We start from the raw sequence: 72,089 nt of genomic DNA, 5'->3' as shown, positions 1-72,089 counted from the left end.
GTCTCGTTCAACAAACGTCCCAAACTATGCGTGACTGTAAAGCACTAAAAAAAAATATATTACTTTCATCTCGCTTCATACGCTTCTCTAATCTCACTAACTTTCACTGCATTCGAAATCACTAATCGAATCTTTTTCCTTATTTCTATAATATTCAAACACAAATCGTTTTCAGAATGTAATTTTCACCCTGCAGCGGAGCGCTGATATGAAACCTCCTGGCAAATTAAAACTGTGTGCCAGACCGAGATCCGAATTCGGGACCTTCGCCTATGGCGGGCAAGTGCTCTGCTATTAGAGCTTTCCAAGCACGACTCAGGACCTCTCTTCACAGCTTTAATTCTGCCAGTACCTAGCCTTCTAGCTTCCAAACGTCACAGAAGCTCAGCAGACCTTGCAGTACTAACACTCCTGGAAGAAATGATACTGCGGAGACATGGCTTAGCCACAGCATGGGTGACGTTTGCAGAATGAAATTTTCACTCCGCAGCGGAGTGTCCGCTGATATGAAGCTCCCTGGCAGATTAAAACTGTATGCCACACTCGAACTCGGGACAAATCGTTTTACTTAAACGCAAATAACTTAACGTCTACTTGCCATGGGTCCTCTGCTCGGCGTCCGTCTCACAACTCCCTAACGACATAACTCCCGCGCTCCTTGCTGCCATGAGGGATGACAAAACAACCAAATCTTCCAGGTAGTTTCCTTTAAAAATTTATTTTCGTTTTGATTTCGAACTTGTACTAGCCTGATTGGTTGGTTGTAACTTTGATGTTGTTTAGCTTTACGTGCCTTTGTGTAATTTCCAGCTGCGACAGAAAACATATATATCTGCCTGCGATAATAGAACATGAATTTGGCCGTGTTTATAATCCTTCTAAAAATGTACAAACTGATTAAATCCTTAACTGTACTATTACTTACTTACTTTACGCTATCAAGCCCACTGCACCTCCTGCTGCTTTGAGAGATTGACTTCACTTGAGCCTGTCTTCAGTTCCTTTTTGCCACCCTTCCAGCAGTCCCACTCTCTGAAGGTCTTCGGATACGCAGATTTTCAGAGTCAGTACTAGCTTGTTTAACGTGGAAGTTCAGTTTTTCTTCTAGTTCTTTCTTTTTCTGACCGTTTTGTCGGACGAAATTTGCGTCTTAAGGTGATAACAGACTTGACAGCTGCCACTAAGAGTTTCTGCAAAGCCGATTGCGAAAAACTGATAAAATATTTTACAATACATGCCTATGCTAAGAGATACCACGTTGCTCTCTTTAGTCTTATCTTGGTAAAGACTGTACATGTTGCTAATGTTTCGATCTGAATACAGATGCGTCATGTTGGCATTCTTTTTTCCTGGACTAGTGACTTGACTGCGGGGAGAATTATTTACTCGTACACGAGTCCATGCAAATTCTTGGTTCTCCTCGCTGCATTTATTTGGGCGATTGTTACGTCTCCTCCGCATATCTGCCTTAAATAAAATATTTAGCTTTTAATGTCATGTTAGACATAAATGTATCATTGTGAATTTACGTCTGGTGGTTTGTTGCCTAATGAAACACAGAAACTAATTTCAGGAGTTTCTGATGTTTTCTTTCGTTCGATCACTTGGGATAAAATGGTTCAAATGGCTCTGAGCACTATGGGACTCAACTTCTGAGGTCATCAGTCCTCTAGAACTTAGAACTACTTAAACCTAACTAACCTAAGGACATCACACACATCCATGCCCGAGGCAGGATTCGAACCTGCGACCGTAGCGGTCTCGGGGTTCCAGACTATAGCCCCTAGAACCGCACGGCCACTCCGGCCGGCGACTTGGGATAGGCATCCATTGCTTATACCGAAGATTACTAGACAAGCTTTCACACAAATCTGAACATCTACTTTACCTACAGTAACCTTGCGGACGTTGGTTGTTAGCTGCTTATTCCTCTCTGGATCATCAGTATACCTCCTCTTGACAAGATTCATATCCTCACATCCAGATATATGATAATCTTGAAGATCATAGTTATTTAGATTTAGGAAATTATGAAACAACTTCTCCCGTGTACAATGTCGAAGCATTTTCTCGCTAGGTCCAATCTGAATCATGTTATTTTGCCTTTTTTACTTCACCCATATTATTACTGTACTCTTTACCACTTTTCGGTTCTTCTTCTCAACCTCTGTGCGCCAATTCTGTGGATTACGCTTCCTCTTTCGATAATTTACATTGATTTTTCACACTTGGTTCAACGTTTCCCATTTCTATGTCCGCCACGTCCTTTACCAGTATTTGCCAACTGAACACTTCAAACACTCTAAACTAGGTTCATAAAGTGAATAATATTTCATATTACACAAGGATTACATTTCAAGTTTAAATTTTTATTAATTCCAATAAAATCTGCCTCAACCAAAAACCTTTTGAAATTACATTAAATTTCATTTACTGTTGTCTCTTTATCATATGGCTCAGTACTGGCTATCCTGCCACTAAGCTATTCAGCTTCCTTCCGCTGGAGGTAAGCTGGAGTGTAGCGGAATGTTGGCCCGTTTTGATAGTACTGAAATCATATATAGCGAAAAGTAAGAAATTCTCTGCGTTGTATTGCACTGCCGGCCGAAGTGGCCGAGCGGTTAAAGGCGCTACAGTATGGAACCGCACGACCGCGACGGTCGCAGGTTCGAATCCTGCCTCGGGTATGGATGTGTGTGATGTCGTTAGGTTAGTTAGGTTTACGTAGTTCTAAGTTCTAGAGGACTTATGACCACAGCAGTTGAGTCCCATAGTGCTCAGAGCCATTTGTATTGCACTGTAATATTATATTTAGGAGTGAGACCAATGTCAGTTTCGATAGCTTCTATATGCGGCAACACATGGCAGCACAAATCTCTAAGTTTTTACTTTTGACGGATAGTCCGTTTTTCCACGCATGTCTTTAATTCAAAATCGTCGCTTAGCGTTTGAGACATCCAAAGTATGTACAAATTCCAGAAAAGCAGTAACAAACTCCCAATATACCTGTTTAACTACAAACACATTTCGCTTGCAGAATATTGCTAATCATATGGTGACTGGTGTGAGCAACTGGAAATTAAGAGGGATGAGTGTGTTGTGTTCCAAAATTTACAGTTTTTTGTATGATGTTAAGAAGTGGTTTTCCTGTGTTCATGTCGATTCGTCTTCTGTCTGTATGTTGTTCATTTTTGGAACCTACAACCAGCTCAGAGACAGAAGCGGTGACACTTTCTGCAGGACCTGACCATCATTTTGCACGACAACGCTTAAGCACGTACAGTGCAAGCTCATACTGATTTGTTTGACTGATGGGGCTGCTAAGTGCTATACCACCTACTGCACTTCCCTGACTTAAACCCTCGTAAGTTCAACTCGATTTCTAAACTGATGGAAACACTTCACGGCATTCGCTTCAGAACTGCTACAAATTCGTCGGGCAATAGACCGCGCGTCTCGAACTGTCAACACTACTGGCACTGCTAAGAGTATCCTAAGACTTCCACATCGCTGGCAACGGGTTATACACAATGCTGGTGACTACTCTGGACGTTAGGAAAACGTTGAAACACGTGTCTATTTCGTACGAGATTTAAATTAATAGTTGGCACTATTAAATAGTTGCCACTATTAAAGTTCCAACCACCGTATTTTATGTTCCGTACGCTCGTGAGTGTTGTTGAGAAATAGCACGTGTTTTGCCCCACTGTTCTCCTTTTGCAACATCTGATACAGCAGTTCTACAGGATAATCCATGTATTTGTCTCATGGGTACTTAGTAGCTCCGGAAATCAAATTATTTTCAGTACCAGTCTGAGCAGTTTTCTGTTTCGCGGGACTTCGAGTATTCCTGAGAAACTGCACTTATCAGCTGCACTGTTCTCCTTTGGTAACATGTGAAACATTAGTTTATTAAGTTAATTCATTCCCTTCAGATTACATATGTTTGTGCCATGTGTCTTGTGTATGTTGTATGTATTAGATCTACTCGAAAGGACAAAGGAACCAGTAGCAGGTGAAAGCAGTAGTGCTTCCCGACATTACAAAGTAGAGCAGATAATGACAGAGTTGGCAGAAGCGTTGAAAAGCGGAAAACAGCGATTCATTTTGTAGTTGTCCGCATTTAGCTGCTCCCTCCACAGGCGTACATGAATGCTCGTACCCTCCAGGCCAAACTACCTTTTTCTTTTCTTTGTTTTTTTTTTTGGGGGGGGGGGGGGGGAGCGTCAACAGTCTACTGACTGGTTTGATGCGACACCATACGAATTCCTCTCCTGTGCCAACCTCTTGATTTCAAAGTAGCACTTGCGACCCAGCTCCAAAATTATTTGCTGGATATATTCCAATCTCTGTCTTCCTGTACAATTTTTGCCCTCTACAGCTGCATCTAGCACCATGGAAGTCATTTCCTAATTTAACAGATGTCCTGTCTTTCTGCCGCTTCTCTTTATCACTGTTTTCGACATATTCCTTCTCTCTCCAATTCTGCGCAAAACCTCCTCATTCTTTACCTTATCAGTCAACCACAGTCTATGGCACAACATCTCAAATGCTTCGACCCTTGTCCGTTCCGGTTTTCCCACAGTCCATGTTTCACTACCACACAATGCTGTGCTCCAGACGCATATTCTCAGAAAATTTCTTCCTCAAATTAAGGCCTATGGTAGACTTCTCTTGGCTCTTTGCCATTGATAGTCTGCTTTTGATTTCCTCCGTGCTCTGTCCGTTACTGGTTATTTTACTGCCTAAGTAGCAGAATTCCTTAACTTGATCCGCTTCGTGACCACTAATCCCGATGTTAAGTTTCTCGCTGTTTTCATTTCGGTTACTCCTCATAACTTTCTTCTTTCTTCGATTTACTCTTAGTCCATATTCTCTATTGATTAGATTGTTCATTTAATTCAACAGATCATGTACTTCTTCTTCACCTCGACTCACGATAGCAATTTCCTCAGCGAATTATATCATAGACATCCTTTCACCTTGAATTTTAAATCCACTCTGGAATCTTGTTCTTTTTTTTTTTGTTTTTTTTTTTTATTATTTCCATCATTGCTTCTTCGATTTGGGGTGAAATTCTACATCTCTATCTTGCACCCTTTTTAATCCGAGCACTTCCTTCTTTGTCGTCCACTCCTATTATTCTCTACTGGCTCCTCTACATATTGTTCATTACGCGTCTCTCCCTATAGCTTACCCCTAGTTTTCTGGTCGGTCGAAGTGGCCGTGCGGTTAAAGGCGCTGCAGTCTGGAACCGCAAGACCGCTACGGTCGCAGGTTCGAATCCTGCCTCGGGCATGGATGTTTGTGATGTCCTTAGGTTGGTTAGCTTTAACTAGTTCTAAGTTCTAGGGGACTAATGACCTCAGCAGTTGAGTACCATAGTGCTCAGAGCCATTTGAACCAACCTAGTTTTCTCGTTATTTAGAACATCTCGCACCAATTTACATTGTCGAACGCTATTACCAGGACGACAAATACTATGAGTGTGTCTTCAGTTTTCTTTAGTCTTGCTTCCATTATCAACCAAAACTTCAGATTTGCTTCTCTCGTGCCTTTATCTTTTCTAAAGCCATACTGATCGTCATCTAACACATCCTCAGTTTCCTTTTCGATTCTCCTTGTGAACAACTTGGATGCATGAGCTGTTAAGCTGATTGTGCGATAAGTCTCACACATGTCACACATACAGTATTCTCAATTAAATGGATAGTATTTTTCCGAAAGTATGATGGCATGTCGCCATTCATTCTAGACACCAACTTGAATAGTCGTTTTGTTGCCACCTCCCCCAATGATTTTAGAAATTCTGATTAAAGTTATCTATCCCCTCTGCCTTCTTTGATATTAAGTCTTCCAAAGCTCTTTTAAATTCTGATTCGAACACTCAGTTTTCTATCTCTTCTAAATCGACTGCTGTTTCTTCTTCTATCACACCAGACTAATCTTCCCCCTCATAGAGTGTGCATTCTTTCACCTATCCGCTCTCTCCTCTACATTTAACAGTGGAATTCCCGTTGCACTCTTAATGTTACCAACCTTGTTTTTAATGTCACCGAAGGTTGTTTCGACTTTCCTACATCCTGAGTCATTGCTTCCAACAATCTTTTCTTTTTCGATTTCTTCACATTTTTCCTGCAACCATTCCGTCTTAGCTTCTCTGCGCTTGCTATTTGTTTCACTCCCCAGCGACTTGTATTTCTGTATTCCTGAGTTTCCCGGAACATTTTTGCACTTCCCCCTTTCATCGATCAACTGAAGTACTTCCCCTGTTACCATGATATATTCCAAGCTACCTTCTTTGTACCTATGTTTTTATTTCTAGCTTCTGTGATGGCCCTTTTTAAAAATTTCCATTCCACTTCAACCGTGATACCTATTGAGATATTGCTTATTGCTCTATTTATAGCCTTGGAGAACTTGAAAGATATCTCGTTATTCCTTTGTTCTCACATATCCCAGTTCTTTGCGTATCATTTTTTGCTGACAAATGTCTTAAACTTCAGCCCACTCTTCATTACTACTACATTGTGATCCTGGGTACATCGTACAATCCAGTATCTGATTTTGGAATCTCTATCTGACCGTGATGTAATCTAACTAATATCTTCGTGTATCACCCGGCCTTTTCCAAGCATACCTCCGCCTCTTGTGATTCTTGAATACAGTATTTGCTATTACTAGCTTCAATTTATTACAGAACTCAAATAGTCTTTCTCTTCTCTCGTTCCTTGCCCCAATCCTATATTTTCCTTTAACCTTTCCTTCTACTCCTTCCCCTACAACTGTATTCCAGTCCCCCATGAATATTAGATGTACTGTATTACCTTTTATCTATTTCTTGATCTACAGTTTGCGACGTCGGCATGTACACCTGAACTATCGTTGTCGGTGTCTGTGTGCTGTCGATTCTGGTAAGAACAACCCTAACACTGAACTGTTCATTTTAACACACTCTCCGTCCCGTCTTCCTACTCATTACGAATCCTGCTCCCTTTATGCCATTTTCAGCTGCTGTTGGTATTACCCTATGCTCATCTGACCAGAAGTACGTCACAGACCCCTACTATATCTAGATAGAACCTTTGCATTACCCTTTTCACATTTTCTCGTTTCCCTGCTGTGGGGCGGCGGGTTAATAATAATAAATAATTTACCATAAGCAATACGAAAGTATTAGAATATTGTTCACGTGTCTTTCAAGAGAGCCTGGAAATTATTTTTGTGGTCAGCCAGAAAGCGATGGAAAACACATTGACTATAGTTTCCAGTCCACACGTCCACATTCTTGTGCAGTCGACTGAAAATAATGTGTTTGTTCTCTGTTTACTTAGCGTGCTCACGAACTATGATCATAAATGAAGATTTTGAGTTCTAATTAACAGATGTATTTGATAAATTTTCACACACATACAACATCTTTAGCCGTCAATGGTGATCATTAATCAAAATTTAAGCGATGGCGGGATTCGAACCAGAGACTGAGGACGTTTCGATTACTAATCAAAGATACTTCTCGCTTTATTTCCTTTTTGTTTTTGTTATCAGAGTGACTTGGTACTATCATGAAACTTCAGTAGACCATATTCACATCAACATTTAACATAAGCTGCAAATGAGATAAAAAATTAATTATAATATCATAGATACAGATAGCCGTACCGTAGGTGCAACCACAACGGATGGGTATCTGTTGCGAGGCCAGACAAAGATGTGGTTCCTGAAGAAGGGCAGCAGCATTTTCAGTAGTCGCAGGGGCACCAATCTGGATGATTGACTGATCTGGCCTTGTAACAGTAACCAAAACGGCCTTGCTGTGCTGATACTGCGAAAGGCTGAAAGCAAGGGGAAACTACAGCCGTAATTCTTCCTGAGGGCCTGCAGCTTTACTGTATGATGATGGCGTCCTCTTGGTTAAAATATTCCGGAGGTAAATTAGTCTTCCATTCGGATCTCCGGGCGGGGACTACTCAAGAGGACGTCGTTATCAGGAGAAAGAAAACTGGCGTCCTACGGGTCGGAGCGTGGAATGTTAGACTCCATAATCGGGCAGGTAGGTTAGAAAATTTCAAAAGGGAAATGGATAGGTTAAAGTTAGATATAGTGGGACTTAGTGAAGTTCGGTGGCAGGAGGAAAGAGACTTCTGGTCAGGTGAATACAGGGTTATAAATACAAAAACAAATAGGGGAAAGGCAGGGGTAGGTTTAATAATGAATAGGAAAATAGGAATGCGGGTAAGCTACTACAAACAGCATAGTGAACACATTACTGAGGCCAAGATAGACACGAAGCCCATGCCTACCACAGTAGTACAAGTTTGTATGTCAACTAGCTTCGCAGATGAAGAGATTGATGAAATGTGTGATGAGATAAAATAAATTATTCAGATAGTGACGGGAGCCGAAAATGTGATAGTCATGGGTGATAGGAATTCGATAGTAGATAAAGGGAGAGAAGGAAAAGTAGTAGTAGGTGAATATGGATTTGGAGGAAGGAATGAAAGAGGTAGGCACTTGGTAGAATTTTGCACACAGCATAACTTAATCATAGCTAACACTTGGTTCAAGAATCATAAAAGAGACCGACAGGAAGTACAAAATGGCTAAGCAGAGATGGCTAGAGGACAAATTTAAGGATGTAGAGGCTTATCTCACTAAGGGTAAGACAGATACTGCCTACAGGAAAATTAAAGAGACCTTTGGAGAAAAGAGAACCACTTGCATGGATATTAAGAGCTCAGATGGAAACCCAGCTCTAAGCAAAGAAGGGAAAGCACAAAGGTGGAAGGAGTATGTAGAGGGTCTATACAAGGGTGATGTTGTTAAGGACAATATTACAGAAATGGAAGAGAATGTAGATGAAGTTGAGATATGATACTGCGTGAAGAGTTTGACAGAGCACTGGAATACCTAAGCCGAAGCAGGGCCCCGGGGGTAGACAACATTCCATTAGAACTACTGACAGCCTTGGGAGAGCCAGTCCTGACAAAACTCTACCATCTGGTGAGCAAGATGTATGAGACAGGCGAAATACCCTCAGACTTCAAGAAGAATATAATAATTCCAATCCCACAGAAAGCAGGTGTTGACAAATGTGAAAGTTACCGAGCTATCACTTTAATAAGCCACTGCTGCAAAATACTAACACGAATTCTTTACAGACGAATGGAAAAACTGGTAGAAGCCGACCTCGGGGAAGGTCAGTTTGGATTCCGCAAAAATGTTGGAACACGTGAAGCTTACGACTTATCTTAGAAAATAAATTAAGGAAAGGCAAATCTACGTTTCTAGCATTTGTACACTTACAGAAAACTTCTGACAATTTTCACTGGAATACTCTCTTTCAAATTCTGAAGGTGGCAGGGGTAAAATACAGGGAGTAAAAGGCTGTTTACGATTTATACAGAAACCAGATGGCAGTTATATGAGTCGAGGGACATGAAAGGGAAGCAGTGGTTGGGAAGGGAGTGAGACAGTGTTGTAGCCTACACCCCATGTTATTCAATCTGTATATTGAGCAAGCAGTAAAGGAAACAAAAGAAAAATTTGGAGTAGGAATTAAAATCCATAGAGAAGAAATAAAAACTTTGAGGTTTGCCGATGACATTGTAATTCTGTCAGAGACAGTAAAAGACCAGGTAGAGCAGCTGAATGGAATGGACATGGTCTTGAAATTAGGATATAAGATGAACATCAACAAAAGCAAAACGAGGATAATGAAACGTAGTCGATTTAACTCGGGTGATGCTGAGGGAATTAGATTAGGAAATGAGACACTTAAAGTATGGTCGATAAATAGTTTGGATCAGAAGAGAGTAGAAGCTTTCGAAATGTGGTGCTACAAAAGAAAGCTGAAGATTGGGTGGGTAGATCACATAACTAATGAGGAGGTATTGAATATAATTGGGGAGAAGAGGAGCTTGTGGCACAACTTGACTAGAAGAAGGAATCGGTTGGTAGAACATGTTCTGAGACATCGAGGGATCACCAATTTAGTTTTGGAGGGCAGCGTGGAGGGTCAAAATCGCAGAGGGAGACCAAGAGATGAATACACTAAACAGATTCAGAAGGATGTAGGTTGCAGTAGGTACTGGGAGATGAAGAACCTTGCACAGGATAGAGTAGCATGGAGGGCTGCGTCAAACTAGTCTCTGGACTGAAGTCCACAACAACAACAAGATTGATAACATAACGGGAAGAAAAGAAGAAAGGAAAAAAATACCATGAACATCACCAAAAAACCTACAGCAAGCCCTCATGCTAAGTATAAAATTTTTTTATACAGTTTGTTGTATTTATTTAGTTTTTTTCATTTTTAGTTGTTTATATATATCACTAATATTATCACCCCCTCAAAGCATATATGTATGTTTGTGTGTGTTAGGAGGATATATATATATATATATATATATATATATATATATATATATATAAGGGTGAGCAGGAGAAAAGGTATATGCTTTGAGGCCCGTGATAGTATTACTGATTCCGAACAAAAAAACTTGATATGGACGTATACCCTGTTCCGAATGGTTTATGGTTCCTGATATACAACACATTTAGTATTACTTTTGTACGTTGTCCTTGAATAACTCCAAATCCGCACCCTCCAGCGAAAACGTGGCGCAGTACAAAATTAAACTATATTGAATTTCTCCAAAAAAGATCCTATTAATTTTGTCTCTACAAGCAATGGTTTGGGCAAAGAGAGCAGGAGAATGTTGAAAAACTCTCTCGACGCACATGCGCTGAAACTTTCGTAGTTTTTGTAGGCCAATTTGAGGTAGTTTCCCAACTTGATAGATCGTAAGTATCCGGTATGAAAGTGTTCGTCTCAACTTGCTAGATGGGGAGACACAAAAATAGAACCACCAATGTAAAATCTCTGGCCATTGCCGATGATATTTCCATCATAACAAACAACAGAAACGAAATCAAAGAAGCACTAGAGGCACTGCATGAAATCACAGCCAGAACAGGACCACAAATTTCATATGAAAAAACCTGCTACATGGACGCAAAATCCACAGACAGAAACCCATTGGTAAAAAAGTATGGAAAGGTAGAACAAGTAAAACGTTTCAAATACGTGGGAGAGATCATGCAGAAAACAGGACTTAATTCGACAGCCAATATAGAAAGAGTTGCAAAGCTACAATTACCTTACAGACGTACATGGAATCACAACAACAAAAGAAGTTTTCAAGTTAATGTCAAATTAAGACATTACAAAACATTAGTCTTACCAGAAGCTTTGTATGCCTCAGAAACGACAGTAATCCGGGAAAGAATGAAAATCAAGGAAATGGAAAAGCAAAAGAGGAAAATTCTGAGTAAGATCTATGGGCAAGTTCAGAGACAGGGGTCTGGATAAAAAGACCGACAAAAGCACTGTACAAACAGACAGAGACAATTACAGGCAACGTCAGAGAAAGAAGGGCTAAATTCTATGTGTACATTTATAGGACGAACGGAAATAGGCTGATCAACAGGATTTTTAACATAGTGCTGAGCATTATGTTGAAAACTTACTGGGCAAAGTGAATCATAGAAGATCTCAAGAAGCTAAGTACTAAATATCTCCACAGAAGACATAACAAACAGAGCAAAATCAGTTAACAGGAATTCAAAGAAACACCAAAAGACAAGAAACTAGGAAAGAAGTGGACAGAGGAGAGGAAGGAGAAACACACTGAATATATGAGGAGTTTTTGGGAAGAGAAAAGAAAGAGAAAAAATGTGCCATGTAAATTGATTGTGCTTTAACGGCCTCCTCAATAGGGAATTAAGGATATATATATATAATGAGATCAAATTGTATTCGAAATAGGAAACTAAGAAAAATTCAAAGCTGATTTGAAGATTTGTATACGCTCATATGTATACATACTTCATCTATATATATTGTACAATAGAACTGGAGGGGTACTGAGTCAAAACACGAAACAAAACCAGCAGGTGAACTAGGAGAGGTCAAGTTGAAGCAAATCAGATGGGAAACATACATAACAAAGAAAACACCTATCATTAGAAAAAAGAAACTAACCATCACCTTGCTGACAGAAAACAGAACTCAACATGTTGGCATAGAGGTCTCAATATCAAGGCATTTGCAACCATTTCTCCAATAGGCCGTGATTATCGACTGCATGAAAGAAGGAAGAACCTGGGTGCAATATGATGTCTGTAGTGTATAAAGTCTCAGAAGATCGAGTGAGAGGGGACAATTGCGTCCAGATCCTAGATCAATTTGCCATATGACGTCGACAAGTAAAGTGTTGTCGTATCGTACCTATAGACGTAGAACGACTACATAAATACGTGTCACTAAGACGAATATGTAAAAGTCGCTCGTTCATTGGAATCAAGTTATGTACTATCTTATACCAAGATGACGCTACGCGCATCGGCTAGATCGGATGACTGATATTGCACCAAACTGTCGTCCAGTTTGTTTGCAGCAATCCTCTTTCAACGAGGTTCGGGCAAGGGACTGCTTGTCAACTAGTCTGTATGAATTTCATGGTGAGGACGGGTCTCCACAAAATGTCAGACCCTAAATAGCTCACCGCAAACTGGAAGTCACAAATGTGTTTTTACTTATAATTTATGTGACCAACATCAGTAGAGGATTCAAGACTAGCAGGAGGGACACAGAGAGATAAATGAGATGTGAATTTTGAGTGTCTTGAGTTATCATCAAAACAGTACATCGCACATATAACATCTGCCATGCCCAACCCCAAAGGATCGAGACTTTATGACCACCTCATACTGTAAGCAAGAGATATGTCTTCTTCATAAGAAATGACAAGACAATTGCCGCAGTTTCTCCGTCATCAAGTTTGCAGAATAAATGGTCAGATTCGCACCTTACATGAGACCTTTATAAATTGCAATGAGCAGGTGAAGATCACACCTAATGTAAATCGGTAATTATGAGAACATTGACCTATCAATATGTAATGCGAAAGGGATGACAGTCAATCGATGGTAATTAACACACCATTCCTATAGAATGCATGTCTTTGAGCAGAAGGTAGAACAGGGAACGTGATTCGAGTCACTTTTAGGGTTAAAAAGCCAGCTCCACAACGGCATAGCGAAGCCGTGCTGTGGGAGTTACGCCAGAAACCACTTAGGGGTGGCAGGAAGGAGGACAACGACCCCGGGCCAGGTGATTCAAGCTGGAGGGCCGCTTGTAGTGGGGGTATCTGCTCAAGGGCAGAGAAGAAGCTTTAGAAAACTGCGTTTCGGAATTCTAATGAGATACTAACAAAAGCAAGTGACGCATTTTCGTCCAGCAAGTGTGACACATGGAAAAGTCAATGTACTTTAGGCACCTAGAACGGGCACAAAAAGTCCAATTGGGGGAAACACCCTAGGAAGGAGAGAAATACTGAAGTTTCGACGTAGATTGATAGAAGGGATGTTGAGAATGGTAGAGGGTGTTTCTACAAGATAAGAGGAACGCTCCTATTGGTCGAAAAAAGCCGTGACGTGAAAAAGGAACACAAGAGGAGGGAGGCAGGTCTGCCATGAGTAGGACAAGGGAGAAATTTTCTGGGACTCTTCTCTGAACTGGTGTGAAGTTCAGAATGGAGCGCTTAATGCTCTGTATGACGCAGAGAAGAAATTTGTGTGGACACTGTGTTCACAGTGGCTGCATTCCAGCTAAATTAGCTGTAGCAACGTTTAGCTCCGACTGTGGAGAAACGAACCAGCCAAATTAGTTAATTGTTCTTACGAGAACTGAGAGGACACTATAATATGCACAGTGCTCCAGCCATGCGCTTGTATATCGCTAAATAATAAGACGAGGGCTGAGAACATGTTTTCTCAAGTAACGAGAAACGTAGGGAAAATTTCTGCTGGGAAGTTCAGCAAAGGCCAGATTAGTTTTTTAGGTATTTCATTGGGAGAGATCGCCCTTTCTGACAGCAGCACGTCGCAACTTAAGGTAAATACCGTGTGCAGAGGCGTAAACGTTGTTGGTTCACCAGCTTGCGTCCACTGTAAACTCGAGCGGCCATGGGTGATCTTGCACTCACTTGCCTAACTATCCACCGTAGACTTGATTGTCATCCCTAACAATGCTGAACTTTGAACCGGAATCGGACAAGTTTCGTAGCATTGACCAACATCATAACATATGTGTAGGAGCAATTTTGTAAAGAAACGTCCAATTAAACTTTCATATTATTGTGCTTAGGATTAATGTAAAGAAACTTCCAGTTAAACTTTCATAATATTGTGTTTAGGATTAATGTACTTTCAGAGAGTTAATATTTAACATTGGTATGTATCAACTTATTTCTCCTTTTGATGTTGGCAAGATGCGTTATGCTTTGCGATGTTTTTATTTTGGCGAGTTGCAACTGTGTGAAAAGCTGGAATTTGGTGAGAAATATTGCGACATTAAACTTGTCATTTCACCTTACACAGATGTTCTCAATTCTAGAATAAGCAAAACAAAATCAACCACACCCTTACAATCGAGGGAAGCAGATAAAGTTGGGCCACGTAATAAGCGTTGTGTAAGACACATGTATCCAGTATTCGGACTTTCTGAAGCAGAGTAAGAGAACGTCTTTCATGTTCTAGTATCGCTCCCTGTTTTTTCCGTAACAGAGTTTCAGTTGAGTGTCGCCATTTTGAGTGGACAACGATCAATGATGATAAGGAGAGACGTATGCTGATCCACTACAGTAGCCCATGGAACATCGGCGTCATGAAAAGCTAGCAAAATAAGAAACCTGAACTTACCTTCATTAAGTACTGCACCTGAACTGCGACAATAATCATTGTTTACAGGCTTCAGTGGAGGTATCTCCTCATAATTGCGGTGTAGAACCATCACATCATCCTCATATACATGACCATCTACAGACCGTCCGGAAAGCATCCAGCCTTTCATCTGGAGTGCTAGCATCCGGAGTAGGGGCTCCAGAGACAACACAAACAAAATCATTGACAGCGGGCATCCTTGAGGCACTCCCCAATGGATATTTATCATGGGCATCAGTTGGCCATGAACAACCACCGAAGCTGAAATACCCATGAGCAGACTTCAGAGCGCCTGATGTAAATCAACAGTGAAATTCACTGTCTCCAGAAACAGAAGCAAGATGTCGTGATTAACACGATCACATGCCTTATCAAAGTCTAGGAAAGCAAGGTGTAAGGGATCCGTGATCCCACGAACGTAGATATTAGTATCCAACATTCAGGTCGATAGCAGACAGGAGTCGATTATCGAGCGCTGCAGGAGGCAGTGAGATTAGTGTCGGGTGAAACCAGTACTGGGACGACTCGCAAAGATAAAAAAAAAAAAAAAAAATGGTGGTCGAGCTGAGTACGGTGTCCATGGCAGATGTGCCGAGTGAGGAGTAAACGGTAAATTCACCGGCATGTGACAAATGATCGCGTCCCCTTATCGTCGTCGGCTTGACCTTCATCAATACAGATTATCGTGTGTATAAAACCAAAAGTGACAAGTGCCGAATTACGCGTTTTGCGTCAACCGCGTCGGCCAGCAACAACCATGGATTGCGATGAGGATTATTGTGAATGTTAACGATAACCATTGCGTGTGACAAGGTGCTTTAAATCAGCAACCAATAAAGGATATAACCCTAATTAAACGTGTAAGGCGAAGGTAGCAGCTGCCTCAGAATTTGTTTGTTAATAGAAAATACATATCAGTTTATATATCGGAACCTTTGTGGACTTTAATAATGGAAAAACTTTCAATCATCAAGTATTCCATCTCAGAACAGCCGCACTCTGACCGAATACCCCAGAAACCAGAGCAGAAAAATCGATGGCCTTTCATCCATTAAGCACTCTGTCAAATGATCATAATAATTAACTGTTTGGCGGCTTTGGTAAATCATACAAAACCCAATAAAGAACATAACAGGGGTGTTTCAAAGGGCTAAACGGGCACATCTTACAGCAGCAACTGAAACCACGTCACGACACTCGACTATAGGGGTAAGAATGGTGGGACCAGGTATGCTTTGATGTTTTACAACAATCACCTCCATCAGAGCCAACATCCTACTATTACCTGTCCTCAACACAGTCTTATAATCAAAGTTTAACAGAGTAATTGGGCGAAAGCTGTAAGGGGAAGCCGGTCCAGGGAGTTTCGGCATTAATACGATTTTTCCCGCATTGAACAAGGTCGGCACAACTCTACCCTGTAACACTCATTCAAAGGGACATCAGGGTAGCATCCAGAATCGGCCAAAATCGCACGTAAAATTCCTTCAGAAGTCCATCCAGACCTAGATACTTATGAGAAGGCAATCCCTCAACATGTTTGTAAATTTCCTCAGGCTGCAATGCAGCTAAGAGCGTTTCCTTACGTTCAGTTATAAGTGCCGTATCCAGGATGATCACTAGTGGGTCGCAAAAGGTTGCGTGAACTCATCGACATCGTAGCTGTCTACAAAGTATTGGTGTAAGACACGCACTATATCAGCTTGCTCCGAAACGATTGAATACAAGCACGTCGTCGACGAGTCTGATGCCGAAGAAAATGATATAAGGAAGTCAGTTCTTCCGTCACCAACGAACGTGGCTTGGATCGCATTTTCACCCCTTCCATTTCTATTATTTTCAAGGTCAACAATTTTGCCTCTACAAGCCTAACATCCGCAATTCTCAGAGGGGCGTGATCCAGAGCATCATAAAGTTCACACAGGATGGAATAGTAATATTCGTAAGTTCTCCGAGAGTCTCGCGCCTTAGCAGCACAGAAAAGTATCAAAGATGGCCTGAGCCTCGGTTTGGCCAGCTGTGTCCATCGAGAGAGGAGTCAGCTAGGTGAGCGACGTTTAACATCCAGAGTGTGCGACACAGATTGACTGGTTTCCGTTATAGGTTGAGGGTTGTAGTCACAGCGCAGTGATCCGTAAAGGAAACTGAGATTACTTCAACATTAAGATACAATCACGCAGGCAACCTGACAAGTAAAACATATCTGACCTGCTAGTAGAAGTCCCAGTGAAGAGGGTAAATTTAACAAACGTCTGGTATTTATACAACCAGGCGTCTTGCAATCATAAGGAGCGGACCAATTCATGTAGTTCGCGACAGAAATTAAAATTGGGAGATTGACCTGCAGGACGCAACACACAGTTAAAATCACCATCCGGTAGAATACCCGGAGGACTCTTAAGCAACAGATAAATAATATTCTCTCTATAAAAACGCGAACGATCCACTGCGTGAGCAGTGCCAGAATGAGCATATAAAAGAACAAAGGTAAGATTAAAAAGTTGACAAGCTATACCACAGCCAGAATCCAACATTTCCACCTTGACGATGGGAATGCCTTCGAGCAAAACTAAGGTGGACCCCGCAGCAAATTACGGTGCTGCATTAAAGATCACACGAAAACCAAGTAAGGAAAAAAGCCTAAATAACACATCCTGTAAGAAGACTACGTCCGCACAAGACTCATAAATGAAGTCACACAGAGAAGCCAATAGCAATTCTAATTCCACACGATTAAAATTTAAGGAAAGAAACGTGTGGCTTGGGTCATTGATCACAGCTATACAGGGATGTACAGGAAGTCTAAGCAGAATTAGGTACACAGCTGAGAGTGAAAGCCCATTGCGGAATCCTCAGAGGAAACGGGGGACAAAAACCGCCGTCATCGCAACCTTTTTTCTTAGATTTATTACGTGCCACCGCACGGTCAGGTTGTATACATTTTCTGTCGGCTGGGAGACATGATGGCCTCTGCAGACACAGGTGTGGGAGAGTCGTAGGCACAGCTTCCTGCCCCTCAGAACAAGGATCAGGTAATGCTGTTCCAGTCACTAGAGCGGTAGCATTCTCTGGAACGGCCAATGCAACAGGTCGTTAATTTTATTTCCTCGGGAGTTGCTGTAGGCAGAATATTCAGGAAACATTCGGCAGCTGAAGGCGAAGGAGCAGGAGGACATTGCATCGTCTCGGACTCTAACGGAGGACACAAAGACGAAGGGGGGGGGGGGGGGGGCACTGTTCCCTCTCTACAAACAGCAGCTCAGAAGGAGCTACTTCGCGAGCAGGAAGCAGGAGGGATGCTGGAGATAACTTCTTCGCCACTCACCATACTAAGGACGTTAGGTATCGCAGCATCGAGCGGTAATTCATTGACATGGTTATCAGAATCGACTTTCTGTTCATTATGACCCGAAGCAGAAGTAGATCCAACGGCGAGAGGGGAAGAATAAGATCAGCAACCGTCAATTTGTGACGCTGCACAAATGACGGCTTTAATATAAAAACCCTCCGATGATGATGATGATGATTATTAGTGTTTTAGGGTGCACAACAGCGAGGTTATCAGCGCCCGTTCCCAAAAGTTCAATTCAGAGCCGAATTGTGAGAGAATGGGTATTGTTCAAATTGCAAGATTGGACACAGCACGTCAAAACAGGGAGATAAAACTAAAAATAAAGTAGCAGTACTAACAGGTAAAAATAATGAACGGTGGCTGAGTGACCACTTACAAATAATGGGTGACCAAACCACTGGACAGCACATTAAGACTTCGATCCCAATATTTTGGGAAGAAGGCCAGACATCACACAAAAACGTATAACTCTATCGACACTCGCCTCATTATTAGTTAAAAGAGAGGGTAGGTCTGGTGGGAAACTGAAATCTTCCCTCAAACCCGCATATAAAACACACTCAGTTAAAATATGTCGTATCGACAGCTGTGTCCCACATGTCTGACATGTTGGTGGCTCCTCACGACGTAACAGAAAACCATGTGTCAAAGGACAATGTCCCATTCTAAGCCGTGTAAGGGCTACTTCCTCAGTGCGTCGTTGTCGGAAGGAGGTGAGCCACGGTCGGACAGAATCCTTCACCGCTCGCAACTTATTATCCCTCACGTCCAGCCACTGAGCCTCCCACCAACGCATGACCTTCCGAGTCACGAAAGACGTAATGGCCTGCAGGGGGACGGAACAGCGAGCAGGAGGTGGGATGGAGCAAGCCTCCTTGGCAGCCGCATCTGCAAGCTCATTTCCAGGAAACCCTATGTGCCCTGGAACCCAGCAGAAAATTACATCCTTACCCTGCTGTTGCAAGAGCAGGAGTGCGTCCTGCACCTCTTGCACCATCCGATCTGCTGGGTACATCTGTTCAAGAGCGTGTAGAGCACTTTGGGAATCGGAGTAGATGATGAATTTCGTGCCACGATGTCGGCGCATATGCTCTAATGCTTGCAGAATGGCAAACAGTTCTGCATAGTAAACTGAGAACTGCTCTGGGAGCCCTATCCGATGGACAGTATCGGGAAACACAGCAGAGCAGCCCATAAAATCCCCCTGTTTAGACCCATCCGTGTAAACAGTAATAAAATCGGAATGACGTTCTAAAATCTCAGGAAGTTTAATTTTAAAAAGGTGGTCTGGGGTACAATACTTCCTGTAAGCAGCCAGATCAAGAAGCAATCTTGGCCTTTGTAGTCGCCAGGGAGATCCCCTACTCCATCCCTGGTGGAGTACCTTAATGCCCTCCAGGTGTACTGACTCGAGACTCTCCTTTGCACGGATGCCAAACGGCTTTGTTGCCGCCGGACGTTGGCGCAAGAGACGTGCCAGTGCCGGCTGGGAAAAAGTGTTGGACGCCAATGAAAGAGGAGTGGACTTGGCCCTGTACGCGTGCCGTACCACGAGGAGGAGACGCCGAATGGACAGCGGAGGCTCTCCCGCCTCGACACACAGACTAGCAACTGGACTCGAGCGATAAGCCCCCGTTGAAAGCCTAATACCCTCATGGTGAATCACATCCAACATTTTGAGGTAGGAAGGTCTTGCAGAGCCATAAGCTTGACATCCGTATTCCAGTCGAGGTCGCACAAAGGCCTTATAAAGTTGGAGCAGACGTGCCCTGTCAGCGCCCCAGGATCTATGACTGACGCATTTAAGGACGTTTAAAGCCTTGAAACAGCGGACTTTTAGATCCTTTAAGTGTGGCAACCATGTGAGCTTCTCATCAAAAATAAGCCCGAGATATTTCACTTTTTCCATAAAGGGGAGAACAGTGTCTCCTAGTTTTAAAACAGGGAGATTAAAAAGAGAACGGGAACGGTTAAAATCTACACAAACGGTCTTCTCCAAAGAGAATTTAAAGCCCGTGGTCTTAGACCATTCCTCCAATCGCACGAGTGTCAGCTGTAATTGGCGTGTAGCAGCTGTGAGGAAGGAAGACGCACAGAAAATGGAGAAATCGTCCACAAACAAGGAGCACTGCACGGGCCGTCGTACTGTGGACGCAATACTATTGATGGCAATTGCGAAAGCTGTCACACTGAGGACACTTCCTTGAGGGACACCGTTCTCCCGCTTAAAACGGTCAGACAGGACATTCCCAACCTTATACTTAAAATACCTGTCCGACAGGAAGGATCTGATGAGTGTGGGTAAACGCCCACGGAAACCCCACTCATAAAGCTGCCGCAAAATGGTATGCTTCCAGGTAGTATCGTACGCCTTCTCCAGGTCGAAGAAAACCCCGATAAGGTGTTGCTTACGTAGGAAAGCATCTTGTATCGCTGTTTCGAGTAGGATCAGGTTATCGAGGGTGGAATGATACCTCCTGAACCCACACTGGCAGCGGGTAAGTAAGGATCTGGATTCGAGAACCCACACCAGGCACCTATTGACCATACGCTGAAATGTCTTTCCGACGCAGCTCGTGAGACTAATGCTACGGTAGCTACTGGGTTCGGTCCGATCCTTCCCTGGTTTTAAAAGGGGAATTAAAATCGATTCTTTCCACGAACTAGGAAAGTCGCCTGTCTTCCAAATTTCATTAAAAAGTTGAAGGAGGACTTCCTTTGACCGCAGATCTAACTGCTGCAGCATGCTATACGATATCAGGTCTGGACCAGGTGCGGTATCCCGAGATACGGACAGTGCAGAGTCCAACTCCCACAAAGAGAAAGGCTGGTTGTATTCCTCAGCGTTCTTTGAACGGAAATCAAAACCAGCCCTCTCCTGTGTACCCCGATAGCGCAGAAATTCTGGGTCCTGGCTAGAATTGGCCGTAATAGTTTGAAAATATTCTGCCAACGCCTGGGCGATGTCTCTTGCAGATGTTAGGAGATACCCCCGCTCACGTATAGCTGCTAGTGGCGGTCGAGAGTATCGCCTTGAGATCCTCCTAATGGCTTCCCATACTTTGCTTGAAGATGTGGACCTATTGATGGAGTTCAGGAACTCACGCCAAGACCTCCGTTTACTCTCCCTAACGATTTTTCTCGCCCGCGCCCGTGCTATTCGGAAAGTTGTCAGATGCGCAGCAGTGGGGCACCGACGGAATCTCCTCAAAGCCGCCCGCCTGTCTCTGATGGCGGTACGACAGTCGTCATTCCACCCAGGGACAGGCTGCCTCACAGGTGTTCCCTTTGACTTTGGTATGGATACATCAGCGGCATGGTGCATCACCGCCGTAATGTGATCCACCCAATCCTGGACGCCTTCACACCGTTCAAAAACAGCCAACTGCCGGTAGAGCGTCCAGTTTCCCTTCCGGAACAACCATATCGGCGGCTGTGCGACACGACCCATTTCAACTGGCAGATGGAGCCAGATAGGATAATGGTCGCTGCCATGAAGGTCGTCGTCTACGACCCACTGAGCAATGTCCGCAAGCACAGGCGAACAAATAGAGAGGTCTATGGCAGAAGACGAACCTGAAGCGGTGCTAAAATGCATGGCCTGACCTGTGTTCAGCAGTATGATGTCGGAAGTCCTGATCAACTGCTCAATCATCTGGCCTCTGGGGCAGGTTTTGTTGGAACCCCATAATACATTATGAGCATTAAAGTCTCCTAAAATGAGAAAGGGACGGGGTACCTGATCAATGAGCCGTGCGAGGGCTTCGCTGTCAATGAGCTCAGCGGGTGGTAAATACAAGGAGCACACTGTGACATTAACCTGGGCCAGGATCCGAGCTGCAACCGCTTGTAGCGTTGTGGTTAAGGTCACAGGTGAGGAGTGGAATGTGTCCTTAATGAACACTGCCACCCCACCCTGAGCCCTATTACCAGTCAGGTCGTGTTTCCTGTACATGTGATATCCTGTAAGTACAGGCGTGTCAGTCTCTTTAAAATGTGTCTCTTGCAAAGAGATGCAAAACGGGTTTTCCTGTACTAACAGCCGCAATTCTGCAAAGCGAGGTCTGACTCCATTCATATTCCACTGAAGTATGGGAGCCATATCAGCGGTTCGGTTTAGATTTCCCCCTGTCTTTGCGCCGCGCTGGTGAGGCACTTGTAGAGCGAATGGCAGCAGAGGAGCTGCCAGGTTCTGGGGAAGAGGTATCAAAATCCAAGACGATTTCCTCCTCATCAGTCAGGGATGCCATGACGACATCCGATGGTGCCTTTGGCAGGTTTGACGTCAAACGCCGTGCCCCTTTCCCTGGTCCCGTTTTCTTTGTGGAAGTCGGGGATGGGGGAAGTGGAGAGGCACTCTGTGTCTGGAGGGCCTTCGAAGGCTTCACTGTAGCTTTCTCTGCAATAGCGGTTGGTGCAGGCGGAGCAACCTGAATAGCTATATCGTTATTGGGAGTGCTCTGGCAGGTACAAACGCAGGTACAGGTATTGGTGGAGGATACTGCTACGCTGGACATGGTCTGCGTCGAAGCGTCTACTTGCGACGCACGGTTGTGCACCAAGGAGGCATAGGATGTGGCAAAGACAGGGGGTTTTGTAGCCCTATACTCTTTATTGGCTTCCACATAAGGTAGCCTCTTTGTCACCTTGATCTCCTGAATTTTTCGTTCTTCCGCAAAGACGGGGCAGTCTCTGCTCCAGACGGGATGGCTCCCAGAGCAGTTGATACACAAAAAAACCCTCCGAGGGGAATTAGACCGAAAGTGACCACTTTCGTTACATAGGAAGCACGTTCCCTCTTGACCAGCATACGTGACAGAGAGCGTGGTAATATGGAATGTGATGGAATATTGCGTTTGACTTGCATTTCCACGGAACGAATTCCACTATAACACTGTAATCTGTACTGAGTAGACCAACATTGACGACGGACGTTTTTAACGGTTACCACAAGGAGTCAATATGTCCTTTAGAAACTTATCACCAACGTCCGGCGGAGGTTGAAAATTCGAACATTGGTATAATCAATTTTAGCATCCGCGAGTGACACCACACTTACGGAATTATCGCCATGCTTGAAATTTTCTGGAAAGTTCTATGGGACCAAACTGCTGAGGTCATCGGTCCCTAAGCGTACACGCTACTTAATCTATCTTAAACTAACTTACGCTAAGGACAACACACAATCCTATGGCCGATGGGGAGACTCTAACCTCTGACGGGGAATGACGCGCGAACCGTGACAAGGCGCCTGAGACCACACTTTTCTACCCGGCGCGGCGCGGCGCGATGCTTGAACAGGACTTGAGAACCATGTCGCGACAGTAACCTTTCAGTGTGAAAGGGATCCATAAATTTCATGTAAAACACTTACAAGGCTGCTTCAAAAGAAGCGGTGTTGGTCTGATCAGAGTTCACATGAAATGTACTGACAAGCCAATCGTGGATTTCTAGAGACCCGGGCTGCACGTGTCGGTTTTTCTACAGTTACTTTTCGTGGGACATACGTGGAAACTGTGGTAGCCATAGCGGAGCGGTCGACGCGACTGGAAGTAGACGAACACTAAACACACAGTAAGGCGGAACGCAGGCGTTACGACTCTCTCGGCAGAGAGAATAAGACTAACACGGAAAACTTCATAAAAGCGACGCTGCAGCAAGTAAAATAAACAAGAACTTGCCCACTCGACGCTCGAAGCGGAACTGACGATTCGTAGACCATAGGTGAATGCCCCAGCCTCCTCACCGGATGAAAATAAATATCCATAGCCACCTGGATTTTTTACCGGCATCGCGTACTCCTACAACCGACTGGGCACTGTAACTTTCGGGCATACGTGTATGCCTGTAGCCACGATAGGGTTACATGACCTGTGTAGGTGTTTTGGCTGGTTCCCAAAGTCGAAGAATTTTACTACTCTCAACCTTAGTTAGGCTTATTACTAAATTCCGCTAGCCTTGAATCAAAACCAGTAACTGATTTTACCACCAACAGAATCTCTATTAGTTTTGTTTTTCCTTTATTGTATTTCAATTCCCCATCGGGGTGGGCTGGCAGCAGCAGATGCGCTGCTCTTCAGCCGAAAGACATAGAACAAACAATAGAAGACATTTAAAAATATACAAAGGGGAAAGCATATTGAACATAGATATAAAAAAAGGGGGAATATCATGGAAGACAATAGACAAAAAAAAGGGCGAATGTAAAAGGGAGATAAAAACCGTGGGATGTGGGAAGGAAAGAGGCAAGAATGGGGTGCAGGGTCTCAGGGGGGGGGGGGAAGGAGGAAAATCCGCTCTGGGAGAAGTAGGGGAGAGGAAAAAGGGGGCCCTGGGGAGGGGGTGGGGGAACTAGGCCAGGTTATAGTTGGAAGGAAGGGTAGATGTAATGACGAAGTTCATCATCCAGGAGGGGGAGGCACAGGAAATTGCCCTGATGAAGGAGACGGAGGGTGTGGAGGAGGTGGGGAGAGGGAGGGATACAGTGACAGAGGCGCGCAGTAACGTGCGGGGGGGAGGGGTTGGAGACGAAGAAGGAAACCAGAGGGTGGGGGGGAATCAAGCCTGCGGACAATGTAAAGTATGTGGGGATGTAGGAGGAACAGGTGAAGGGGATGAGTTCATACAGGACCTGTGTGGGGGAAGGACGGCTGAGACAGAAGGCAAGGTGGAGCACATGGCGTCCGAAGATTTGGAGGGCTTTGTAGAAGCAGGTGGGTGTGGACATCAGGCAATGCTGGGATAACAGAGGATAGGACAGATGACGGATTTAGAGGTGTGGAGGATGGTAGAAGGATGCAATCCCCATGTCTGGCCAGACAGGAGATTCAGAAGGCAGAGGCAGGAATGGGCTTTCTGCTGGATGGCCTGGAGGTGAGGGGTCCAGGTGAGGTGACGGTCGAGGGTGGGGCCAAGGTATCTCAGGGTGTGGGTGAGCTAGATGGGAAAACCATAAAGGGTGAGGTAGAAATCGTGCAGACGAAAGGAGCGGGTGGTGCGGTCTATGATGATTGCCTGGGTTTTGGAGGGGTTGAGACAGAGGAACCACTGGTTACACCAAGTGACGAACTGGTTAAGGTGGGTTTGCAGGGTACGGTGGGACCATTGAAGGGTAGAACAGAGGGCCAGGAAGGCAGTGTCATCAGCATACTGGAGAAGGTGGACATATGGGGTTGGCATATCAGCCATATACAAGAGGTAAAGGAGATGGGAGAGGACAGAGCCCTGGGGAACGCCAGCAGTGGAATAAAAGATATGGGAGTTGGTGTTGTAGACGGTGAGATAGGAAGAATGGTGCGAGAGGAAGGAAGTGACCAGATGGACAAAATTGATAGGCAGGGCATAGGTTTGGAGTTTAAAGAGGAGATCAGGATGCCATAACCGGTCATAGGCGTTTTGGAGGTCAAGGGAAACAAAAATGGCAGAGCAACGGGAGCTGAGCTGGAGGGACAGAGGGTGAATGAGGTTAAGGTGCTGGTCTTCAGTGGAGAAGGAGGAGTCGGAAGCCACACTGGGTAAGAGGGAGGAGGTGGTGTTAAGGTGATGATAGATACAGTATCTTTATTAGTTTTTTTCCTTTATTGTTATTTTAACACCTTACATCAGGTGGGCTGGCAGCAGCATATTATGCTGCTCTTCAGCCTCAAGTTGTACAATTAAAATGCAAAGGAGACACAGAAGATACAATACAAAGCGGTGGGCAAAAATACCGTAGACATAGAAACAAACAACACGAAGCTGTTCACACTCGATGAAAAAAAGCACTAAAAACTGTCGGCACGGCGCACAAACACTGACGACTTCGACGGCACAGGTGAACGAAGGAGCGTGATGGTGAAGAACACTAAACACAGACACGATGGCACACACACGAGAAACTGATGGCAATGATCTCCGGTGCGCGAATGTCCACTTAGCGTGTGTGAGTCTGGGGACCTGCCATGAGGGGAAGAAGGTGATGGGGGAGGGAGAGTGGAGAGCAAAGATGCCAAGGGCAGAGGGGATGGGGGGAGGAATGGAGGTAAGGGGGTAGGGGAAGCCCAGGGAGGATGGGGCAGAGAGGGAGGAGGGAGGGAAAGGGGAGAGAAGGGAAAGAGGGTAGCCATAAGAACAAACACAGGAAGAGGGAGGAAGTATCAAAGTTGGTAGGAGGGGTAGATGGAGGGGAGGAGGGTACCATCAGGGAGGGGGAGCTGGCGGAAGCCACCTTGGGAGAGGGTATGGAGAGTGGAGAGATGGAGAGCAGGTGAGACGTGGAAATACAGGCGTGGCAGCAGACAGGGGTGGGAGAGGATGGGAGAGACAAGTGTGTGAGGGGGATCTACTTTACGGGAGATGTATAGGATCCGTATCCGTTTGAGGAAGAGGAGGAGGTGGTGGAATGGAATAAGATCGTACAGGATCCGCGTGGGGGAGGGGAGAATGATACGATCCAGGAAGGATGGGCATAGCAGAGGATAGGACGGATGAGGGATTTATAGGTGTAGAGGATGGTGAAGGGGTCCAGACCCCATGTATGGCCAGAAAGGAGCTTGAGGGGATGGAGCCTGGATCGTGCCTTGGCTTGGATTGTCTGGAGATGGGGGGTCCAGGAGAGGCGACGGTCGAGGGTGACGCCAAGGTAATTAAGGGTGGGGGCGAGGGCGATAGGACGGCCATAGATGGTGATATAGAAATCGATGAGGCGAGAGGAAGGGGTGGTTTTGCCTACAATGGTCGCCTCGGTTTTGGAAGGATTGACCTTATGCAACCACTGGTTGCACCAAGTGGTGAACCGATCAAGATGGGATTGGAAAAGGTGTTGGGACCGTTGCAGGGTGGGGGCGAGGGCAAGGGAGGCGGTGTCATCGGCGTACTGGAGAAGGTGGATGGGGGTCTTTATTAGTACAATCGAGTTCCATTTGGACTATCTATGGAGACTGCGTTCTTCCGAGAACAACGAAGAGAAGCTTCGTAACTATTACAAATTCCTGGAAACATTTGATGACAGTAGACATCATGTACACTTAGCAGAAGAACAGTTGAAGAACAGGGCCCAACGTCACAAGAAACGACACAGTCCTGCACAGATAAAGATTTGGTGCTTTGCGATATTGTACACAAAAGATGACAGATGCTGACAGAACAGAACATTTGATGGAAGCACTTACAGGGTGTTTCAAAAATGACCGGTATATTTGAAACGGCAATAAAAACTAAACGAGCAGCGATAGAAATACACCGTTTGTTGCAATATGCTTGGGACAACAGTACATTTTCAGGCAGACGAACTTTCGAAATTACAGTAGTTACAATTTTCAACAATAGATGGCGCTGCGGTCTGGGAAACTCTATAGTACGATATTTTCCACATATCCACCATGCGTAGCAATAATATGGCGTAGTCTCTGAATGAAATTACCCGAAACCTTTGACAACGTGGCTGGCGGAATGGCTTCACATGCAGATGAGATGTACTGCTTCAGCTGTTCAATTGTTTCTGGATTCTGGCGGTACACCTGGTCTTTCAAGTGTCCCCACAGAAAGAAGTCACAGGGGTTCATGTCTGGCGAATAGGGAGGCCAATCCACGCCGCCTCCTGTATGTTTCGGATAGCCCAAAGCAATCACACGATCATCGAAATATTCATTCAGGAAATTAAAGACGTCGGCTGTGCGATGTGGCCGGGCACCATCTTGCATAAACCACGAGGTGTTCGCAGTGTCGTCGAAGGCAGTTTGTACCGCCACAAATTCACGAAGAATGTCCAGATAGCGTGATGCAGTAATCGTTTCGGATCTGAAAAATGGGCCAATAATTCCTTTGGAAGAAATGGCGGCCCAGACCAGTACTTTTTGAGGATGCAGGGACGATGGGACTGCAACATGAGGCTTTTCGGTTCCCCATATGCGCCAGTTCTGTTTATTGATGAAGCCGTCCAGGTAAAAATAAGCTTCGTCAGTAAACCAAATGCTGCCCACATGCATATCGCCGTCCTCAGTCCTGTGCACTATATCGTTAGCGAATGTCTCTCGTGCAGCAATGGTAGCGGCGCTGAGGGGTTGCCACGTTCGAATATTGTATGGATAGAGGTGTAAACTCTGGCGCATGAGACAATACGTGGACATTGGCGTCATTTGGACCACAGCTGCAACACGGCGAACGGAAACCCGAGGCCGCTGTTGGATCACCTGCTGCACTAGGTGCGCGTTGCCCTCTGTGGTTGCCGTACGCGGTCGCCCTACCTTTCCAACACGTTCATCCGTCACGTTCCCAGTCCGTTGAAATTTTTCAAACAGATCGTTTATTGTATCGCTTTTCGGTCCTTTGGTTACATTAAACCTCCATTGAAAACTTCGTCTTGTTGAAACAACACTGTGTTCTAGGCGGTGGAATTCCAACACCAGAAAAATTCTCTGTTCTAAGGAATAAACCATGTTGTCTACAGCACACTTGCACGTTGTGAACAGCACACGCTTACAGCAGAAAGACGACGTACAGAATGGCGCACCCACAGACTGCGTTTTCTTCTATATCTTTCACATCACTTGCAGCGCCATCTGTTGTTGAAAATTGTAACTACTGTAATTTCGAAAGTTTGTCTGCCTGAAAATGTACTGTTGTCCCAAGCATATTGCAACAAACGGTGTATTCCTATCGCTGCTCCTTTAGTTTTTATTGCCGTTTCAAATATACCGGTCATTTTTGAAACACCCTGTACGAACTGTTAGGCTCCCCACGCATGCCTAAAACTAGCACACAACTGACGGCTTATAATGGACAAGATATTCCTGTTCTGGGAACATGTACAAGTACCTTGCCTGCTATGTATTGCAGGCATACGCGAACAGTGACTTTTGCAGTGCCACAACCCACGCGAATGTGAGAACATAATTGGTCTTGATTCTTTTGATTTGTTTGGCTTTAACATTCAGCACAATGTCTTGTCATTGTCTGCATTCAATATAAAAGACAGTGTAGCTATCTTGCTAGAAGAATTCCTGGAACTCTTTTCTGAAGGTTGAGGCAAAGTTCACAATTGTGTTGCAGATAGTACGCTGAAAGACAATGCTCAGCCGGAATTTTGCCGGGCCAGAACTGTTCCCATTGCTTTACGGGACAAAGTCCCTGCTAAACTTAAAGACTTGGAAGATACCGGAGTTTCTGAGCCCTTATCATCTAATCAATGTTCAAGTCCACTTGTTTTGCACCCCAAACTTAGGTCGAATTCGCCTCTTTGTTGACTTTAAATCTACAGTCAACCCACAAACTGTGATTGGTATTTACCTATTGCCACGCCCAGAGGATCTCATGGACAAATTACGGGGCGGACGCTACTTTTCAAAATTTTATTTGTGCGACGCATATCTTCAAATACCGCTCGGCAACCGCAAGCGGTTTAAAACGTGGCCTGTCACTTGGCTTTGCTCGGTTCTACTTGAATGTAGCCAGAATAGAGCAACATTTCACTTAGCGTAGCGGTGCCACGTTTTGCGATCGGCACAACTCTCTGAGTTTGGCTGAATCGTGCTGTCAGCACTGTTTGCCCTTCGCTATTTCTTCGTGGTATTAAGAACATTCACAGGTTCAATGGCTGTTTGCACAAAAACAGGTCATCTATCGTCACAGTCATTTAAAAGAGATGGGAATGAATGAAGAGTTGGGGGGGGGGGGGATAAGAACTCTCAGTTCACATAAGCGACATTGCTACGAAACGACATTATAGTACCATCCAGAAGTAATTTAAGCTTTCAGATGACAATGAAAGAGCAAAAAATTACAACGATAGACTGTCAGGATTCATTGCTATGTACATCACGAATCACGTTGTGATAGATTTGCAGGTATTAAGCACTTGAAGAAATTGGTGGTACGAATAGCTAAATGGCCGCGCGGGATTAGCCGATCGGTTTGAGGCGCTGCAGTTATGGACTGTGCGGATGGTCCCGGCGGAGGTTCGAGTCCTCCCTCGGGCATGGGTGTGTGTGTTTGTTCTTAGGATAATTTAGGTTAACTAGTGTGTAAGCTTAGGGACTGATGACGTTAGCAGTTAAGTCCCATAAGATTTCACACACATTTGAATTTCAATAGCTAAATTTCTGGAGTCATACGCATTATTCCAGTAATGCAACAGTTCCAAATGAACTGAGCGAGGAGTATGGGTACTTCATATATTATTGCAAAGTTCGCTGGTTAAGTCAAGGACAATGCCTTGAACAATTTTATGATTTAAATTTCGCTATTGTTTAATTTTTTAAGGAGAAGAGAGTGCACGAACGATAATTAGAGCATCCGGAATGGATTACAGACCTCGAATTTTAAGTGGACTTGACTACATACTGTCTACACTAAGACATTGCAATGTAACTTTCTTCTGATTTGAAGGGGATGCATTTATAAAGATAATCGCGTTGTTGATGGGATGCTTTCTGATGAGGACAATCCAGTTCCCCAAGCTCACTGTCGTTACAGAAAGCACAAGGTCTGAAGAATTCATTGTGGCCTTGCAAGAATTAAACGGATAGTTTTATAAAGATTTTGAGGACGTTGTCAGTTTTACAACTCTTCTCGAGCTGTTTTCGAAACAGTTTTCCATTTCACACGAAGGCGCCCTGTTCATCTGCAGATGTTACTGACTGACCTGCAAGTTTGTTCGAGGTTTCATTGAAAAAATTTTTACATTAAAACTGTCCAGGATATCAACATGTTTTTCTTGGGTAGGTTTTCTAAGTCTCCATAATGAGGTTGGAAAGTGCCACAATACTTCGATCGACATATTTGTGTTAAAGACCTTTTGTCGATTATCCAACGAAAGAAATCACGATTACATGGCAACTTAAGTGCAAAATTGTGCCCAGTTGTCTGCGTCTGTCGGTATGCCGACAGCTTGTACCAGACAAAAATTGTATTATGTCTTCATGGTGCCTAAAATAATTAATTAATGCTTAAAACCTGTTTTGTTTGTGATCTATGTCATTGAGAAATAGGAGACATAAAATCAAGTTGTATGTCGTACACCTATTCTGCCTTTTAAATTTTACGTATTCACTGTTTTCCTCTCTTCCCGCTCCTCGCGCCCAGACAGCGTGGCATGGCGGTGGGAGAACTGCGAAGCGAGGCTGAGTTCTTGGCACTCAGGCCTAAGCATCACCTGTGAGCGGAAATCTTGGACGCCCCTTTTTTAGAGTGTTTTTGTTTTGTGAAGGTCCTTAACGTCTATGAACGCTATGAGGTATTGTAAAGTGCCAACGCTGAGGTGAGAAGAGACCACTACTTTCGTGTAGGTAATTTACAGAAACTGCTTTAAGGAATTCTGACGAGCCCAGTCTGAGTTGACAAGCTTTAATTAAGGAGTGTCAAAAGTACGTGGTCTCTGGGAGGATTCCCAAGACCTAAACAAACACTTTACCTTTGTGTGTCTGTGATTTTCAGACTCCACTACATTGTTGTGAGGACGGATTCAGAAAGTTCCAGTGGTATTGTTTGTTTGGTTCACACTTTCATTTTCGGCACTCACATGCCTAAGATTTTGTTGCAAACACATCTAATGGGAATCGTCGTAGCCGTCTGACAGAAAAAAGTAGCCAGCACACAGGAAGGATCGAGCAGTTTATATGTCATTGTTGAGGCTACAATTAATGCAACTCACAAATACATTTTACGTCTCTCGGCCTGGACTTTATATTTTGAAACTCTTTTGGAATAAGAGAATCTTGGCTTTATTTCATTGGCACTGACTTTGGCTCACATTACATGTGGTCGAAACGGTCGCTCCCTGGTACATTCTTAGCTGTCGACTTAGCGTCAAACTTATTATCTGAGGATTTGTGGTTCGCGGCAGTGATCTGTTTAGTTTGCCTCTAGGAACGTCATTTACGTAATCTTGACGGAATTGTTCAAAACTATATCAAAGCCCAGGAACCCACGAAAGGTTCAAAATATTATGAATACCAGCATTAATGTCTCGGATTATTAACCGACACACACATTCCAAGACACCTGAAAGGCAAATAAAACTTTCGCAAAGCCTTCATGATATTTTTATAAAGTAGCTCCGTATGCTAACGAATGATCTTATTCTATTAAGTACCACTACAAATGGTTCAAATGGCTCTGAGTACTATGGGACTTAACGTCTGTGGTCATCAGTCCCCTAGAACTTAGAAAGACTTAAACCTAACTAACCTAAGGACATCACACACATCCATGCCCGAGGCAGATATGACACTAGTGCTTTTATTATGGGAGTCCATCGGCCAATTCATTTCGAACAATGATGCAACGATCAACAGGATCCGTATTATGGAAAGCCTACATAATTATTATTGCTTCCAGAGAATAATCGTATAGAATGTTAAACGAAGTTTATTTGCAGGTTCCCTTTTGTTGGTAAAATAATATAAATGGCCTCCCTCGAACGAATTAGGATTCTCGCAAGGAACTACTACCGTTTATGACAATAAACGTTCAAATAAAACAATTATCTGCGTTATTCAGTCCCTTTATTTAACCCCACGACGGTTGGTTGGAGGTTACATTCTCATTTTCAGGTGGAACAACAATATTGCGTTACATTTTTGCTACCTGGTAGCAGCTATTTGTTTGTCGTGCTTCCACTTTACTACGGAAGCATATAACAGGCCCTTTTTAGCGCAATACAGCACTTAGATTATAAAACAATGATTGTTATTTACAATCTGGTCCAGTGCACTGAACCCTGCGGTTCGTCATAAATATACATTTTTAACTTAATTAGACTCACAGAACATGAACCAATAACAAAAGCAAAGCACAGGTTGGAATGATGTAAAAACATGGTGTCTTGAGTCAGAGATCATTCCTATGTCGGTCAGGCTGCACGATGGTTCCGAACTAGATTCAAAGAGCACATTAATGTATTTGGATACAAGACCTACAATAAATCTTCCATAGCCACCCAGTTCAGGAGACATGACATTCATTTGATAACATAGGGGACAACCTCATAATAACAAAATAAACAGAGGTCTCAAACTCCATCGTTATGAAGAACTGAAAATTTTTGTCCACAGTGGACGAAATGGACACAACACACTAAATGAAAAAGCTGAGACAAGCACAGTGAGCTTGTTGAAGAGCTTTTCAGGTATACTAGATGATACATTTTAACTCTTTCCACTTTCTGCGTCCTGACTAATCTTAGTAAAAGATAATTTACAAAGCGCTATACAGAATCAGAAATAATGATATTATGTCCATAATAAGTCTGCATGTTTTATGTTTTTAGCCGTCCGGGGTGGCCGTGCGGTTCTAGGCGCTACAGTCTGGAACCGAGGGACCGCTACGGTCGCAGGTTCGAATCCTGCCTCGGGCATGGATGTGTGTGATGTCCTTAGGTTGGTTAGGTATAATTAGTTCTAAGTTCTAGGTGGCTGATGAACTCAGAAGTTAAGTCGAATAGTGCTCAGAGCCATTTGTTTTTATATTTTTTCTATATTTATTTATATTTGTGTTTTTACCGTCCTGTATTTGCGATAGTAATGCTTTTAACAAGTTATTGTAATGAATGAAACAAATTTTATGGTTGTGATATTTATCTATGGCCCACAATGTAAGTTAATAATGAATGATCTCTGAGGCAAAGCCCTACATCTTTATATTGCTACGATCTTCGGTTTGCTTATGTTGGCACTTCGTGATATGTGAGACAACCGCAGGGTTGTGTGCACTGTAACTGTTGTATTCTCCAACAGTTTATTGAACGTAACTTCTTCTACAATACAATAGCTGGCTGTACAATAGATGTAGACGTCCGTCGATCTAGCCGGAGATGTGGTTCCTCTCGGTCGGCTGGTACTTCGATCGGCGGTGCAGTACAGCGGCTTCGTTGATATCTTCTTGGAGACTCTGCTATAGCGGTAGCCATTAGCAGCGGCCGAAGACTGGTCTGCCTTCGACCGGCCGGGCCTATATAGTGAGCTGGAGCCAAGGTTCCTATTAATGTCTTCACCTGTTTGGCTGTTGGTTTGTTTCCCTCATAGCGTGGCTGTTATGCGATGCTGCCTGCCATTTAGGGGAACCCGGTGGCAGACAGTACAGTAACAAATTGTAAGTGTATGTACCACCGTTTAAAATATATAATCTTAGTGCATAGTAGCAAACTGATACCATAAGAAACACCATGTTTCATCCAACTAGCAAAGATGTTACGCAATGTCTTTATTCCGTCTGATGATGAGAGTGTAAACTCTGACAATGAGTCGTCGGATGAAATACGAGGCTTGGAACTTAAATAGTGGCAACTGTTTTTTCACAACCGATACAAAAGGGTTACATGTTTGCCGCTGTTACTGTCCTCCAAAGTAGTCACCAGCGTTGTGTAGAACCCGTTTCCAGCGATGTGGAAGGCGTAGTATATCTTTAGTAGAGCTTATTCTGTTGTTGGTACGAATGGAGCGGCCTACTGCCTGTCTAATCTCTTGAGCAGTTCTGAAGCGAATAGCACAAAGTGGTTCCTTCATCTTCGAAATCAAATCAAAGTCACAAGGACTTAAGTCGCGGGAGTATGGTGGATGGTACAGTACGTGCCAGTCCCATCGACCGAACAGAGCAGCCACAGCTTGCGCTGTATGCGCCCGCGCATCGTCGCGCAAAATGATGGGTGGGTTGTGCAGGAAGTGTCTCCGCTTCTTTCGCAAACCGGTTCACAGGTGATGCCCCAAAAACTAACGGTAATACTGTGTATTGACGGTCTGCTGTGGAGGAACGTAATGCGTTAGGATAAATCCATCACAATCACCATAACTTTCACCATACTGGGGCTCTACTCACTTTCAGCTTTCGCGGCGACCCATAATGACGCCATTCACTGGACTGGCGTTTTAGTTTTGGCTCGTACGATACGGCGGAAGAAAGCCTCTCCTTAGCGCTCATAGCGCTCCAAGTGCATGTGGGCAGCGTCGTATCGCATCCATTTCTGCATTTGCGTCAAGTCATGCGGAACCCACCGTGATACAGTTTTTCGCATGTCGAGCTATACGACCCCTGGCACATTCAATCTTGATCCAACTCCGTTGTTCCTGTTTCAGAAACATAGTGACCTCGTTACTTTAGACCGCTCGCTCACAAGAGACTGTGTCTCCCTCGATTGTACGCACGCCGGTGACGTGGGACGGGCGAGTCCATTTGCTCGGAGGTAAGGTACGTATGTGAAAAACATGTGCTATTAGCGACAATATTAGATTCCATTGCATGGTGTCACCGTCGCAGCATTGCGACTATTTAAGTACCAACCTACGTAGACTGTGTGACGAAAATTATTTTAAGTCCGCAGATCCGAAACTGTCTCCAAGCAGTTATTGTGGGCACTGTGCAACACACTGTTAGTATCGTGTTTTAACTTGACTTAATACCGCTTGGAAAGAAAAAATTACTTTTCTGATTTGTGGACATCTGAAGGCAGTTTACATAAAAAAAACTCCTGTGAAGATGGTGGTCTGTATGAATGTAGTCATTCGTTTACTGTCGAGTAAAGCAGTATTTTTCAAAAACGAGACACCGATGTGGTTTTCATGTAGCGGTGACTGTGGTATCTAGACGGTGGTGTACCTTGGGATACATGATTATTTCTGGTAGGTTTTCCAATGCAGTGACTGATTTTAGCATCACATCACTTAATTTTCTATTGATTTTGCTTTTGTGTAGCATGATGCTGACTTCTGGACATCATTTTCAATCTACTGGCGGACAAAAATCGCAACACAAAAAAGCAGTTAATGCACAGTAATGAAATTTCGGAAATACATTTGTATAGGTTAAGTGATTAACATTGCAAGATCACAGGTAATGTAAGCTCGAGATACGCTATTGCAAATGTTAATTGCTGGTACCTAATAACAGGTGTAACGGACAGAATGTTGAATGCAAGTATGTAAACGTGCATGCATTCCGTTGACTAAGTGCCGGATACCACTGAGTGGGATAGAGTTCCATTTCTCTTACACGGATATTGGTGTTTGTGGATAACACTGGAGTTATCGTCCGATGATGTTCCGTATGTGCTAGACATGGTTCAAATGGCTGTAAGCACTATGGGGCTTAGCATCTGAGGTCATCAGTTCCCTAGACTTAGAACTACTGAAACCTAACTAACCTAAGGATATCACACACATCCATGTCCGAGGCAGGATTCGAACCGGCGACCGTAGTGGTCGTGCGGTTTCTAGATTGAAGCGCCTAGAACCGCTCGGCCACACCGGCCTGCTGCTCCACTGAAGACAGCTCTGGAGATCGAACAGGCAAAGGCTACATGTCGACACTGTGTAGAGAGTGATGGTTACAACAGCGGTATGTGGGCGTGCGTTATCCTGTTAGAAATCAGCCCCTGAAATGCTGTTCGTGAATGACAGCACTACTGGTCGAATCAACAGCTTGACGTACAAATTTGCAGTCGGGGTGCGTGGGATGGACAAGAGAGGGCTCTTGCTGTCATACGAAATTGCATCCCACACGATAACTCCACGTGTAGGTCCAGCGTGTGTAGCACTCAAACTGGTTGGTTACAGGCCCCCAACTCTCCTCCTTCAACCAATACACGGTCATCACTGGTACCAAGGCAGAACCAACTTCTATTAGAAAACACACTAGGTCTCCACCATGCCCTTAAATGAGCCCTCGCTTGGCGCCACTGAAGTCACAAATGGGGGTAGGTTGGAGTCGGTACAGCGCCGTTTACGGAGCGTCTCATTCGGAGTTCTCCTTGAAGTAACCGATCTGTAGCAGTTTATTGTGTCTCTGTGGTGCCAACTGCTGCTGAAACTGCTGCTGCAGATGCAGTATGATACGCCAGAGCCATACACCGTCCGTAGCCCGGCCTTCTTGCGACCGTACATTCTCGTGACCTTCGCTGTCAGCCGTAATATACATTGCCTAATTCCTGTCAAGTCTTTCCGCAGTATCGTAGAGGGAGCATCCGACTTCTCGTAGCCCCATTACGCGACCTTGTTGAACCTCAGTGAGAAGCGTCTTTGTCGCCTTATTAAAGGCATTCATGACCAACATCAACTGCCACGTCCAGGCTCATAGATAACTAACGTTCACGATGGTAAGAATGGAAATAAGCGTTAGGCGTCAATGGCCGGGAGGCCCCTTACGGGGCAGGTCCGGCCGCCTTGGTGCTGGTCTTATTACATTTGACGCCACATTGGGCGACCTGCGCGCAGGATGGGAATGAAATGATGAAGACAACACAACACCCAGTCCCTGAGCGGAGAAAATCTCCTACCCAGCCGTGAATCGGACCCGGCCCCGAAGAACGGCAATCCGTCGCACTGACCATTCAGCTACTGGGGCGGACATTCACGATGGTTACAGCGTGTATGTCAAAAAGGCCTAATTTGTATCCTGAGAGTGGTGCTACTAGCGCCAATCTTATGTAAATGGCACGAAAGCCGAACAGACGTCGTCTTTAAAATGTAGAAACACGCCTACCGACTTTCGTTTATGTCGCACAACTCCTTACTGTCTTTATGTTGTTTTTTTTTCGTCAGTGTATTACGCGTTCAACATATTTAGTAGTTGTATATTGTAATAAAGCCGTCTGGATGGTGCAGTTAGTTCTTCAGTTACAGAGTTTTATTGTGAGTAAAGTTCGATAAATTTTTAAAACTAGCTATGTACTGTGTGCACAGTAAAGCCAACATCCTCGGTAACGCTCCATCTTGTATCATGAAACGGAAGAAGGTCTATTGCAATGGAAAATCTGATATTTGCAAATGGACTGAGTTTCTTTAGTATCTCAACAGTTTTACCTGTGTCCAAAACTGAAACTTGTGTTAACTGCAATTTGCCTTTATTCCAAAACATTGTTAACTTGTAATTGGTTTTTGACAGTACTTCTTAATGTGATCTGTCTCAGTGGTGTGTAGTAGAGTGATAATGTTGAAATGTGTGTGAATTCCTAAGGGACCAAACTGTTGAGGTCATCGGTCCCTAGATTTACACACTACTTAGACTAACTCAATGTAACTTATACTAAGAACTTCATACACCCAAGGCCGAGGGGGGACTCGAATCTCCGGCAGGAAGACGCGCGCAATACATGACATGGCGCTTAAACCGCTCGGCCTCTCCGCGCGGCTACACATGAATATACTGTTGATAAAATTTTCTTAATTTCAACACCTTAGAGCAGAGTAATTGTTCCTAGATACATGACCAAGATTTATCTTGGAAAATATTTTTACATTTGGAGGAATCTTACTCTCCTGGGGTAAGTTTTGTAATTCCAGGAAAAGACTGCAGCACACATAAAGTGAATGCTGTCATTTTAAAATTGATAATGAGAATTTATTAACCTCTCGTTACAGGGCTGACTAGAGTCAAAATTATGAAAAGTTTTCCGAGGTACAGAAATCTCCCTGGTTACACGTAGGCACACATTAACTCTTTCGCACCTATATCTAAAATTTGTCATTAAATAATTTTTATTAACCTTAGGTCGCCGATATTTTTCTTCGTTAGGACAGTCGCTTCCTTCTTACAAACGGAAGTTACGCCAAACACTGGCTCATAATTTTTAAATATCTCGATCGACCTGCTTGTTTAACGCAGCTTTCATTATTTGTAGTCATCGACGTGTTGCGTTTGTTTACGTTATATAACTCGAATGGAACTAAAAGTGGAGAAACATGAATAAGTTACTTAGAAAATACTGCATTGAAACTAAATAAGTTATATCTGACCTGATATCCATAATGTAAGGTCACTGCGGTCATATATATAATGGCTTCTTTCAGCGCAGGTATCTCAAAAGTGAGAGTGACTTGAAGTAATCACTTGTAAGGTTCATCAGCCTCCTCACTCTCGTGAGGATCGAAGTAACAGACAATCAGCACTCCAGAAACAGTGCACCACACAGACACTGTCTTGGGTACACCGAAGTCGTTGCACGGTACCAAATGACGAGTGTGCGGCGAAACGACGTGGCAACGCCAATGTCCTGGGCGGAGAGTAGTCGATCGGTCCTGAAGCTAAACATCCGCCATCTGTGGCTGTGTGGGGTGTGGCCGCTGCCTGGTTCTTGGGTATTCTATGGTTACGCCGCTTCTATATTCGGGTTGGGAGTCTGGAACGCGGTGGAAGGCCCCCTGGCTGTTTACTTCTGCTGGGGAGATCTGCAGCAGACGACGATGGTGTTCATGAACACCTTCACCAACGGCAGTGGCCTTGTCAAAATGGCATTTTTCCTTCGTAACACACGGCAGTTCAATTCCTTGGTCCGTCACTTAGACGCACTGATGTCGGAGCAGGTGGAAGCGTGTTCTACAGACGCTCCTCTGGGAGAAATCCTGCAGGCATCGCGCAGACGGGCTTTCCGCCTCTCCCTAGGTATGGTGCTCTTCATGGCGTCCCAGGGTCTCGTGTGGTTCCCCATGCCACTCATGGCTCACCCAGGCGAACGGCTGCTACCTTTCGTGCAGCATTTCTGGGACAACAATACAAACTACTACGAGCTTTCGTATGTTGTCCAGTGCGTAGCAGGGCTATGGATGGCCGAAATCAGCTTCGGCATGGACTGTCTCTTCGCGTCCATCATGATTCTGGCAGCAGCGCAGCTGGAGATCCTCTCAGGACGCGTTCTTAAACTGGGACAGCTGTCCTGTTTTGCAGATAAGAGCAACCCAGCCACGGACACAATATACAAAGAGTTGTGTCGCATCGTCGAAAGTCACCAAAAAATTCTTAGGTACGTTAAGTATTTTTAAGTAAGAAAGTAGGTCCAGTAGGATAAATTACTACTACCATCATCATCATGACCGCTTCCACGGATTAGGCTTTCTGCCTGTTCCGTCCTCAAATTGTTGAAAACATTTCGTTTTGACCCTACCATCTAGGTCTGTGTCGACCGTCTTCCTTCTAGCATTCTGCTCACATTCTCTGTTCGACTGCTCCTTTATTTCTCTATTGTGTTACTTGTACCCTAAACACTCAGTCTTTCACTAATTTGTTCATTCCCAAACTGTCACTGTTCTTAGAAATCTCATTTCAGCAGCAGACATGACAGCCATATTTTATAAAACATTATTTTTCTTTACTTTCTAACTCCGTTCCTTACGAGTCTATTAATAGTGTCACATGTATGGTGGACTAGTTAAGCTTTTTGTCCATGTATCTATCATGCTGGTAAGTTCTTTCATTTCCTAAATGTATAAATTTCTTAACTTGTTCAGTTATGCCGAAATTGATAACAAAATTTTAATCTGAATGCGTCAGTCCCTGTAAATGCCATTACTTTCATTTTAGCAACTGAGATTTCCATATGGTATTCTTTGCACAGCAGGTGCAACTTACGTACAGAAGATGGTTAATTATGTTCATGGCCTAATGAAATGAACTGATCATCTGCAAAAAGGCAAGTGTTTATATTTCCATGCTGCGATATCTATAACTCAGGATGTACTTCTTATTTCCCTTTCCTTGAGAAATCTCCATTCTACATGTTGGATAACGTCGTTCACGAGCTGCACTCTTGCTGACACCCTAATTCAGAGGTATCATTTCGAAAATTCCTGTACCTAATCTAATCATTATTTAAGTGTTCGTGTGTTGGATAACATTGTTTCTCATAATCTACAAGAACTATTTGCGTTCCTGTACCAAATTCACACCTTTCCTATAGTAACTGTATAATGAATACAACTCGTTCATTGAGTACACTATCTGTGAACGACTTTCCCTTCCTGAAAAGATTCTGTTGTAAAGGGATTCTTGCACTAACAGCGTGTAGTCTTTTGCCAATCGTTCTAACATATATCTTATAGGTTGTATCTATCAAAATAGCTACAAACAAAATAAAATGTAATAAAATTTGTTAAAAATTAGAGTTTTATAGTGAGCTTACTTGTGTGAGCTTACTTCGATATTTTGCGGATGAGACTGAGGACATTATTTTTTAATTTGTCTAGGCCTATAGTTAAAAAACAAATGATATGGTAGTATAGTACCCAAATAATAATCCTACGGTTTGGATAGATGCTTCAAAACTTTGGCCTTAATTAGTAACGTTACCTTTGCATAAGTTTTTCTAGTATTGAAATAAACTGCTATAAAGCAAAATGTACGATAATATCTTCAAACTTAAGAATAATTTAATTAGCAGTCAGTAAAAGATTGTTTAGACTTAGCCGGCCGTTGTGGCCGTGCGGTTCTAGGCGCTTCAGTCTGGAACCGCGTGACCGCTACGGTCGCAGGTTCGAATCCTGCCTCGGGCATGGATGTGTGTGACGTCCTTAGGTTTAAGTAGTTCTAAGTTCTAGGGGACTGATGACCTTAGATGTTAAGTCCCATAGTGCTCAGAGCCATTTGAACCATTTTTTGTTTACACTTATATCTACCATTCACAAACATAAGGTAAAACAACTAAAAAAATGAATTTTTGATAAATTATTATTAATGAGCCAGAGAAAGAATTAAAAAATACTTCTGAGGTACGGCGGTGTTCCTTGTATGGCAGACCAAGCGTATTTAAGTAGAAGAAGAACGGTACGCATGCGTGTAGGTAACTCTAGTTGAAAGTTCCTCTAATGCTGAAACACTTCCCGAATAATTATCGACGGGAAACATAGTGGCATCCAAGTTAGACCCGAACCTTTGAAGATGTCAGTCTTTTTCTATGTTGGATTCACTGAAGAAGAGGCGTAGCTGCTTCAGGTTGAGACGTCTACGGCCGGAGTGGCCGAGGGGTTCTTAGCGCTACAGTCTGGAACCCCGCGACCGCTACGATCCTGCCTCGGGCATGGATGTGTGTGATGTTCTTAGGTTAGTTAGGTTTAAGTAGTTCTAAGTTCTAGGGGGACTGATGACCACATCAGTTAAGTCTCATAGTGCTCAGAGCCATTTGAACCATTTGAGGCGTCTAGGGGGCTGTAACAGGAATTTCAGTCTCGCTACACGTGTTCTAACATGACCGTGGTGACCTAGCGGGTGCCAGTACGATAGTTCAGTGTGTTCCGTCAGAATACTAGACTCTGGGAATAGAGTCCTGTGTTAAATCGCGTGTAGGTAGTAGTGGTCTCCTCTCATTTCAGTCCCTCCAGGAAGACTACATACCCACCAATATCCTTTCAAAATGCGTACCGGTGAGTTTTCGCGGGAATAAGGAAGTTGAGATTAGTGTATGACGTCCCGTCGACAGCGAGGTTATTAGAGACGAAGCACATGCTCGGATTAGGGAAGGATGGAGAAGGAAATTGGTCGTGCCCTTTGAAAGGAAGCTCCGTTTGCCTGAAGCGATTTAGGGAGGTCACAGAAAACTAAAATCTGGATGGCCAGAACTGGTTCGAACAGCAGTCCTCCCGAATGCGAGTCCAGTGTGCTGACCACTACGTCACCTCGCTCAGTTTCGTAGGAATAATAGGCAACCAGAGTCACTGGTCCACCACATCTTTCACTCCAGATTCGTGGCTGATAGAAAGTCTGCACGGCACTTGCAGGCAAGCCGATAGACCTGTCTCGAGCTTCTGCCTTAGCCTTTGCCTTTGCCTTTTACACGTGTTACAACGTTGCTGCGAACACATGAGTACAATGAGATTTTCACTCTGCAGCGGAGTTTGCGCTAATATGAAACTTCCTGGCAGATTAAAACTGTGTGTCCGACCGAGACTCGAACTGCAAGGTTCTGCAAGGTTCGCAGGAGAGCTTCTGTAAAGTTTGGAAGGTGGGAGACGAGATACTGGCAGAAGTAAAGCTGTGAGTACCGGGCGTGAATCGTGCTTCGGTAGTTCAGTTGGTAGAGCACTTGCCCGCGAAAGGCAAAGGTCCCGAGTTCGAGTTTAGGTCGGGCACACAGTTTTAATCTGCCAGGAAGTTTCACATGAGTACAATAGTGGAACAGTTAGCTCAGTTTTATAGATGTATGTAATAATGTGTGAGATCCTCACATAGCATTGAGTTTCTTCCTGCATCACCTTGGACTCTTCAAGAGTCATCATGTTTGTGTTTTTGTTTACTATTACGAAAGATCACCTTGCATTTTACTAAATACGCAACTTGAAATAAAAGTAAAACGGAAAATTAATTCACCAGCATAAGAATTTGAAACTGACATCGAGTATGTCAGCTTAAAATAGTTATAACCGAAAAGTTTCAAGCTTTTGTGAAAAAACGTTCGAGTAGTTAACCATGGAAACCAATATACACGATGGACGCACTAACAATGGGTATGTGTTGAATAAAGGGAGGGCGAGACATAATCGATTACAGACTTTAAGGAAAGCTTGCCTATGCTGTATCCTACGGAATATTAATCATCATCCGAAACCTCAAGTAAAGAGAAGGCCCTCAGAAAGAATGCTCCGACAATCCTGGTCTGCCCTTATTTTCTTTCAAACACAGGAACTCTACACTAAATTCTGCAAGGATGTCACCCTCGATATTAGATTTCAAGATATTATGTTATATATCTTCTCCTACATACCCACTTGTAGTATTGCAGCAACTAATACCAAAGACTGTTTTCTGAGCCACTACTGAAAACGTCTTTCTTTTGTTCTAGATTTGTAGCGCGCCTGCAAGACACTATGAGTCCCATCGCCATGACTCAGTTCGTATGCAGCGTTCTTGTACTGTGCGTGACGTTGTTTCAGGCAACATACGTAAGTATCTTATTTATAGCTGTTTCTCAACAACGTAACTGTAACGAAACTTATGTTTGGGCTTTTACGTGGGTATTAAATGCGTTGTTCTGTAGGCCTTAGAGTTTTACGCTTTCTTGGTATCGACACTGGTGAGATGGTGAACACACTTTCGACGGTAACCATCTTGAACTCTTGTTTCATTTAAACAGCCGTATGAACTCATAATTTTAGGTGATTTGTATGTGGAAGATTATTATGAGTTTGATGACATTCTTTTTACTTTTCCATAGCGTATGAATACACTGTTTGGGACATGAGCAATAACGATAAACGTCCATAAAAAAATCTTGTAAAAGCCTACGAAGAATGTTGTCTCTATGAGACTACAAGGAGTTTCCCAAGTATGGGTTTGTTATAGTCACTGAAGAGTTCTTCAGCTTCGCCTTTATGCTTTCGGGCCAAGTTTTAAGGTGGTCGATGCATTTCAGGTATACTACGTACCACCGGCAGCAGAATCAAGAACAAAACATGCTGATATGTATCCCAAAACCGTGACATTTATAGGAATGTATATGTTTATAAAATTTAATGGTCTTCATCGTAATAAATGTAATACGCAGTAAATGATTGCTATTACATAAAAATACTGTAAAGCCTATTAAAACTTACAGTGATACAGATTGCCTTGTCTTCCTCATACAACGACGTCAGGTCTTACGAATACGTATCAGATCACTTATCCCATCTACTACACTCTAGCGGAATACGCGGCGTTGCCCTGGTATGTATGCAGTTAGAGCGCTGGACTTCAATCCCATCGAAAGTTTGTGACCCAAAATGAAGCGATACATGAACTTACACTGTCCGACTCCGGCACTATGCGCACTTGGCCAATTATTAAACCTGCTGGATACATTGGAGGCGACATTCGGGCGATGAGACGTGTTTCCAGAGACTGACGCCATATCTCTGATGTGAATCTGTTGTCCGCTCAAATTACTACACTTCATATCAGGACAAGTGATCTAACTGTATTTTTTTAAATTAAAAATCTACGTAAAATCATTGTACTATAAACTTTATTTACTTAAATCGTGCTGCATAACACTTAACATATGTGAACTTGAGAAAACCACAGAAAAGTCAGGTGGAATCGATGTAGTAATGGTGTCCTGATGTAAGACTGTCAGAGAAAAAATTAATGTCGACCAAAATAACAACAGATAAACTGTAAAAAAATTATATTCTTTATCTGGCTGGCTCTTTAACATTTTCCTTGTTTATTGGGCAAAAGAAGTGCAGTTAGAGCATGCATAAGTTGTTTTTCAGGTTAACATTCTTTGGAAGTTCAAGGATGGCATACCACGCATTGTGTCCATTTCTCGCTGTTAGTCTTCAGAGAAACGATCGCTGCAGAGTATGCATTCAGTGTCTGCATCTTCATGTTGCACATCTGAAACATTGTCCTCAGCTAAATTTATAACAGACTCCCATGGACAGTGTTTCTCTCTCCTTTTTCCGAAGAACATAACATTTGCTTCTGCCTACTTTCACTCCACCACTGCTTTCTTCTCACTGAATTATTTCAAACTTTCTCTGTATGGAGACAAATTAGGTGCTTAATGGATTAAGAACGAACTGATCCAATTAAAGCTGCTGCCTCTTGATTTGGTTTGCTGACGTTGGGAGCTGTCCGTATTCCATTTCGACTGACATTTATTCCTTTGTTTGCACGTTGTACGTCAGACCCCTCATGTAGGGCAAAGTCATAGTCACTAAGCATTTACCTGTTACATGGCTGAGTCCCGTTTTACAGCGGCCCTTCAGTGTTTTTTCCGTCGCTACTAGTCTCAATTAGGCCGTTCCAAATTAACTTGTAATCTCCATCTGGGTTATTTGCCCAACAGCTTTCTCTTTATTCGGAATAACACCTGTAAACGGTCCAATGAATTCCACATAAGAGGCTGCATTTCATGCTTGGAATGGTGGCATGGTTTTTTATTGCTTTGTCCATCGCACAAATATGATAAGATGCCTACCAAGTCTTAGCACAACAGGATCATCACCAGATAGCTTCATGAAGTTCACAAAATTATCAGACCACTTAGTAAAAGTATGAATCTGGATCCAGCTACTAGAATAGCAAGCTGAAGTTATCCTTACATGAAACACCGTGTCCTAAAATACTAACATTGTTGAGTTTTAGCATACCCACGTAATCGCATATTACCAATGAGCCATCTTGACCAGGAAACTTTGTCTCATAGTTACGCTGCTCAGTTTTAAGGACAATTCGTTGTAGCTAATGAGGGAGCACTTTTGAAAATTATAATCGTGTGGACAGTTTGCAACAGGTACTAAACTTCAGAATTTAAAGCCCTACGAGACACATTCACTCATCTCTTCAGATATAAGTATATGCTGATCCAATTCGTTGGAAAAGAAGTACCACTATAAACGTTTATACTCCCGACCAAATTTTTGTTTTCATTTTCTACATGACTCTTAAATTTTGGTTTAAGCACATTTTATATAAGTGTAAATTCATTTAATCCATGATCGCCATTCAAATATACTGTTACTGCTAAAATCAGTTCATATGTGCTCCACTTTCTATAACGCCTTTCTGTTGCCATAATGTAATACAAAATAATTATTTAATCAATCACTTTTGTTAAAGAACTCATTAGAACATTCACAACATTGTTTCTAAACCGTATGTTTTACTGATAACGCTAAACTATTTTTTTGAAGACTCACTAATAGAGCAAACTATAGTGGTACATCATCGGCAACGTCGCAATTTTATCTTCATCAGTTTCCTATAAGCCAACCACACAGATTACATATCCATAACAGTCTGAAAACTAAGGTTAATTCATATAAATAAAACACTACGTGGTGACTTATAACAGTAATTCTCTTTGCCACATAGACTAAAAATCACATTAAACTACAACAAAACAACTGTCTTCACATGATCTGTTCCTCAACACACAGAACTGATAGGTTACAGTAAGTCTCCAAGAAGCACGTCGATCACACTGACGTCACTAAATATCGGTTTGGAGCTCTGTGGAGGATGTTCTGTACCAGACGCCAGTGTGGGACTTACGCCACCTGCATCTCTCTTAAGGTAACTGAATTGTGTGGGAATTTCACCTATACGAAACTTTTCTGCAGACACACACTGAAATTTACATGCGCAAACACACACACACACACACACACACACACACACACACACATACACACACAAGACTCACCCATTTTATTACTTAACACATATTATAAGTGTAAGATAAATCAAATATGCAACTAATGTACAAAGTGGAATCGCATACCTTACTTTTAATGTAACATCTTGAACACATTTCAATACAAAATTCATTTAAAGAATTCTTAGGAATGTAAAAGAATTGATTTCGACAATCTCTGCTTGAGAACGGTTCAGCTTTTTAAGTTTCTTGCCTAACAAGATTAACAGAAAATGTAGGGAAGTTTCAAAGGAGGCCTTCATGTATCTTCGCCATTTCGCCATTTGTTTAGTTGATACGAGAGATCGACAGATCTACTTACGTATTTTTTCACTGGAGCCGTTTCATGGAGGTTCTGCAAGACGAAGCCAGTTGCCAGTAATTTACGTCCGTGACGATTTAGGAAATAAAAGTACGGCCAACATGGCATGTAATATTGTGAACAAACTGGTAGTGAATTCAAGGTTGTTTGTGAAACACAATTCGGTAGTTAGGTGCACATTTTTGTTTTTCAAGTGTACTATCAGCCAACACAATAAAAGGATGTAATGACTATGTATATAATATCAAGTATGCATCTACAATAGTATGAAGTGTACACTTGTGGTTGTACATGTCTGTATCCCATAATACTAAAATTTAAGCGGTTGCTAATGGATTGTAAAGCCTACACAGGAGCAGATATAAACTCAGATCACAATTTAGTAACGGTGAAGAATAAGCTGAAGTTTAAGAGACTAGTCAGATAGAATAATTGCGCAAATAGGTAGCATACAGAAGTGCTATGGAATGGAGAAGTACGCCTGAAATTCTCTAAGGCTATAGATACAGCAATAAGGAATAGCCCATTAGGTAGCTCAGTTGAAGAGTAATGGAAACCTCAAAAAAGAGCATGCACAGAAGTTGGAAGGAAAAACACAGGTACAAAGAAAGCAACTGCCAAAAAACCACAGGTAAGAGAATAAATACTTTTGTTGATCGATGAAAGTGGATGTACAAAAATGTTCTGGGTAGTTTAGGAATTCACAGATAAAGTACTTAATAATGAAATAATCAGGAAGTACAGGGAAGCTAAGGCGACATAGCTGACTGGAAAAGTCAACAAATCGAAAAAGAAATGATTTTCGGAAGGACTCTCAGCATATAGAAAAGGTTAAACAACTTTCGGTGAAATTAAAAGCAAAGGTGGTAATTTTTGTGTTAGCAGAAGAGCCAACACTGTGTTACGAATGGAGGCCGAAATGCACGCGTTTTAGCTCACGCAGGCTGGCGTGAGGAGGGAAGAACTATACGGACGTGAGGTCTGGAACACGACAAGGAATAAAATTCAGAAAGCGGACGTAATTAGTTTGATACTTAACTTTAATCCATTAATGATGAACGTCACTCTTGACGGTACATGAGTCACAATATTATCTGTTCAGAATACATTCTTGAAGATAGTACCTATAGTAACTGAATAGGGCGCCTTGCTAGGTCGTAGCAAATGAGGTAGCTGAAGGCTATGCTAAACTGTCGTCTCTGCAAATGAGAGCGTATGTCGACAGTGAACCATCGCTAGCAAAGTCGGCTGTACAACTGGGGCGAGTGCTAGGGAGTCTCTCTAGACCAGACCTGCCGTGTGGCGGCGCTCGGTCTGCAATCACTGATAGTGGCGACACGCGGGTCCGACGTATACTAACGAACCGCGGCCGATTTAAAGGCTACCACTTAGCAAGTGTGGTATCTGGCGGTGACACCACAGTAATATTAAGTGTGCAAGGGGAATTTCAGTGTCAAATGCAGAAGAGTCCACTGATAAGAATACACCTTAGGGCTCTATGAGGAAGAAGACTTGATAGATGTGATACAAGATGAAACAGGAGTCTATATGGAAGAGATACTGGATCTGGTACCAGGATCTTAAATTAATAGATCTTTGTAAGACTTAAGATCAAATAAAGTATAAGGGATTCATAGCATTCCATCACAATTTCAAAAATCAGTGGGGGAAGCAGCAGCAAAGTTACTATTCAGTTTGACGTGTAGAATGTATGAGTCTGGCGACATATCAATTGCGTTTCGAAAAAACATCATCAACACAATTCCGAAACCTGCAAGAGCTGACAAGTGCGAGAATTGTCGCACAGTCAGCTTAAGAGCTCATTCAGCGAACTTGATGTCGAGAATAAGGTACAGAAGAATTCAAAAGAAAATTGAGGATGTGTTTGATAAGATCAGATTGGCTTTAGGGAAGGTAAAGGCACATTAGAGGCAGTTCTGACGTAGCGGTTGATAATGATAGTAAGATTAAAGGAAAATCAAGACATGTTCACAGGATTAGGCCACCTGGAAAAAACGTTCAGCAGTGTCAAATGCTGAAAGATTCTATAAATTTTGCGAAAAATTTAGGGAAGCTCTAGGAAAAGACGAGCAATTATCAATATGTACAAAAGCCAAGACAGAACAATAAGAGTGGAAGACCAGGAACGAAGTACTCGGGTTTAAAAGGGCAGAAGACAGGGATGTAGTCTTTCTCCCCTACTGTTAAATCTATATATCGAAGAAGTAATGACCGAAATACAGTGAAAGGAAGTTTCGAGAGTGGAATTAAAAGTCAGGCTGAAAAGATATGAATGATAATATTCGCAGATACAATACTAACCTCAGTGTAAGTGGAGCAGAGTGACAAGATTTGCTGAACAGCCTGTTGAATTCAGAATACGGATTGGGAGTAAATCGAAGGAAGACGAAAGTAATGAGGAGGAGCAAAAATGAGAACAGAGAGAAACTTTAAATTGGGATGGGTGACAACCAAGCAAATGAAGTTACAGTATTTTGCTATGTAGTGAGCTGTGCACGGCTTATGTTCGTGCCGTTTATTGCTTGACACCTTGTCTTTGCGGTACTGCGTTTCTTATTCGATTTACTGCTGTTACTAAAATGCTAGATTGCCTGCCTGTGAGTGGCAGCAGCAGCGCTTTTCGATAAGAGCACTGTCATACTGTCGTTAGATCGGTCGTCTCATTGGAGGGCGTGTATTTGGTCGCCGACCACTTCCGGGTTCTCTCTGTGTGTCGACTTGTGATTCCTCCTAGTTCTTTCACAGTGACTGGTTTTAGTTTAGTTCGAATTGTTTGTGAAAGTGTTTCGTGGAACCGTGTGAAGCTTGTGTGGTTTTGGCTCAGCAGTTATTTTAATGCTGTCTGTGTGCCGGATTGAGTCAGTTGGTTGGGACGGAGCTGTGAGGAAGTCTCCATGGAGAGAGGCCTGGCTGGGATAGCTGGTGGCGTGCACGCACTGTCAAATCGTGAAGTGCTAGCTGCGAGAGCAACAAAGTTCGCGCCCACCGAACCTGAACACTGAAGCTGAGCGATCAGTTAACCTGTTATGAAACCTCAACTATTGTGACATCTCTCCATTCATTGGTGGATTGTTGCTTCCTGGGCTGCTTGGACTAGCAGCAATGTGATGTGTTGGAGTCGGTGAAATCTTGCAACCGTCTTCCTACTTTGTGATTGATTATTAAATTGACTGTTACATTGCCAGTGAAGTGCACCAGCGGTATTTTGTGCCCTGTGGTCGTTAACGCCCCAGTTACCTGTCTTGGTCGTTAGCATATTTTTCCGGTAGTGTGACTTTCCTCGTTGTATTGATGCTGTCAAGCACAGTGTGTTGTTCGGCAGCTTTTTAGGTTGTTTGGTTCATATTTTGCTTAGGGTGGTTGTTGCTCCCTTGGCTGTTTTTTGACATGCCAACTCCTGAAGACATAGTGCTGTTCGTATCCTCCTCGTCGGCCGATAGGTTCCATCGTTGTGCCGTTGGTCGGACGGAAGGGTATCGGTTAAATTGTTGGTCGGTCTTTGGGCTGTCCCTAGTTTGGGTTGCCATCTGATTATTTAACTTCAACTCTTGGCTGCCTGTCTCAATTCACGTTGCGTTTGAGCTACCTTCTCAAGTTGACCTTTGGAACACTTCTGAGCACCATTTGTTCTGGTTGTTTCAGATTGTGATTTTCCTGTTGGTTTGAAGTATTGTGCGAGGCCTTCGGCCATCTATTATTTCAGTTCTTTTAAATTTTACATAAAGGCCTTCAGCCATGTTAAAGTAAAATTATGAAAATTCATTTTATTTTATAAAAAAAATTTCCTTCAATTGATTCTACCAGAAATTGTTTATAAATCAGGCGCTAAGCCGTTAGTTGTTCGATGTTTTATGTGTGGGCTTCAGCTGAGGCTTTACGTGAACCCCTATTAATATGGCCTTCAGCCATGTGTATTCTTTAAAGGACAAACTTTTTTATCAGAAGGAAGGGGTTTATTTTAAATTGTTTGTCTGACTTGTTGTTCAGGCCTTCAGCCGTTGTTTCAAATTTGTTTGTAGCCTTCAGCCGTGCAATAAGTTAATATTTCTTTGTTTAGCTTTCTGGCTGGTCTTTCGTAAGTTTAAAAAGGATGTTTCTTGGTTAGTAAAATTATTTATTAATGTTTTTTAATTATAGTGGTCCTTCGGATGTGTAGTGTAGCCCTTCAGCCGCTAATTATATCAATTGCATGTTTTGTTTTTTAAAAAAATTTTAACCTTCTGTTTTTTATTGCCTTTGATTTCTAAGCAGCAGAATGTTGAAATTGAAGTGGATTGCTAAGGCATGCAATGAGTTTCTCCGCAGAATCGGCGAGGAAAGAAATATTTGAAAAACTCTGGGTCATGATGGTAAGACATCTGTAAGACACCATGGAAAGATTGTATGGTACCATAGGAAGGTGCAGAAGGTAAAAACGGTAGAGGAAGGTAGATACTGGAATACATCCAGTAGATAACTGACTACATAGGCTGCAGGTGTTCTAAAGCAGATGAATTCGTGGCTGGCCGCACAAAACCAGTCAGAAACCTGGTAAATTAAAAAAAAAAGGAAGAAAGAAACACAATTGTATTCATTCTGATTTGTTCTTTGTGTGTTGATGTTGCAGATAGCAGAAAGAGGGTGTTGTCACTCGTTCAGATGCTATTTCACTTGTTTTCTTTCAGAATAAGGACATCATCACGTCTTTGAGTTCCATGACCTTCCTTTCCAACCCGTGTGGGCAAGTTTATCTGTACTGCTGGGCGGCTCACAACGTAGCTGAAAAGGTTAGTAGAAGGAAAGTGTAATTGCGTCATCTTCGTAAGATTATTTTTCGCTGCGGATTGCACAGTTCTTCAATGAATTTTATTGAATTGGAATGTGCCATACTCTTGTTATCTCGGGCTACGTATTTCCCACTCTACATTGTGTCCCAGAAATGTTGCGAGAAATTTCGAGGGGATGGAGGGTGGGCTCTTGAGGAACAGATGGAGGGCAGGAATCTGTGACCGGAAACGGCATCCTATCACACGGCACAGTGTCGACATTACAGGCGCCGGTGCTTGCCACTAGGCCACCTCTCCGACGGCAATGGTAACTTTGTACGCTGACGGACCTTAGGCGGAACATCTCGCAGTCTCCTTTGTTATTGTGACCACGACAGATTGTCCCGATCGCCGACGGAGAAGATGCAGTTAGCTGCTGCGTAGACATTCCTTTTCTCTCATGGAAGCGACTATCTGTAGCCCTTCTGGATGACGGACTCTGAGACAGGTATCCACTACCAGGTTATTTTTATACTGTATACCGAAGACAAAATTACATAGCCCTATGGCACATCATTTACCGGGAACTTCGATCCGATATTTGAAACCCAATTACGCAATAACAAGAATGGCACGTCTTACGCAACACAACCAACATATCGTGAAAACTAGTGGCTAGCCATCCATCCTTGAGACATTGTAGCCGCTACTTTGTCTTTGTAAAATATCTCCTTATTCAGAGAGACCTATTGCTTTATACGTAACTAGGGAGTCTTCAATTCAAGTCGCTTACCTATTTCGATGTTCCGATAGCACGTGTTTTTAGAACTACAGTAAAGTGCTAACTGTATCTGAAAGCTACCAGAAGTTAACACACTTGGCATCAAACAGTTATAGATCTATGGATTTCCTTTAAGAACCGACCAACCTCATATCGCATTGTTTGTACTGATTATTTCTGCGAGTTTCAACAGAGTAGTTTCCAATAACCAGAGAAGTTCAAAAATGGTTCAAATGGCTCTGAGCACTATGGGACTTAACTTCGGAGGTCATCAGTCCCCTAGAACGTAGAACTACTTAAACCTAACTGACCTAAGGACATTCCACACATCCATGCCCGAGGCAGTTTTCGAACCTTCGACCGTAGCGGTCGCTCGGTGCCGGACTACAGCGCCTAGAACCGCCAGGCCACTCCGGCCAGCTGCAGAGAAGTCATTGGACGTGCGCACTACAAATGTTTCATACTATCATCACTAACTGGCTCTACCTCTGTAAGCAAGTTCTTCTAAGTATCAGCCTTTCGAACTGCTCTTGTGTGATATGTCTGACACCAAGACATCAAATATCCAACTTGTTGAGGAATTCCATACCTTCTGCATTACACCGTTCATACAATAAATCCCGATGACCGCACACGTTCAGAGACGTGGTGTACCATCGTACGAGGAACTCGCCACACTCCAGAAAGTTTACACCCAGCAGCAGCGGCACGGGTAGGCACAATCGCCACCTTTGTATATCTGCCTCCAAATCCTAAGAGTATGTTGCAATGCACTATGGTGTGTCCAAGGCGCCAGCGGAAAAAATCCTCATTGAAAATAGGTGCAGTACTGCAATAGTATCCCCATAACACCAGTGACAAATTCCGCGAAAACAAACAAATGGTGCAACGTTGTAAGGCGTGCCCAGAAAACTGTCGACATGCATCCAGTAGCTCTTCCTCAACAAAGACACAGTAATAGGTATGGTGTAAGGAGAAAACACGCATGAAGTTCAAATCTGTGTTACCGTTGACTCGAAAGAGTGGTGGCTCCCCGATGTAACGAAAAGTCTGGAAAAGTGAGTTAGACCTACACAACTCCTATCTTCACTTTCAGAGTTAACCAAGATCGCGCAATATCATACGTCGCTTCGTAGCAGCTACAACTTACATGTTAAATAATATAAATAAAAACAAATTACCACGCTTAATGCCTAATATGTACACAACAGAAAGATGTTTTCTAACCCAGACCCTTTTACAAATTTTTCCCTTTTGTTTCACATACAAGACTTATTCCACAAACCGCTTGATGTGGGATATGTGGTGAATACCAATGGATTTCTTGCCCTTCAGTGTCTGCAGTTCGTACGTGTTCTGGTGGGCGATTCTTTTAACCCTGTACGACTCATTGTACACTGAAAAAAAAACCTTTTGGCATTTCTGTTTTTTTTTATTCGTAAGCCGAAAAGTTTTCAGAAACACTTTTTCGACTATACGAAAATTACGTTCTCGCGCTCCTTAGATTTGAACGTATGAACACGGCTATGTCCTAGTATTTATATGGACTTTACGCGAGCCGAATCCGCACGGTCCTGGCGTCAATCTCACACGTCATTTCTATTTTGGTGATCGGAATCGGGTTAGGACCACGTATTTCAGTTGACTCATTCCGCTGTTCATCTGAATCTCTACGTCTCCAGTTCGTGTCGTTATGGCAGGTATCATATTTCCTCTGCCAGTTACTCTGCCGTCCTGAATTTTTTCTCCCATAGTCCAGCCGACCGGATGTTCCATCACGCTCTTTTCTCCTATCACTGTTGTTATTGCGCGGTGCTCCACCAAAGTCGTCATGGTAATGGTTATATTGCCCTTTTCTTCGATCATGTGCTGCTTTTGTTTTTTCAGAAGTTAACTCCAACTCGCGCAGAAGGCTTTTGAATGTTTCAATATTCGATCTGTACTTTCCTACAAGCGCTTGCTGGTAGTTGCTTGGTAGTTTCGCGAAAAAGAACTTCAATATTTCACTGTCACTATGTGGCACATCAGTGAACTGATTCTTTTAAATTAACGCCTCAAAGAGCTTCTTGGGACTTTTATATCCTGATGCCATCAGGTCTGGACAGAAAATGATTTCCTGTTTATTCGGTCTTGCATTTCGCGCGACCAATACGTTTCGAGAAACGCGTTTGTGAATTACTGGTACGTTCGGCATGTACCCGCAACACAGCGCATTTTCTCAGTTGCCGTGCCCTTGATTTGCCCGCAGATAAATTCTAATGTTGCTAGCAGTGGCCAAGATATTGGTAGCGTGTTAGAGAATTGTGACAGCCAAATTTTTGGGTGTAGTGACCCTCCATTATCCCGGAAACTTTGAAATTTGAGGATCGATAAAAAGTGTTTGTAATCAAATTCTGGTCCCCCTTGCATGTATCAATAGGCTCCAGTACCAAACGCGCCCGTCTGTTTGACGCGAGCTGACATCTCTTGGTGTGTGTTGTGACCACATAGTCCTGTCCCAAAATGATACTGGAACTGAGCGTTAGGTGTTCCGATTGGGCTTTCATTTTACGTCCGTGTGCTCCCTGGGCTACCGTGCGCTGGTGGTAGTCCACTACCTTTTTCCGAGCCGGTGCACGGTGGGGCGTCGTCCGGCGCTGCGCTTCCATGTTCGCCGGTCGTCGCCTCTGGACGCGATGCACCAATTTGTACTTAGCGTTCCAGGCGTGCTACACGTTCTTCTATGCTTTCACATCTTTGGGTGATACCCGCAACGCGTTCTTCAACGCTTTGCATTCTTTGCGTCTTGCTCGCAAGTACTTCCTTCTCCTGGGCTTTTATTATAACAATTTCTACCGAATTGATGTGTCCAGTTCGCCTAGCGATTCTTCCACGGTTAATCGTCATTTTTGACAATTGTTTGGTGTCAACTGCCTCTATCCTTACCAACTCTGCATCTCTCTTCGACGCCCCTTTTCTTTGCTTCCACACTCGTCTTACCAGCCAGCGCTATTTCATTCTTGACTTCGTTCACAATCCCAAGTACGTTATTCTCTACCACATCCATTTTCTTTTCTAATTACTGCTTTGTGTGCTTTATCAGCCCCAAATTCTCTGATAACAAATCCTTCGGCTGACTAGGACCGTCTTCACCAACTGGTCATGTTGCTTTATACATTTAAGCGCTGTTATACAGTCGTGGCCGAATTTTCCTCGGCTTGTTCGCATCTGTGGTCTTATTTATACAAACAATTGCTTCCACATATCTGTTTGCTTCTACCTCCCTTTCTTTCTCTCTGATTTCACCGGTCAGATCTTCCCGTTCTCGGTCTGCCTCCGATAAGCGTCTAACGTATGAGTTCCGTTCCTCCCGTCCCGTGGGAAAACTCAACCCTGTTACTACCCTAATCCTGCTTCATCGTGTGTCGCATTTATTTGAGCTGCGTTCGACAACATTCGCGCTCTGCTACGAGTGAGTATTCATTAACGATAACTCAACAAAAAAATATAACAGCGAAAACACTAACACACAGAAAACCGAACAATAGGAAATTACTAAATAAATGAAAAAACTGAATGGCTATTACAAGTGCGCTGCAAAACGTTTCTACCGCGAAATCTATTTACAGCGAAGAAAATTAATTGTTTTTCTTTCATCAGAAAATGTTATCGATCAAATCCTGATAGCCCCTCAGCAGTCATAGGAAAGATCCGAGGCAAGAGTCGCCATATAATGCCAGGTGCCGGGGTCGAGATCAGTCTGTACCTCTTTAATTCTGACGAGTCCGCAGCTCGTGGTCTTGCGGTAGCGTTCTCGCTTCCCGCGCCCGGGTTCCCAGGTTCGATTCCCTGCGGGGTCAGGGATTTTCTCTGCCTCGTGATGACTGGGTGTTGTGTGATGTCCTTAGGTTAGTTAGGTTTAAGTACTTCTAAGTTCTAGGGGACTGATGACCATAGATATTAAGTCCCATAGTGCTCAGAGCCATTTGAACCATTTGAATTCTGACGAATTTTTCCTTAGATCTAGACGTGCACTCGACCCCCTCCTTACCTACCACCTAATTAATTATACACATAACGGTAAAAAAAAGGAATTGATGGTGGACACTGATGGTTGGTAAACTAAGGAGTGCAGTCACAATAATTTAATAAAAATCATAATCTACTCAATAAGAAAGGGTATTTTATCACAATAAAATGATTCAAATGGCTCTGAGCACTATGGGACTCAACTTCTGAGGTCATTAGTCGCCTAGAACTTAGAACTAGTTAAACCTAAGTAACCTAAGGACATCACACACATCCATGCCCGAGGCAGGATTCGAACCTGCGACTGTAGCAGTCTCGCGGTTCCAGATTGCAGCGCCTAGAACCGCACGGCCACTTCGGCCGGCTCATAATAATCGACAGGAAATTAGATTCTGCATTTATCTACGGAATGATTTGCTGATTAAATGTTACAACGAGATTTATTATAAAAGAGAACACAAAGGTACTTGATTGTCGAGACAAACAATAGGCTAAAGGATACGACATACTGAACTATTATGAGAATAAGATTTGGCTGGAGAACAAGGGGGTTCAACTCTTTGTAATGCAATAGATTTACGACAGTGACTGGAGGTCTTAATGAATCAAATATTACTCCCCCGACTTTCATGCAGTATCGCGACTAGTAGTTAGAGCTCAAATGGGAACATATGGAGAAACAAGCAAGGTGTAGCAAAGCGAGGACGTGTGCTGCTGAGGGCTTCAGTATCAAAATGATAGATGCTATAATCCCGGAGTCGCAAAATACTTTACCAGACCTGAAACCTACAGCACTCTGTCGGTAGGCAGCGTTCTGATGATGTTGGAGCCACCGACTCCTGCTGTGCAGCAGCTCTGTTTCCACCTGTGGCCTCAAATGAAGTCCGAGAATTTCCAGTTCTCCTCACGTGGCCGCAGCAGGGATACTCCTGGTTGCACAAGGATGTATCTCTGGTCGGTACAGCTGTGAAAACGCAGAATAAGAATCTGGAGTATGACCAATGTCATGCTTCACAACTATTCTGAGAAAGTGCGACTAAGTCGCAAGACTGTCCGATTCCGACCAAGATCAGATCCCGAATGCCACGCGCTCGCGCAATGCAAGAGCGAAGCCAGCGCTACTCAACTCTACACTGTCCTCGAAAAGCCCGGAATCCAAATGCAGTGCTCATTCCAAAATTCCCGCACACTATGTCAGAACATCGTTTGGTTGTACTTCTGGAATACTGATGCTCGGTTCAGTACTGGAAAATCTATTCCAAGGACCTGAAGCAGATAGTATCCTCCAAAACTGTCTTCTTCGGAAACTGGCGGGATCGAACTGGGGTACACATCCACAAACATTAAGAACAACAGCTCTTGACTTATGCTACTCTGCAGGAGAGTATGCTAGCCCAGTGCGGTACAATTCAGTACATGCAAATCAGGTTGATGTAGCCTTAGATGACAGCTGTAGCCAGCCGTTGTGGCCGAGCGATTCTAGGCGCTTTAGTTCGGAATCGAGCTGCTGGTACAATCGCAGGTTCGAATCTTACAACAGGGATGGATGTGTGTGATGTCGTTAAGTTAGTTAGATTTAAGTAGTTCTAAGTGCAGGTGACTAATGACCTCAGATATTAAGTCCCATAGTGCTGAGAGCCATTTGAATCACTGCTGTACGATTGTTACAGGCTGCCTAAGGCCAACCCCCATGGTCAAAGTTCAATGTCTCACTGGGGTTGCTCCATGTGACATCAGAAGAGAGGTCACTGCTAACATCGAGAAGCTTTAATCAAATACAGTGACCCCACATGCAGTCTTTGGATATCAACCTGCCAAGTCTGAAGTCCAGGAAGAATTTCCTAACAACTTCACAGCCCTTAGCAGGACCAACTGCGGCTACCCGACTCACCAAGTGGAAAGAATGATGCCAACACCTGTCAAACTGGATGACACCACAGCAATCCCTGCCGCCTGGACACATGGAGAAGTGGGTCATCTGGAAGTCCTTGAAAAGTCTGCGGACTGAAGTCGCAAGATCGGAGGACAGTCTCCTTAAATGGAACTTCCGCCTGCCAACTGCCAACACAACACTGTGCGAATGCCGTGAATTGCAGAAAACCCGGCATCTCTTTAAATGTAGCTCATGCCCAACCAACTGCAACATGAAGATTTAACGTCTGTAACACCCAATGCTATCAAAGTTGCCCAGTTCTGGGTGAATGCTGTATAGTGTTCTTTGTATGTATTGCATATGTGTTCATTTTAGTGTACATCTGACACGAATAAAGAAGACGAATCTCAGAACATCATCTGCACCAATAGCGATCGTTCCCTCCAATTACGTGCAGGGCTTTATGACATCAACTCACCTCAGTTTAAGTTGACCCATCAAGCGCCTGCTATTTAGATGGGGACACTGAACTTGCAACTTGACCGGCTACGAAAACAGTATGCCAACATCACCAGCCATCCGACACCAGACAGTCGCGCCCAGCAGGGCACAGCCCACAAGTATTATCAGAATCATGTAAGACAATAAAGTCAGTCAGCGCCAGCAGTCTAGATTCCAGACGCGCGGGAATGGTAAACACATAAACAGCGGCGACACTCAGACGGCTTGGAGGTCATTTCGCCATTCTTACAAGAGGTGAAACTAGACTGAGCTCAGTCGCCCCACCAGACGTTCAAGCCCATTGATGTACGGCCCTCTCTGTATTCGTGGGAGTGCAGCCCCCACGAAAACTCAGTGTGTAGTTCAAAATGGCTCTGAGCACTATGGGACTTAACTTCCGAGGTCATCAGTCCCCTAGAACTTAGAACTACTTAAACCTAACTAACCTAAGGACATCACACACATCCATGCCCGAGGCAGGATTCGAACCTGCGACCGTAACGGTCGCACGGTTCCAGACTGAGGCGCCTAGAACCGCTCGGCCACTCTGGTCAGCTCAGTGTGTAGTGTTCTCCAGTGCTCGCCTCGCAACAATTCACCCAGGGAAGTAACAGAGAAAACTAAAAGCAAGACCACATACAGTTCCCAACATGCATAGCAATCAAGTGAAAAGTAATTTGAGCTCTCAGTACAAATACTCTGATGAGCATAACCATTGCACGACGAGAAAGTCACATCTAAGGTTATCGGGCCTTTTTTTCTTCTAGGAAGTGCGTGATTCAGATTTTGCAGCTGCTACCGTGACGGGTGAGAGGTACGTCTATATGTTACAAAATCGCATAATCCCCATCCTGGCTGATAAACACCTGCTGGAACGTACGATGTTTATGCAGGATGGCGCTCCATCCCATACTGCTACACGCGTGAAAGATCTCTTGTGCGCGTCGTTTGGTGATGATCGTGTGCTCAGCCGCCACTTTCGTCATGCTTGGCCTCCCAGGTCCCCAGACCTCAGTCGGTGCGATTATTGGCTTTGGGGTTACCTGAAGTCGCAAGTCTATCATGATCGACCGACATCCCTAGGGATGCTGAAAGACAACTTCCGACGCCAATGCGTCACAATAACTCCGGACATGCTTTACAGTGCTATTCACAACATTATTCCTTGACTGCATCTATTGTTGAGGAATGATGGTTGACATATTGAGCATTTCCTGTAAAGAACATCATCTTTCCTTTGTCTTACTTTGTTACGCTAATTATTGCTATTCTGATCAGATGAAGCGCCACCTGTCGGACATTTTTGGAATGTTTGTATTTTATTGCTTCTAATAAAACCCCATGTCATTCCAAGCATGTGTGTCAATTTGTACCTCTCTATCTACATTATTCCGTGATTTATTCAGTTTTCAAATTTATACTGACTTTTTGATCACCAAGCACATATAATTGACGTATACGTAACATATATCTCACATATTTCATTAGTACCAGTAAAATATTCCGACCTCCAGTTCCTTCTGTGTCCTGAAGAGTGATTTAATTCTGCTTGGGCAAAAAAAGGAATTTGTAATTTTGCTTGGGTGGAAAATATGGCCGGCCGGAGTGGCCGGGCGGTTCTAGGCGCTACAGTCTGGAACCGCGCGACCGCTACGGTCGCAGGTTCGAATCCTGCCTCGAGCATGGATGTGCATGGTGTCCTTAGGTTAGTTAGGTTTAAGTAGTTCTACTTTTTAGGGGACTGATAACCTCAGAAGTTAAGTCCCATAGTGCTCACAGCTATTTGAACCATTTTTGAAAAGTATGCAAAAGTAGCGGACGATATTTTCCCTTTTATATCCTCTCCGTTGATTTTAACAGACAAACTTCCGTCAATGAAACAGGATCCATAAAACACAGTTTGCGCTTCGTACTTTAAAAGTATTTTAAGTCAACTAAATACACGGAAAAATATCAACAGGAAGCTTTTGAACATTTTTACATGTCCCCTAGACTCATCTCTACCATCACCCGTAGGGATAGTATGAGTGTCTTGCTAGGACTCTTTTTTATACCAATAATGATATATATATATGCAAATATTGCTTTAAATTGCTCTAGGCGTTTCTGAGTTATGTCGGAACACTCAGCCACAGTGAAGCTACGTGTATGTTAATATCACAATAATTTTTTCTGAAAGTGCCAAATAGGTGCACCATTTTGATGGAAATTGATTCAGGCGTTACAGTAATAGGAAGATATCTCACTGTCTTTGGCGGCCTCCAATGACTCATTACTCCTAGGGGTCTATCATAGCCACTGAGTCTAGCGACGTCGAAAACTATTTATTAGGTACTGACATCAATAGTTACTGAATGTTTTACATGTTAGAGCTTCTCAACCTTAACTATAACGGTGGTAAATACGTATTACCCACAAAGAACTTACATACAGACCATTATACAATTACTGTGTTACGAATAGACAAAACAAAATTCGTATATCTGGAAAACAGATAGCATTCCGAAAAGCTTCTAGTCGTCTCGGAATGGGTGAAAACTGGCTCTGTATGGTTATCAAGGTAAAGTTTTAATACTGTTATTGCTACGCAATACTAGCAAGTTAAGGTAGCGGTGATGAAGGTAAATACCCATCACGCACTCTTCTCTCCAAAGTAGGACACAAAGTCTCAATAATATTGTCATCTGCTGACTGTGGCGGGCAGGGGAACGCGGTAATTTATCCTCGTGGTTAGAAACCCAGTGCTGGACGAGGCGATCTGTCTAAACAGGTACCCTGTCAGCTTCGAACACAGGAGCATCACTGGGGAATAAATATTCTACCATTCGATGGACCTGTTCACCAAAAATTGCCACATAGTGCTCGGCAATAATACTACCTAACAGAGTAAGAATCGAGCCCATGGAATACCTGATATGGCCGTCCATATCATCAGCAAACCCCTCCATACATGAGTCTTGGCTGTAAGCTGTCTGCGTCGTAGATCTGGGGGCTTGTACGCCAGACACAAACTCGGCAAGTAATTGGAAACCGTATGAAACAAGACCCATAGGACTAAATGAATTGGTAGCACTTTTCCTTAGTCCAGGTTTTATGGATTCGGCACCACGTCGGATGTCCAACTGTGAAGTTACATTTGCTTCTGACTTATCTTTCATCACAGTCATCTTCAATGACCGTCCAGCACCATCACTCAAGACGCACCTTCGTCGGCGTCGTGACTTAGAGGATCACGTTTTCCCGCTTTCCCCGTGTGCGGTGTAAATCTTCGAGGGGGTGACTCTTGACACACCAGTGTGGCAACTTTTGCTGCGGAAGCACCCAACATACGCCCTCCAATTTGCTCACGTTCGCATTGACTTAGCTCTGGCATTATACACTCACAACTAGACAGAACACTTTTCTGAGCACGACTGACATTTTCAAATTAAGGAGTGCACCACACAGGTGTGGTTCGTCGTGGATACAACAGCACGATCTCAATTTAAGCGAAGGCATGCATTGCTCAAGATGTTTCCCCATTTTTGTGCACATTCTAAACAGGCTGTCCCAAGAAGAATGGTGACTATTCAGAGACATGGCCGCAACGATCATTCGAAGCAAAAATGTCTGGTGAACGTGGCCACTAAGATCCGTCCGTTAAGAGTTATGAGCACTTTTTCATCTTCGTTACTGAAACAAATCTCCTCTAGTAAACAATTGTTGATAGCTCTTAAGGTATGCATTTTACATCTCATGTTCAGTAAACAATTTTTTCTTGTTTTGGTCTATACCAAATCCTCCCACAATATGGAAAGCAAACAGCTCGCAGTAGAGGAGTAGAAGAGATTTGCTTCCCTGTATCGAAGATGAATTGCTCATATTTCTTCGGGTCTGGCTTTTAGAACCAATGTTTTCTAGACTAATTTGCTTCGAATGATCTGCCCTGTCATATCCCTGATTACTGGCGATTCCATCTGGGACCCCATATATGTATAACGATTCTTTCTGTCCTAAATAATACTTATGCGTCACTTACTTTACACCCTCACACCCATGGGAGGTAGGTGGATCTTACTCCCTAAGGTGCTTCTTCCCACACTGTAAGTCATGTGGGTACCGATTATGGAAGAAACTAATGTATTTGGTTAGGAAGAGATGTGGGACTTGCATACATACTTACACGCATACGATTTTTATAAATGAAAAATAAAATTAATCCAGAGACAGAATTTAGTAAACGTAATATACTCAGTGCTTCGTGTAATGGCTGTCTGCTATGATAACTGCCTTTCTTGTGGTAATGGGTAAGAAGTTACTTTTAGTGAAGAATGAATTTGCGAAGTTGCTGTTTTCTCATTCATAGGTTTTTCAGCTTCTATTAATAATTTTGAAATACATTGAGAGATATATAGAAAGCACGTTTTAGTGAAGAGAAATTTAATTACTAAGTGACGTGAGACATACTGACGAGAATTTTGGCCTTTGTAGCAGTATGACATTGCCACTAATTGGTGTGCTCTTTTTTTCAACAGGCAAATGCAGTTTCCACGGCTGCATACAGCTGTTCGTGGGTAGAGGGGAGTGCACGGTTCAACCGCGCCCTCAGGATCCTCATCACTCGCGCCCAGAAGCCCCTGGTTCTCACTGCTGGAAGTCTCTATCCTATAGATAGAGCAGCCTTCCTCTCGGTAACTAAGCAGCTGAACCGCAATCTGTCTTTATAGTCTGTTGTGCAATAAACAGTGCCCGCAGTACTCTTCAGATTATGGCAAACAGTAACAACAGGGTGGTACCTACGGTTCAAACCGACATTTGTGGGCGGTTGGCGCTACATCGTAAGTGTGTGACAAGATGGAAATTTGGGTAGGACGCGAGTTGTGCCCGGATTTCTGGGATGGTAAAGGTGGCCATCAACGAGAAGCAGGACATCCAGGTTCAAGTTATAGGCTGGGAAAAGTTTTCACTTGTCGCCATTGAGATTATCCAAACGAGTCAGGGTGTCTTTAACGTCATCATGTACATACTGCTGCAGGATCATGAATGGTGTCTATTGATTTGGACATAACCGTAAGAACAGACACTACACATACATGAAACCATACACCTTGTTCGTTGTTGAGAGACCTATTGGCTTTAACCACCTTTTCGCAGTGAGAACTGTTTTCACATTTATCAGATTGCTTGCCATCTGTGTTGGCGTAAGCTGTCGCCAGCACACCAGCTGGCAAAAATGAAGCGGAAAGCTCCATGACTAGGCGCTGGATCAAGTGCACCGATCATGGGAGCGGACAGAGAAACACCTGCAAGCAAAATGCCTCCAACGCCCTCTCGACAGCATCTATTTAGGCAGCCGCCGCTGACCTGAGGGCATCACTGATGCATCGATTTCAGTTTCACGTCAGTCAGTATACTTGCAGGTCGTTGTAGGTCATGACAGTATATAACGACAAAATTAGTGCCTATAGCGGGACTAGTAGTGAGACTAAGTTTTGTAACAGGAAGATTACAGACTATTACTGATGAGTTTGAACCACAACACACGGACTCTATTAAAGTTAATTAAAAGTTCGTCTAATTAAAGAACCGTTAAATACACTTGTGCAGTTGTGTTGTAGAAAGAGGGTACGGGCCACCCATAACAACATCCTCTCCCTTGCTGCCTTGCCTCTAAGTGTGAGGCACTTATTGACTTCTTACCAGGAAAGTTGTTGACTGTTATCATTACCGTGGATTTGTAGATCCAAAATGTAATTTATTTTGACGCTCTGCTGGCGAACTACGAAAGTGATATATCAGCAGATATCGACATATACTGTCACTTCGCCTACATTGAATTTGCTTTACCTGGAAATAGTTTAATAGAGTATCGCGACAGCAATCATTACAACCTAGTAACGGTAGAAGAACCTAACTTACAATAGGTACATTTTAACGGCTGAAAAGACAGTTTCGACTTCTACATCTACACATACACTCTGAAAGCCCCTGCGTAGTACCTGGTGGGGTACATTTTACCAATATTACTGACTACCTGCCTGCATTACTAAAATGCTTCTACAGCATCATGGCCGTGAATTTGAATTTTAGGGATAATTTTGTGTTTTGTTTTCTATCAAATTTAATTATTGTGCAGGAAGAGTATAATGCTATATTCACCGTAGCAGTAGTTTCCTCTCCAACAGGGCATGAAATGGTACCTTCGTTTTCACCATCATATACCCTGCGGTGACGTAGTTTGGAGAAACTGTATTCTGTAGTAATAGTAAAAGTTCAGAAAAAGTGGTCACACAGATCCGTAGGATCCGTCCACGAACATCTTACAGGGTTTCATTAAAACTTCTCGGAACATTTACTTAACTTTGTTGTGTGTTCCTCTGCTTATTCTCGCCATGTAGGATTTTTTTAACATAATGGACACTTCCGAAGAAATTTTAACATTCAATCTACACACAAGACAGGAAGTCGATTTTTTTCTTTCTTATTCATTGTATTTTATTCGTTGTATTTCTTGCTTATTCATTGCAAACCAAAGTATGGCCTATCTTTGTGTTTCACTTTCAAAAACCTCCAAAGAGGGCTAAAAACATGATTGATTAGTCACAGACTCTTTGTAATTCACTTTGTATAGTTTTTACAAGAGTTTCTCACAGTAATTTGCGCTGTTCATTGTATTATGTTACCTGTGTATTTATAGTATTACAGATGCATGAATGCTGGAATTATGTAGTCTTTTGGAATATATTTTATAAAGGGGTAGTGAAATGAACATGAGACAAGCAGGAAAAGTAAGCAAAATGCTGTTTATTTCAAAACTAGTTGCCATAACTGTTAATAAATATATCTGTCCAACACAAGTCTGTCAATGCGTTCATGGAAAAAGTTTGTGGTTGCCTATGGAAACATGATTTACCTGGGCATCCACCTCTTCATTCGAAGCAATTCGTCGGCCACATACATGTGGGCGGGCACACATGTAGCCAAGCTGTTTAGACTACCCTGCAGAAGTTTCGCTGGTAAGTCATTAGAGACGCTCAATACAGTCCCCATCTCTCCCCATGTGATTTCGATTTTTATGGAGCAGTAAAGTATGACATTCGTGACTGTCGATTTGCTTCGGACGAAGAAGTACATGCCTGTGTAAAATCATGGTACCTTAGGCAACCACAAACGTTTTTCCATGAAGGCAGTGACCATTTTGTCTCACAGTGAGATAAATGTGTTAATTGTTAGGCCGGTCACTTTTGAAATAATAAACAGTTCAATTACCTTTTCCCATCTGTCTCATTTTCATTTGACTGCCCATTACATTCATTCTCGTTTCTGGAATAATCTTGATATTTGGCCTTATCACAATGTGGTATCTCCACAGGGTTCACCTTTTCCTTATATCGAGATTGATGAAAGTATTGAGTTCGCTAAAACCCCTAACACACGGTCCATATCGTAAAAGTGTGAGACTAATTGAAACGTAATGGCATTTTTTGCAACGAAAATTTTTACTACTCGGGAAGGAGATATCCATTTCTAACTCTGGAGCCTCGTATGCAATTTGTGCATTTCAAAACCAAACCTGCAACGAACAGCGATGTCCTCACTACAGCAATGTCGATCAATTAGATCTGCATTACGTAACGAAAATTCTATGTATAAGAAGAGATATTATTTGCCATCTATCTGGGAAGTACAACGGAATATATAACTGAAGTCATATAGGTATCATACTATGATTGGCCTTTCAGCGTATGGAACTCATATTATGACATGTTTCATACTTTCCCTAAACGCTGTATCCTACAATTATACAGACATTCTGCCTTTCCCTGCCAAGTTGTGTTCTGTTATGCATTGCGTCACTTTAAACACAGATCAACATCTACCATGACATTTGGCTGATACAGTAGAGCAGGATTATACACGAAAAATAATTGGTATAGCTTTCTGTGCGTTTTCCAATTAAGGTACTGAGATTACCAATTACAGTCAAGCGACAATTTCTTGAAGGAGATTACCTTTTAATATTGATTCCAACAAGCAAGCAGAGTAGCGCAGAAATAATGAGAAATGTTTAATAATCGGTGAATGTTGATCAGGAGAGTGATTTGCAAACAGAAACTGGGGCAGGTTGGCCAATGTGAAATTACGCAGTCTACTGTAAGTTTCATGCTCCAGAAAATTTCCCTGGGTTGGCACCCACTTTAATTAAAACCGGAAAAATTTAATATAAGAACTGAATTAATCTTTAAAGTAATAAACTGATTATTAATACTAATAAAAAATCTAAGTGAGTATAAGGAATGAGCATAAGGGAACAGTTTAAGTACAACTGTCAAATCAAATAATTCAGAGCAAACTGAAACTTAAGCCTCAAAAAAAGGAAGAAGATAATCAAACAAAGACTGGAAATATAAGGCCTGCCTTTTGTGCTTCAGAAACTCAAGAAGGGATGTACTAAAATAATTTTACAAAAGCGGACGGGTTTGTCTGAGAAACAGTCATCACAGTTTAATATAGTTTATTAAATTAAAACGTCATATAAAAAAACTCGAGATAATTCTAAACTGTGATCGGTTGTTGTCTGTTATGTAATTCACTACATAGCTTATTGTTGTACTGAGTGCTGCTGTACATTGCGGTGATAAATAAAGAGGAAAACTTCAGCGCACATGGGAAAGCTTCACACAATATGCACGATTCATGCACAAGAATAGAGGTAATACGAATTTTGCCCCTCACATAAGATAGAGGTTCAGAGGTTCATGCCTATCGCTATTACTCTTAATGTCATGGCGAATATTATGGAACACTTTTCGACAAAGATATATATCTGCATCACCTTGAACATGAAACTAAGCTATGGTGGCGTGAAACACCCATAAAAATCGTTGAATATTAATGATCGAAGCAAAATTACTAATATTCGTAAAAACTTCTAAAACACCAATGCAAACCGTATAGACACAAACAGCAACGAAATGTCAAGCGGAATTAAAAATAAAAGTATCGAACATTGTCCTGAAATTAAATACAGTCAAATTACCACCAAGTGGCATGAACAGAGCAACACAATCTTAGAACTGAAAAGAAATTAAAAGTAGATGAAATGAAACACATACACTCGACAGAAGTTCACACGTACATTCCAATTAAAAGAAAAGTCAGACAACTGAATTTTAAACCTGTGCTGGCGTAACGAACTTTCTATACCACGTGTTGTGCTTGCAGAAACCGAGGACCACAAAAACTTCCTGCATACAGAAAAACCTACTCTGAAACATGTAAGAATTCGGCTTCCAAACTTAAAATTGAAGTAGCAAATCAAATATGTACATCAGTTGTATTAGCTACACACCATCACATATTATTACTACACTTACCAATAGCACAGTCCAGAATGACGAGAGCACGCTCTCCCTACAAAGAAAGTCCCCCCAGTAGACAGAAGAGACCACAGGGATACTTTCCGACACCAACTTAACTACTGTCGATTGACTAACGAAAAAGTACAAATGTCTTTCCCTTGACTAAGAAAGCTACGTTCGCTACACTGTTGCTGCCACAACAGAGAACTAGATGCTGTACTACTACCATATATAAGACAAATTCAACATAGATACTCACTGAGTCATTCATACAGATCATAAAGAAAGAGAGGTTTTTTGGGAGCGCAAAATTTAGTTAATGTACGTAGGATTAGATGCTTAGTGGAAAAATTGATACTTTAACCTAATTGTGTACCACTTAATGGGAACAAACACGAAGTACAAAACTTAATTAGAAACAGTTGAACGTGACAGCACGAAATACCACTTAAATAGTATGAAACGATTGAACAGAGAAGTTTCAATGTCTAGATGAGAGGGTTATTTGAAAACCACTCAGTGGGAGTAGACACTTTTGCATGATTGTTACATTTATAAAATGTCAAATGGGATTGTGTTTCAGGAGTGGAACGAGGATATACTACTGTAAATGGTAAACTAGTTAGGAGGTTTTGTGATAAAATATCGAATCAATTCAATTAGATGTTGGTTGTGTGGGGTCAGAGGTAGCTCCTCATGTCTGTTGTGTAGAAAAAGCTTCAAAGTTATTTTGCCAGCCTGAAATTTGGGTAGTTTGTAGAGAAAGATAATACTTTTTCACAGCAAGCTGATTTTTACAGTTCATTTTTATTTGTTGCTACTAAAAGTTTCGGTATGTAGTAATGAGTAAATAAGCTCCATCAAGATAAAAGAGCTGTGACAAATGCTTCTCATGTAGAGTCCATGAAGACTCAAAAGTGCCGGTCGGAGCGGTTGAGCGGTTCTAGGCGCCACAGTCTGGAACCGCGCTGCCGCTACAGACGCAGGTTCGAATCCTGCCTTGGGCATGGATGTGTGTGATGTCCTTAGGTTAGTTAGGTTTAAGTAGTTCTACATTCTAGGGCACTGATGACCTCAGGAGTTAAGTCCCATAGTGCTCAGAGCCATTTGAACCATTTGAGTCAAAAGTGTGGTCAAAACTATAATCATATAATGTAATATCCAGTACATAAAACTTCAGCAAATAGACACGACAATAATATGGAGCAAAATATTGGCACAGTACCCCTTAGTGATACGCAAAATATTACCTTGTATGATAAGTCTTTACGTTTATATGATGCAGCATTTCTATACCAGCCTATTCCCACAGCTATAAAATTGTTTCATAAATTAGTTTCAGCAATTAATTCATTGCCAAAATATTTCATATTCAGTTTGTATCAGGGTCCTATGTCACTGATATTATATACAGTCCAATCTGTTGTTAACATGTTTGTGAACCATTAAACATACAGTAAATAATTTTCAAAAGTCCTTGTTGCATACCCCTTAAGTATATAAATTTTTTGTGATGTTCTTTTCTGCAATTTTAAAGTAGTTTATGCATCACACATGTGTAGCTCTGAATGTAAGCCTATAAACCCTTATTGTAGCAATCAAATGCCTTTGACATGAGGGAGGCCATTCAGTACACATAAATATGAAGTTTTGTAAGGTTGAGCTACCGGAAGAGAAAGTTTGTTGTTGTTCAAAGTAATGTAACAAAAAGCTAGATAACATGTTGGTATTAATAGACATAGCTAAATGATTTTTATAGTGAAAAATCGAATGTGTAAATGTCTTCACCTATATAAGTAAGAAATAACGATTATGAAATTTTTCTTTTGTAAATTTCTACACTTCAGTCTTTCTATACCTCAAACTTTTGCTTTAAAATTGTGGCGAAATTGTGCTCTGACTGTGAGTGGAAACAACAAAAATTTTCACATGTTACATGTTTGAACAAGGAATGTAACATCAAAGGAATTTGTTAATTTGTATGAACAGAATGAAACAAGCAAAGGACAACTAATTAAATAAGTAATTTATAACAAACTTTTGTCCTGAACTTTTTAGATATGTCACATATTAAGGAAATTTAGGAAGATGAATGTGGGTTATAGTTTGTATCATAACCTGTCAGTGTTATAGGAAGTTAAGGTTTCTTGCTGGTACTGTAATGATGTATATAACTCTTCACTCTCTAATTATGTACTGACATGTTTTACAGCTGGTGAATACATCTTACTCATACTATGCCCTTTTGGGCCAAATAAACAATCGATAGACCAGGAGTTCATGGAGGATGTAGTAACACTGATATCAGTCGCTCTTCAGACACTTCACATCAGCAAAATGTGGTTCAAAAGTATAAAAATATATAATACATCAACTGCAAATGAAACTACAATGGAAAAAAAATTGTAAATATTTATAGCATGTAATAATATTTTCGTTTCAAAATTCCATTACAAAAGCACTACATTTTTAATGTAATATTGGCGTTTCTTTCCACTTGTTACACTGAAAAATATTTTATCTGAGTTTATTAATTTTCATTTAGATTATATTTCAGATGAGACTGTTGTATCTGCGAAACTAGATGCTATAAAATTGCTTGCTTTCATAATAAACGAGTTTTGTTCCATAAAATATGCCTATCTCTAAACATTAACGAATATAATCATACACTATGATATTTAGTCTGAGAAAACTAAAATGAAATTTAGTAACAATATATTTGCTCACTATGTTGTAAGTTTTATTAACACCTTGATAACTATAATTATGTTCTCTCAGTTATTATTGAGTAAAATGTAGAATGTACTGTAGGGAAATAAGTGCTTGTGCTTCTCAATAAATTGACTGAAATATTGTTATGAAGGCTTAACAGAATTACAATAATTTATAACATGGCCAACAATCAGACATTGTGAGTTACATGTATTTTATCTAATACAAAAAAATATATTTGAACAATAAGCCACATCTTTCTAGAGAATATTTTATAGAGGAACGAATTTTAAAAAGAATGCACCTCACACTAGATGTGATATCAATCACTTCATATAAAAACAATTCCTAAACGCTGTGTTGTTAGATAATTCACTGTCAGTCTCTTGTTGTAACAGTGTATTAATTGTAATTTTCATGAATACTTTAAACAATAACAAGATATAAAGTTACATTAGTAAGGAGGAATGATTTGTCTATGATATGGGATCCTTGTTTTATGCTATAAGGACGTGTAAAATAGTAGTTCCCTAGTTTCTTGTCACATATACTGCATATGCTTATCTAATATGTAAAATTTTTTATGTGCATAATGCTGTCTATTAGTCTTTGAAAAAAAAACCGTACAAAGGAACAATGCCATTTCAGAATATATTTATTCTGTTTTACCTTTTGTCATTAAAAGAACATCTCTATCAGATTTGATTTTTCAGAAAGTAATCTTATGAAATAGGATACAAAAAGGATATATTTATTGTAACTGGTAACTGAAAAATCTTTCATAATGATCATCA

At 42.5% G+C, this 72,089-nt stretch overlaps 1 protein-coding gene across 1 annotated transcript; it reads left to right on the top strand.

The window, feature by feature from the left end:
* Window positions 1-39,090: 39,090 nt before the first annotated feature.
* LOC124711223 (odorant receptor Or2-like) lies at window positions 39,091-70,923 on the top strand. Its single transcript, XM_047241183.1, has 5 exons — window positions 39,091-39,842; window positions 43,650-43,749; window positions 51,996-52,097; window positions 63,754-63,909; window positions 70,793-70,923. The coding sequence occupies exons 1-5, from the start codon at window positions 39,091-39,093 to the stop codon at window positions 70,847-70,849; spliced, it is 1,167 nt and encodes a 388-aa protein (XP_047097139.1). The 3' UTR covers window positions 70,850-70,923.
* Window positions 70,924-72,089: the final 1,166 nt, after the last annotated feature.

This window comes from Schistocerca piceifrons, chromosome 8 (genome assembly GCF_021461385.2).
Source record: "Schistocerca piceifrons isolate TAMUIC-IGC-003096 chromosome 8, iqSchPice1.1, whole genome shotgun sequence".
Taxonomy (NCBI): Eukaryota; Metazoa; Arthropoda; class Insecta; order Orthoptera; family Acrididae; genus Schistocerca; species Schistocerca piceifrons.
This window is presented reverse-complemented; position numbering and strand designations above follow the sequence as displayed.

Coding starts and splice junctions, on each gene's coding strand:
- LOC124711223 (XM_047241183.1), top strand. CDS start 39,091: ATGTCCTGGGCGGAGAGTAGTCGATCGGTCCTGAAGCTAAACATCCGC. Junction 39,843..43,649: donor AGTCACCAAAAAATTCTTAG/GTACGTTAAGTA, acceptor CTTTTGTTCTAG/ATTTGTAGCGCGCCTGCAAG. Junction 52,098..63,753: donor CTCACAACGTAGCTGAAAAG/GTTAGTAGAAGG, acceptor TTTTTTCAACAG/GCAAATGCAGTTTCCACGGC.